Genomic DNA, 72,089 nt, shown 5'->3' on the forward strand with positions numbered 1-72,089 from the left:
ACACCGTCTGGAGACAAACTTCGCCCGGACACGTCCGGAGACATCACCCAGACACGTCCGGAGCCAACATCACCCAGACACGTCCGGAGACAGAGACAGAGAGGGAGACAGAGACAAAGACAGAGAGTGCAGCACTGTATTAGGAGGGGTGGAGCGACGATGGGACAGAGAGAGAGAGGGGGGTGGGGGGAGATGAGTTTGCAGAGATAATATTGTTACGGATTCAGCGGTGGCGGGATTCACACCCGACACTTGACCCCAGTGTTAAGGATTCGGACGAGTGATGGGGCTCACACCCTACTCTCGACAGCCAAATGTTGAATATTCGGCGTCACTTAACAGCACCGCCATCTCCGGGGTTATAACGCCAGCTGGTTCAGCACAGCCTCGGGTCACATATTATACAATCATTCTAACCTAGCCATGACAGGGAACACAGGGAACGACCATCAATTGCTTTGAAGTATCATATACTTTTTTTTCAACTGGGCCTGAGGGGAAGAAACAAGTGCTGCTGTTGCTGCATTGAAGAGGAAATTGAAAGCCTAAGTCAGGTTAGTGAACACTGTGTACTTGAACTCACTTATCGATTGGATAATACATTACAAATGCTGATTTTCGAACCTATATGCCATACGTACATGTACATTATTGCTCATATCTCAGAAACTATTGGAGTGCCCATCACAAAATTTATGTGGAAGCTTCTTGACATCATAAGGTACCTCTGGGATGAATTTGAGGAAATTTGAAGGATACACTTTTGGGGGATTCACGATTGAAGTTTATATTTTGTGATAACTTGTTTGCGGTTGGAGGTAGGAAAATGTTGCCCACACAAATTCATAGGGCATGAAAATACCTTTAAAATGACACCAAAACAAGCTCTCTAGGTGTTATACTTTTAGAGATATGGCCATTTGAATTCGCGACGTCGTGCTAATTAGTCCAAAGTTCGTTAGTCTGTATCTCACTAATTAAGAGGCTGTTAGCAAAAATATTTGAGTTCTTGCCGTTTTTCATGGGTCCCAATTGGTTCCCAAAGTTTTACAAAAATCTGAGAGATGACGGCAGATTCTTTGATGATTTGACATGGAATGACCCCCTAGCGAGATAAACCTTTGACAACATGCAGACAAGACATGGACAGCATGCAGACAAGACACAGTACTTGGTGATGCTTCATGGATGAGAAAAAGTGTCGAAGGAACGAATGTTGCTCTTGACAAGCCGATGTCGATGGATTCGAGCAACCAGCTCGAACACGAAGCGTGGCAAGATGGCGGCGTCGTCCATTTGTCGCAGCCCTCACGCACGCAGCCTCGGCGCGTTCAGCCCCCGTAAGGTCGACGGTACCAGAGCGACGGTCCACGTGTGCTCCAGCTGGCCCTTCACAAGGTCCAGCATACAAATCCAGGCCTGGCCTGTTCACCAGACAAGGCCAAATCGGGGTGTTGGGCTCCGCAGGCGGATCGACAAACGTGTCGAGGACCTCCTAATAAAAGTCGATCGCCGACTCCCTTCATGCAGTTCCTCCTGCCTCTTTCACGAAGCAGATCGCAGATTCGACTCTAGCAGCCTCTCTTACCTCTTTCACGAAGCAGATCGCAGACAGACACAGCCGTCCCTTACACAGCCAATCGCGACTCCCACTCGTCGTTTCTCTCCAGCAGAAGGCAGACTGACCTCATTCAGTCCCCTTCCTTGCCTTTCTTTCGGCTCGCTCTTTACGAAAAACCGATCGCGCCATCTCGGCGCCCAGTTTCACCACCGCCTTCCCGGCGCTCGCTCGCCTCTCAGTTTCACTTCCTTTCCCGGCGCTCTCTCGCCTGTTTCACTACCGCCTTCCCGGGGCTCTCTCACCTCTAAGTTTCACTTCCTCTTTCCCGGTGCTCTCTCACCTCTCAGTTTCACTTCCTCTTTCCCGGTGCTCTCTTGCCTCTCAGTTTCACCACCGCCTTCCCGGCGCTCTCTCGCCTCTCAGTTTCACTTCCTCTTTCTTTTGGGGCGTGCCCCTTTACGAAGCCGACAGACTCCTCTCCCTCCCAGAGCACTGGGCAGAGTCTCCTTCGGAGAGGAGAACGAAGAAGAAGAACCTCTCGGTCCACCACCAATGTACGAACAATAAATAGCCTCTTACACCTCCCGACACACATGTAACATCCATTTACCGAACAACCTGGCTGAGACATGCATTTAATGGGGGATCTGGGCTAATCCTATATTTAATAACACACTAAGGGCCATTTCCGCAACAATATGTTCTGCTTTATGAAGAAAAAAAAAACACACACACACACACACACTATTAGGGCTTGGCCGATATAGGGTATTTTTCAGGAATCGGCAGATTGGAGTCAATATGATTACCGACTACAGAACGTACATACAACCCAAAAACCTTGAGTATCTTTCACCCTTGTTTTGGGAGAATTTCAATAAACAAAGTTTAAAAAACAACATTGCATTATAGACGTTTCAGGGAGATGATTGTGTATAAACATTAATCTATATAAACAGCTGTCAATCGTCATGTGGAGTGGAAAAAAAATTGGCTCTGTAATATATAAAACACGAGATGACCCGTGAATCCGTTGGGTTCCTGTTGTGATAGCAGTTAATGAAAAAAAAATCATTTCAAGAAAAAAAAGATAGCTCCAGCAAACTATACCGCTGAGGTTGTTTGCATTGATCAAATTCTCCCGAAGAGTACATGACTGAATCGGAAATTGATTTTTTAATAATTTTTTTCGTTGCCCGATTTGAACGAAACTTGATACTGCACACCACAGAAGAATGGTGAGTAAGTTGGCCCGAAAATTTTTGCGCTATCATGTACCATTTTGGCTGTATTTCGGGAACATACATACATACATAGATAGATACAAGATGAGAGTTTTAGTAATACATCGGTTAATTTGGAAAACGGCTCGGAAATTGGGTATTTTCAAATATATTTTGCTTTAAAACTCAAAAAGAGAAGATCCAAATCAACTCATATGTACCTCTACCTTGTAGAAACTGATGACTACATCACGAACAGGACACGAACTGTACCGCTATCAACTGTAGAGCGCTCGGCAAGTGGCTTAAACATTGAAGCAAGCACTCCAATTAAATGGTTGATTAGGAACCACTGGCTTGACAAGCAACAGCAAGCTGATTGGTAATGGCCCCTACCCGCAAAAAAACGAAACATCGCCGATTTCTTAGCATTTTCAGATTTCATCGTTCATAAACCGTTGTGGCCTGTTCCAACTCAAGGCATTGTTGAGCAGGCCGAACAAAATGCCAAATTAAGAACCCAGCAAGGGAAAGCGAGGTGAACAAGGATGCGCCTGATGAAGGATACAATTAAATAAAGCTGTTAATCATCTTCAAAAAGGGCTGTTTTAATTTACCCAAACACCCAATTTCCACCTATACACTCCCTTGGAGTCACCTTTGTATACAATCAAGGTTTCAGTCTGCTAGGTTTCATGGCTTTGAAGTTATGGAGAAGATGTGTGCATGCACGCATGCACGCACGCACACAGTACATGATAAACAAGGACCCACTCACATCTGTGAATGGAGGAAATAATCAATCATGTCTCAATTCATCAATTAAACCCAGGTGGCCAGGATTATATCAATAAATCAACTCTTCCCATGCTCTTCTAGCCGAAGAAGCTGCATACAGCAACCATGAAAGCCTACCAAGGAAAGCCCTTTCTGTTTCAAACCCTTCCCAGAGTTCCTCCACAGCTCTAAAGATGTTCACAAATACTACATATGTGAGAATCCCAATGCTGCATCCTCTCCCCCCCCCCTCCTCAGCTGCCAACAAGCGATGAAACAAGTCCGGCAGCCGATGGGGTGTGTAGCATTGGGATTCTCCTGCGTGTGCTATTTGTGAACGTCTTTACAGCTGTGGAGGAACTGTGGGAAGGGTTTGAAACAACGAAGTTCTTACCCGGTAGCCTTTCATGGTTGCTTTATGCAGCTTCTTCAGTTGGAAGAGCACGGGAGTCGATTTATATATATATATATATATATATATATATATATATATATATATATATATATATATATATATATATATATATATAGAACGATAGCAATCTCTTTAGAGTTTAGAGATTCCAAGGTGAAGCCCAACTCGCATTGAAACGTTCCAACATGCATTCACATGCAGTTTGCTCCAAAGGAATTGCTCTTCAATTACCTTCAGTCGTAATTAGACTTGGTTTCCTCGTGGAGTACAATTACTATATAAAATCCACCACTCCCATAAATAAACCGATTTGGAAACTATTTATCCCACAGGGTTTTTAAAATACATCAATATCAATACACATCTCCTTGCTCAGCGTTACCCTCTGTGATCGCGGAGTGTTTCAAGCACTCGTCAACCTTTTCTTCATCACCAGAGTTTAAAAACAATTCTTCATTTTTCTGTCTCATTATCGCAGCTCTTCTGCTCCCAAACTGACCCAGTACGAGCAACTAGGCCAAACTCGCGAAAGAACCACCATCCATCCATCCCAATGAAACAATACGTGGTCAACTTCATCCTGTACACTCATCACACCACGATATCCCTCACCGCTGGGGATTCCCCGACTTCCTCTCCCCGCTCCAGCCTCACCTTGTCCTTCTCCTTCTCCTTCCTCCCTTTGCCTGGCATGACTCCGCGCCTCTGCTGCCGGCCCTGCGCCGCCATTGGCTGAGAGCGACGCACGTGACTCTCCCCGCCTTCCCTGGAGCCAGCAATTACGTCATTCCGGCGATACTTTCCCGTTGAATTTGCAAGTTTTTCGTTGAATAAACCTCCTCTTTCACCACATTTTCTTTCATCATCTTCCTTTAGATCTTATCAGCATCATGTTTTATCGTCCTCATTCCTTTCCATTTTTTTTTTTACCATGGTGTTGCTTCAGAATGTCGCTTTTGAATGAGAGATCCAAGCTAAAATGGCTATTCGGTCCAACATTTTCACGTCACAACCCATCGGAAAAATTAACGCAGAACGTCAAGGGCGAACATAAACATGCGAAAATATAAATACATCTGGGGAGGGCCTCAGGTGAACAAGTTTCTCCACACCTGCGTAAAAAAAAATTCTAATGAAAAAAAACATTTGAGGAAATCTATTTATTACGTACGCAAAAATATTTGAGGACATCTATTTACTACGTACGCAAAACCATTTGAGGAAATCTATTTATTACGTGCGCAAAAACATTTGAGGAAATCTATTTATTACGTACGCAAAAACATTTGAGGAAATCTTTATTTCGTACGCAAAAAATGATTGAATTATGCATAACCAGGCCTCCCCCTCTTTGAAACCTTCCTCTTCCAGCCATAGACACCATTGTTATTCTGATGACTATAAAATAAATACTACAGTGCAGGGTACAGTACACTACAGTAAATAATCATGATAAACGAGTGTTTTTATGACAAAACTGTTAAAGCAAAACAAGCTCAAATGAGCTAAGATCCTCGTCCTCTTACTGATGACGTCATAAAAACGAATATGACGTCTTGTGATGTTTCAGGTTTGCGATAAATTATCTGTGCTAATACCCGGCTTGATTCCCGCAAACAAAATTCAAACGGCTTGCCTAGTTTCGGAGATAATGGTATAGGCGATTTCCATCAGCGGCGATATTATGACGTCAACTTTTTTTCTCGGAAGAATTTCCAAAATTGGAGATGGTTACTGCCTGCGCGTGGGCTTTCTGCATATACATGGCAAGTTTCATGAAGATCCGATGAAAACTCTGGGTTGTGAAACAAAAAATGTCAAAAAATAGTAATGGCGTCATAAAAATTGATATGACGTCATAGTGATTCATCATATGTGTGGTAATTCATCTCTGCTAATGCCCTGTTCGATTCCCGCAAACAGAATACAAAAAGCTTGCCGAGTTTCGGAGATGATTTTTTCGGCAATTTCCATTAGCGGAGATATTTTGACGTCAGAACTTTTTTTCTGGGAGGAATTTTCAAAATCAGAGATGGTAACTATCTGCACAGGGTATTTTTTACATGTATATGCCAAGTTTCAGGAAGTTTCGATGAAAACTAGAGGCTGTGAAACAAAAAAGTCCACAAGAAGAAGATGAAGAACAACAACATGAGTCAGACTTAGAGATCCTCCACGAGGATCTAAAAATAAATAATTTTTACTTCGTTGATCTTACCTGCTTTCCCTCTCTTTTCAGATTCTACCTCCTCTCAATACGTTTTTCCTTTTTGGTCTTTCACCCAATCTGCCCTTTCGTCGCTCTGCCCCTCCTAAGTTTCTGTATGGCGCACATGGTCTCCCAGTCACCCTCTTCTTGTTCAATCCCCCAACATCCAGGCTCACTGCTCACCTCCTCTCATTTGTTCCTCTTTTCTCTCACCTGTGGATCCAACTTCCTCAATCCGATCGATCCCATTCTTCCCTCCAGGGCTTCAAGACGGCTGTTCACCAGTACCATCGCAGGTAGTCATACTTGTGAGTCATACTCTTACCCCATTCAAACTCATGATCTCTTCTACCCCTCAAACGACCTCATTCCCAAGCACTCCCTTTTTCTAGGTTAACTCCAAGACCCCCTTCTCGCTCCCTACCTCTTCTTGCTTTGTTTCATTCATCTTGTGTGCAGATTGTTTACTCCCAGGTATCCCCTTGATCGAACTCTCACTTCCATTCTGCTGGTGCCTGTTGTTGTTTCCCATTTCCGTTTCGTTCCCTTCTGTTCTGCTGTAGCTCTTCCACGAGCCTCGATCATGTGTACAAAATAAAACATATATATATTGTTGCGAATTCGCGCCCGCCGGCGTGCGAACGGCCACGTGACTCGAATCGCGGCATGTCACCCACCGGACAGACAATTCAGTCGTGACCCTACGGGAACTATCGCCCGGAGCCAGTCACGGGTGGGCCTTTCGACCTCACCACAATCGTGCCAATCGGCCACCCGCGTTGAATAGGGTTGTTCGCCAAACTCGACCTACCTAAGTAACCACGCGGATGGTAAACCGGGCGATCGTACCTCGCCGCAGGTCGACTCTGGACACGAGCCGCTTGGGCGGCCCGTTCCGTACTATCGGGATAACCGAGCGGTGTTATCGTCGACCTCGACGGTTCCGATTAATTACCGGGATCTTGCACCCACTACGAACCCTTTACGTGAAGCAGGATGGAGAGTCAATGGAGAAAAGACAAAGCGAAACGTGAACAGTTCAACATGCAAGCACTTTATTTACACGACACACGGAGAGCACACATGTAGCAATTAAAACAGTTATGCACAAAAAGCAAATGTAATACGACCGACTAACGCGTACACACGGCAACACTTATACAGTTCTACTTTACAAGACACGGCACCACAAGATCCATACAAAAACAAAAGAAAAGGCCACCCTCAAAGACAAGGGGGCAGACGGGGCCCGTGGGCCTTTATGGCGTGGGACTTGGCAGACCGAACGAATCCCACGAGACCGTTGCAGGTTACCTGCACCCTCGTGGTGCGATGGTGGGCGAGCTCTCTCCGGCGCTCCTTGTACGAACGCGCAGGTCCGCGCGACACAGCTGGCAGAGCGGCACCTCCAGTCCGCGTCCCCTCCGCGACGTCCGGACTCTCCACCGACTGCAAGCTCCAACGAGCGGGTCGCTCTACGGACTGCTTCTCCAATACCCAGACGGGCAGAAGACCATGAACCGTCGACTGATACTGACACTCTCACCGACCGCCCTGACCTGACCTCCTCTGACCTGACTTCCTCTGACCTGACTTCCTCTGACCTGACTTCCTCTGACCTGACTTCCTCCTAGTGGCGCCTCCGTGCACCGTTTTATTTCCCCTGCACCCCGCCCCTCCCTTCGCAGCACGCGGGGGGGGGGGGAATTCCACCAGAGAAATCGGGGCGGGAGTTGAGTTTCCAACCGTCATTCTTGTTTACCAGAGAAACCGGGGTGGGAGTTGTTGTTGTTCCCCTTTTGTGTTCATGGAGATGTTGACGGTTGCTGGCGGAGTGGTGAGGATGGCGTGGTTGTTGAGAGGCAGGTGTGGTTGTGATTGTTGCGAAGCGGCGTTGTGGTTGGTGGTTGTTGTGTGGTGGCGGTTGAGACGTGGTTGGTTCATAATAAAGATAGAACAGAAAAACGGCTATCTCAAAGCGTCGTAGCCCGAATGAATCACATAAATTACCTCTAAACAACGGGTTTGGGGCTAACTACACATGTACTTAGAGATATCTCATCTACGGGCCTTCATGGTGTAATGCGAATTTCCACAACCGTAACACTACCCCCTCCCCTTTTTACAGACTCGTCCCGAGTCGTCAAATTCGCGTGTGCCATCATGTGTAGTTCTCCCCTAGTACGTTTTACCTTCGGATCCCTGAGTGCGACATTCATGGTATTCGTGTCCCCAAAATAAATAACCTGAGGGCTGAGTAACTAACTAAACAAACCCACTCACTCAGACGACTTAAATAAAATTGCCGGAGCTAGACAGACATGCCGGGGGTGCACTCATATTTACAGTACATCTTAATTAAAAATTTTTACACTAAACCATGGCCCAGGATCAATGGACTCTGCAAAGAGAAAAGCAGTTAGTAGGGAGCCAGGCTGCTCGCATGCAGTCTCTGGCTCATGCAATGCAGGTGGCAGGGAACGTGGCCGGCTGCTCACACACAGTCCTCGGCCTCCCCCTTTTAAATTGAACCCAGTGAACAACGGCACATGGGCTGCGCAAATGCAGTCTCCTTGTGCGGTTGCCGACAGGGCAGTCCCTGCAGCACGCGCGACGATCTGACGCAGCAAACAACGTTGCACGGGCCGCCAATGCGGTCCCGTGATGCGGCTGCTACAGGGCAGTCCCTGCAGCTTGCAAACTGTTGCTTGATGATCCTGGCGCACATGGCAATGAACAGGGGGAGGGCAAAGCAAAATTGAACAGGGCTGGTGAACATGGGCAGTGGGCATGGCATGGCAAAGGTGAGCAGGCAAACACAGCCTGCAGAACAAGGCCGCTGCAGGCAAACATAGCCGGCAGACGAACTGGCCGGCACAGGCCTTGAAGCACAGCAGCTGCAGACGATCCGGCCGGTACAGGCCTCGCAGCAAAACAACAGCTGCCGATGAAGTTGGCCGGCACAGGCCTTGAAGTAACACAGCCAGCAGATGAAGCTGGCCTGCCTTTCGCCTTGAGATGGAGGTTGGTGGAGGGAGTGCGGTGGTGCTGGCCACTCAGAAGGCGGGCTCAGACCTACCTACCTGTCTCCCTCCCACCTATCACCTTTGCCTGTCACTGTACATACCCACTCCCTTAATTTGTAAAACACAATTTAGCCCCAATTAATTATTTTTTTGTATTTTTTTTATTTTTTCTATACCTCCCACTATAATTCGTCCCCTAACCCCCTTTATCGTCCTTGTTCGGCTAACCTATCTCGTCACCTAGCCTACTCCCAACCCCTACATTCCCTTCCCGGAGGGGAATGTGGGAGGGCTAGCGTCCTGTGTCGAGGCCCAATTCAAGCCTCAGGATGGCCTCCCCAGACTTCAGCGATCGAACTCAAAGTGGGTCCAGTGGCCCACAACGAGAGCGAAGGGATGGATGGTGCGGAGGGGTACATCTCCGAATCTACCCTAACCATTATCTTTTAAACTACCCCAGGGCTTTCAACAAGCACCTCTCGCTTAAACTATTGGTTCTAAAAACCCAGATTCCCGTCGCCTGTGTTGGTGTCCTTACAATTTCGGGCCTCGCCCCCCCCAATTTTCTTTCCGTGCCCTCACACGGTCTCATGGCTGGGACGCGTGGCTCCCCTTGGCAGGCACGACCCTCTGCCGATTCTCCGACGATGGCACCCCCGGGCACTACACTGCCTCCGAGCCTACCAGCTCCCTAAACACCGGGGAGTGCCCCCCATGGCACCTCCCCTGAAACGCACACGTGGCAGGCTGGCTTCCCGGGGCCCTTTCCGAGGGTCACCCGTGCCCACAACACTGCCCACGTGGGTAACGGCGCCCCGGGCCCCCGCACCAAGCGGGCGCACCCGTGCCTACTACGCTATCCCGGCCCCCCATGGGCTCTTGGCCTACTACGGCCGACTAGCCTGGTGCCCGGGGTACCCACTCAGCGATACTCACCTATCGTAGCCACGCTCCCAGCCCGTCAACAGGGCTCCTATACCCCTCCAAACGGGTTTCGAGCCTACACTCCCATTAACAACAAAACGACTTCCATTTTGTCAATTTAACTAACCCAGCTAACTCACTTTACACTGACCCCGGGGTCCCTTGGGCGGGAGTCACTCCTCCCCCCAATCACTCATCGCACCATGCATTCCCCATTCGCTCCATTCACACAGACCCGCTGGCCTCACTCACTCACCAAGCACATGTTTCCACTCCACTCACCAACTCTTCAACACACACACCGCTGAACTCTGTCATCCTTCCAACTACCTCCCCTAACTAACTCGTGCTCCCACGTCGTCCCTTACACGACAGCACGTTCCTTTTAACCTACGTAGCTAACCTACGTCCCCTCTACACACTCACAAGTCTGTCCATGTCCTCAAATCCTTATTTCCCATCCCAAATCTCAACTAAAATCCCTCTACCTAATCCATTCCACGGGCCCCATGAGGATTTACCCCTGCCCCATGGAGTCGGTCTCGCTAAGCTCACCCTTCCCCCTAGCTCGTTCCATCTTGTGCCCTGGTCAATGGGATCATCCACCCCCTGTCCAGGAATCCTGTTCACCCGAAAGCGAGGCTTGCTGTTTTTATTTTTATTTTTTCATCGCGCAGCACCAGCGCGGCAACTCGCAACCTGCGCACCAGCGCGGCAATTCACAGCCGCGCACCCGTGGCGTGACGTCATGGCAGCTGTTCGCGTCCCTCATCCCTCTTGGACGGTACCATCCGGCAGGGATTCATCCTCCTGCCGGATTCCAACCACACGTGCCATGATGCCACCCGGCGCATAAAAAAAAACACAAGCCTCACGTCTCGAGGGGTTCCCCACGCGAACACATGTGCTCTGCCTGTTGGAGCTTAACACACCCGCCCGCGTGGAGAACCCGTCCGGTCCAAATCCATTATCCTGCCAAAACTTTGTCCGTCCGCGGAATCGGCAACATCCACCGCTGATGTTTCCGGATCGGGCTTCACTCCCGCAAGCGAGCACGTGGCGGCCTCGTGCGTTGCACAGCACGGACCTCGCGCTCGCTGCTGTGTAAAGCCGGCACGGTCTCCACAATAGCTACAGCCGCTATTCGGCCTTTGTCTCTCAATTGTCGTTGTCGTCGCCGCCGTTCGACACACGCACTCCTACGTGTCACGACGCTCACACTCCACACCATTACACTCACACTCTACTCCGTTACACTCACACCGGGAGACGCGGCTGCATGCTCACGCATGCCGACGTACATCTCCCTTACATACCGCTCTCACACACACGGTCTCCCTTGCACTCGACCGTTCACTCACGCATGTCACCTCCCTCGCACACATGGCTCCACTCACTCGCGGCCTTTCACTCACTCGTGCCATTTCCCTTGCACACACCATTTTACTCACACACAGGGTCGCTTCCACACACGGGGGCGCACTCACACACACCAGGACAACCACACTGGGGATCAGTGCCACCACAAGGGTTTCGGGGGCCTCTATACCCCCCAAGCTCTCCGTGCACCTGTCCACAGCACCCTCGAACTCGCTCGACACGACCGAACTCACCTGGTAGTGAGTCGCCTCAAGAGGGCATAGCGGCTCCCTCCGTTCCCGAAGGAGGATATCCAACTGCTCGCACCGGGTCCCTACACGTTCTGCGAGCTCACCCCCATTATTCTCCACTACGTGTGTGTGTGTGTGTGTGTGTGTGTGTGTGTGTGTGTGTGTGTGTGTGTGTGTGTGTGTGTGTGTGTGTGTGTGTGTGTGTGAGCGCGCGCGCGCGCGTCTTTACCCCCGTCCAATTCACCCTCTTTCTCCCGTGTCTATTATTTCCGTCTCTTCCCTTGTTATCTCCCTTGTCTCAACTATTATTTCTTTTCTCGTCACCTCGTCTCACACGTTTCGGTCACCCCATTTAATTTTTCCCTCCGTGTCACCATCACTTTCTCTGTCACGACCCTCGCCCAACACGTCTCCCGAATTATTTTGTCCTCACCCGCCTCCATTGCGGGCCTGACAGCCGTTGCACCCCCTCCCAGCTCGTTCGCTCCAACACGTGGCGTCGCCATTACGCACTCCCCTATTATTGCCTTCATGCCCGCCTGCAGGCTTCGGCCCATGTTCTGCGTCTCACCCCGCATTTCTCTCATTTCTTCCTTCAATTCGTTTTTCATTTGTTGCGTATTCGTATTCATTTTCGTTTTCATTTCGTTCATTTGTTGCGTATTCGTATCCATTTTTTCATTCATTGCCGCCAGCATGGCGCATAGTTGGGCCATGTCGGGCGCACTCAGCTGAGCCGATTCGGCAGGGATAGGGGGAGGGTTTTGGTAGAGAGGGGGAGGGGAGGTGTCATACACCTATTTCGGGCTCTGGGTTCAGTTGGGGGAGTTCGTGTTCCTGCACAACCAACATTTCCTGCTCGGGGTTCTCATCCTGGGCCATGGATTCGACACATTCTACATCCATTCCTACTACCCCCGGCTCCCGCTCGCCTTGAGACTCCATCTTATTTCTCATAACGGGTTAATTTGGCCTGCTCGTAATTTGGAGGGAATCGGGGGTCGCTCCTCTCACCCCTGGACCGATTCCCCGTTAATTTAGCTTGGAGGCGGGAGGGATTCGAATCCCACTCCCGGACACCAGTGTTGCGAATTCGCGCCCGCCGGCGTGCGAACGGCCACGTGACTCGAATCGCGGCACGTCGCCCACCGGACGGACAATTCAGTCGTGACCCTCCGGGAACTATTGCCCGGAGCCAGTCACGGGTGGGTCTTTCGACCACGGGAGTCACGGGGGGGCGGGGGGTGGGGGGGACATTCCACCAGAGAAATCGGGGAGGGAATTGAGTTTCCAACCGTCATTCTTGTTTACCATAGAAATCGGGGTGGGAGTTGAGTTTCCAACCGTCATTCTTGTTTACCAGAGAAATCAGGGTGGGAGTTGAGTTTCCAACCGTCATTCTTGTTTACCAGAGAAATCGGGGCGGAGGTTGAGTTCCATCCGTCATTCTTGTTTACCAGAGAAACCGGGGTGGGAGTTGTTGTTGTTCCCCTTTTGTGTTCGTGGAGATGTTGACGGTTGCTGGCGGAGTGGTGACGATGGTGTGGTTGTTGAGAGGCAGGTGTGGTTGTGGTTGTTGCGAAGCGGCGTTGTGGTTGGAGGTTGTTGTGTGGTGGCGGTTGAGACGTGGTTGGTTCAAAATAAAGATAGAACAGAAAAACGGCTATCTCAAAGCGTCGCAGCCCAAATGAATCACATAAATTCCATCTAAACAACGGGTTTGGGGCTAACTACACATGTACTTAGAGATATCTCACCTATGGGCCCTTCATGGTGTAATGCAAATTTCCACAGCCGTAACAATATATTTATATATAATCGATAAAGCTCTTTCTAACCACTGACTGAGTCACTCACTCACTGACTGACTCACCAACTTACTAACTGATATTAAAGATGAGTGCCTTCCCAGTGACTGAGCTGAAATTTTGCTTGCTGATGGACATTGAAGCTGATACACTGGGAAAAATACAGAACTTTCAGACAATATCCATAAATGAAAATAAATAAATGAAAAAAGAAAAATGAAAAAAATGCAGGAAGCATGGTGGTAAAAAAAATGGAAGACGGTGAGGAAGCATGGTAATTTTGTGTGCCAATGGACACGACACCAGGAAAAATCACAGAACCATCAGAAAGCATCCAGAAATGGAAATATAAATAAATGGGGAAAAAAAAGAAAAGAAAAAGTGAAAAATCAAATGCAGGTGAGCAACCCGAAACAATGGGGAAGTACAGTTCCTATGCTTACACAATGTGTAAGCACACCCTTCCAATACATATATACATACATACATATACATATATATATATATATATATATATATATATATATATATATATATATATATATATATATTATACATATGAGGCCCAGCGAGGAGGAGTGATGAAAGCGACATTTTTTTAATGATATGATGATGATAGGGGAAGGGATAAAATAGTGCTATATGGCATTAACTCCAAAATGTCCGATGTGGCCCTTACATCACTCCTCCTCACGGCGCCTCATCTATATATATATATATATATATATATATATATATATATATATATATATATATATATATATATATACATATATATACATATATATATATATATATATATATATATATATATATATATATATATATATATATATATATATGTATATATATATATATATATATATATATATATATATATATATATATATATATATATATATATATATATATATATATTGTTGTGGTTGACGAAATTCGCAAACCACCATTCAGGTCCCGTAGGTGAGATATCTCTGTAAGTATATGTGTAGTTAGGCCCAAACCCGTTGTTTAGAGGGAATAAATGTCATTCATTCGGGCTGCGACCCTTTTAGATAGCCGTTTTTCTTTTACTATCTTTATTTTGGACCAGCCGCCGTTACTACCACCACAACCACCACCAACCACGTCTCAACAGCCATCACACAACAACCACCAACCGCAACGCCGCTTCACAACAACAACAACGCCAACAGCCACGACCCTTGCCGTCACATCTCGCTCTCGCAATCATCGCATCACAGCCATTCCCGCGCCGCTTGTGGGCACCGATCCTGGACTCGTACAGGGCGCGCACCGAGCAACGGGTGCAAAAACACCAGCCTTTCCGAGAAATCGGATCAAGAACGATTCACGCCCACTTCTGTTCCGTCCTATCAGCGAGCGTGGGGCGATTTGGCCCCGCCTCCAGGTGCGTCGGAGTATAATCGCTATATGCAGATTCGTGGATCAAAAATCATTCACGCCCACTTTTCCTCTGTCCAATGGGGAGCCAGCCAGAGGTGAAGGGTCGAAGGTGAAGGAGCGAAGCCCCGGGGGCTATAAAGGGCCGCGTTCGCTCGCCGAAAAGCAGTTGTTGAGGGAGTTTCTGAATCTGGAGAGAAAAAGAGTTTCTGAATCGCAGTTGGACGGAGTTGAGAAGAGTGGAGAGTGGGAGAGATGGAGAGTTGTGGCGGCGGCGAAGGCAGTTGAGAGTGCGCTCGTGTCAGAGTCGGGGAGCTGCGGAGAGGGGAGGCCGGTAACGCGACCGAGGTCGCGGTGGAGTCGCTCGTCGCGGGACCCAAGCCAGCGAGATATCCTCATTCCCCCGAGCATCAACAACCCCCTCCTGTTTCCCCCCCGCGCTGAGATAGTGTGAGAAGGGGGCCCCGTTCCCACCCCATTCCAGGCAATGCCAGCGAGGCCCGCGGAGTCGGGGCGCCACCGCCATTTTGCGGCTCATCACCAGACGGGTAGGCTCGACGCGGTCTCGGCCCCAGGCCCGTCTGCCCCCCCCCTCATCGTTGAGGGTGGTCCCTTTTTCTTTTGCTTTGAGTATATGTGTTGTCGGCGCCGTCTGTGAAGTAAAACTGTATAAGTGTTGCCGTGTGCTCGGTAGTCGGTAGTAGATCTGCATTGTGTTTCTCTTTTACATTTGCTTTTTGTGCATTATTGTGGTGTTTCTTCTTTTGTTACATTTGCTTTTGGTGCATAATTGTGGTAATTGTATATGTGTGCTTTCCGTTTGCGCGGAATAAATGTGCTTTATGTTGAACTGTTTTTCCCGTTTCGCTTCGTCTTTTCTTTTATTGAATCTCCATCTTACTTCACGTAAAGGGTTGGTCGTGGGCTAAAAACGCCCGATAATTAATCGAACCGTCGAGGTTGACGATAACACCGCTCGGTTATCCCGATAGTACGGAACGGGTCGCTTAAAGTGGCCCGTGTCCGAAGTCGACCTGCGGCGAGGTGCGATCGCCCGGTCTACCCTCCGTGTGGGTACTTAGGTAGGTCGAATTTGGCGAGCAACCCTATCCCACGCGGGGGGCCGAATGGCACGATCGTGGTGAGGCCGAAAGGCCCACCCGTGACTAGTTCCCGGTGTTAGTCCGAGAGGGTCACGACGGGATTGTCCGTCCGGTGGGCGACGTGCCGCGATTCGAGTTACGTGGCTGCTCGCACGCCGGCGGGCGCAAATCCGCAACAATATATATATATATATATATATATATATATATATATATATATATATATATATATATATATATATATATATATATATATATATATATATATATATATATATATATACACATACACATATGTATGCAGTATATATCCTGGCGTTGGTGCAGTGGTTAGGGCAGCGGCTTGGGATCCAAAAGGTCCTGAGTTCAAGCCCCGTTGGGCCACTGAATTAATACACCAGGGGGTTGACTCAGCCTGTCATCCTTCCGAGGTCGGCGAAATGAGTAGCAGTGTACTGGGCCGGTGTATACCCCGGTTAAAATAGGTGTACCATATCCCTGTGTCGAACGAGGCGGCTAGGGTTGTGTCAGGAAGGGCATCCGGCGTAAAACATGTGCCAAATCACTATGCGGATCATACGGATGATCCTCTGTGGCGACCCCTAACGGGAGCAGCCGAAAGAAGAAGAAGAAGAAGATGTATACAGTATATATAGATGGATATATATTTATATACAGGGTGGCCATAAAGTCTGGAAACATCAGTGAATATACATTATAAATACTTTATTGACATTACATTGCAATGCATGATATGTTCAATGACATTATATGACATGTTCAATGTGTTGTCCCTTATGAAAAATGCACAGTTCAATGCGCTGTTCAGTCCAAAACAGTCCACAGTTCAGTCCAAAATTTTGCTTCCGTCTCCAACTTGACACCCCTTGCGTTTTCCCCTACCCGTCATTGTTATCTACATCCATTGTTTGTCCATGTCCATATATTTTCTCCCTTTGCAATTGGTGTTTTTCCATTCTCCTCATGCTGTTCATTTTGTTATGTTGCGTCCTGATCCTTTCTGTGTTCTCGCTCCTCCATGAGCCTTGATTATGCATATAAAAACAAATACATAAATAAACATGGTATACGCACAAACTCATGCATGACCCACACATAAATCCCCGTTTTAAAAAAGCCACTCTGGGAAATCGCTTGAAGAATATTTGGAAGTTGGTAATGTCAAAAAACTGGAAAAAGCATTTTCACAAGTTAGATCAGAAACTATTCGACGTGCTTGACTTGAAGTTCCGAGTACAGGTGTAACCCAATGATTCATGGTTTCTGTAGGTAGAAAATGTCTCCTCAAAATGAACAGCAAACAACAAAACTCTCTGTGCTTGAGCTTAGCATGGTGTGTAGAGTGGGAGAGATGGGGTGATGGTGTGTGACTTGCAGAGACAGCAGTACCCTTCCTATATATACACCATGGTAAGTATCAGTGCCACTCCCCCATCCCCACCCTACAAAGTACTCATTGTAACTGAGCTTCCATAAACTTAATTCCACACTTCTAGAGCATCATCCTCCGCAATTAAAGCTAAAAACAGAAAAAAGAAACAGCCCAAATTTAACATCCATCCAAGAGAGCACACACATTGATGAATCACCCTGCCTTTAAAATACTGGGATGACAGTTTATAGCTGGGTCAGGATTAGAACCCAGGCTGGACAGCTTGGAGCGAGCTTGCGTACCTCTCGGCTTTCCTGCCGTGATATGGCGATTCATGACTTCACAACAACTGAAAACATTTTTTACTCATTGTGATCATAAAATTTATTTTGCCTCCCTACCTCCTGTATTGAACTACGGTATCGCCATTGAGGCATGAAGGATGTGCACCAAGTGGCTTCACCAAGTAATCCACAAAACGGTTGAAGAAACTTTTAAAAACGAAATGTTTAATTCATATTTGTCTCTGACAAAGTGATGAGTCGTCAAATGGAAGATCGTACAAAAAAGGGAAACGTTGTCGTGCGTCTACCCTACCGCTCTACCCTAACACTCCCCTACATCTACCACTCCCCTACAAATGCATTTACCCGACCACTCCACAACAACTACCACTCCCTACCCGTCATTGTTATCTACATCCCAAGCACTCCCTTTTTCTAGGTTAACTCCAAGACCCCCTTCTCTCTCCCTACCTCTTCTTGCTTTGTTTCATTCATCTTGTGTGCAGATTGTTTACTCCCAGGTATCCCCTTGATCGAACTCTCACTTCCATTCTGCTGGTGCCTGTTGGTGTTCTGCTGGTGTTAGTGTCCATTCTGCTGGTGCCCCACAAATGCATCTACCCGACCCTATCTGCTTAATTCCGACTCTAACTGTCCCTCTTGTGGTGGGGTAAGAAATTCCTACCCTACCACTCCCCTACATCTAGCACTCCCCTACAAATACATCCACCCGACCACACCTAACGGGGCAGCGATACATTTTTTTTTTTTTTTTACAAATCTGTAGTTTAAAAAAAATAAAAATAAATTAAGTTTTTCGCACGTTCAAAAATGCACATTTTCAACTAACTTTGTGAGGGATTGAAAGTGGAACGTTACGCGATGACGTCACCGCCACGATGTGGTTGTTCAACCAATCAGAGGTCGCTGTTTGAGGACGTGACATAGAAAGAAACACAAAGTGCATTGTGGGTCCACGTGCTTGCTCCAGGTCGGATTGGAGGGGGTATTTTCCTCATAAACAATGCAGCATATCGTACGTTTGGCTGATACGAAGCTGAGAGGATTGATTTGGTTCACTTCAGTAGGTTCGTAGAAAGTGAAAGAGAGCAGGATTGAATAAATAAACCTTCAGGAGCTGGAAAAAATCGTCACGTGTCTCAAGCACTGTCACATCAATGTTTTCAAGGTGAACGGTCTTTTTTTTTTTCAGTTATTTGATGGCACAGGATAAGCCACCCGGAGAGCGCTCCACATGAAACTTGGTACTTGAACACAGGCCTACTCGCCCGATTTGGGCGTCGTTGGCTCATTGGAGACGTACACTGGGAAAGCTTTCAATCTCCTGTAAAATATCTACCGACCGAGAGAGTAACATTGGGTAAAAATTATTTGGAACATCGTGATGATCGGTGGATCTTCAACGTGTTTTGTATGGAGGGGTTTCAGTACTCACGATGCGGTGCGCGGGCGCCATATTGGTTGGCACTTGGGCAAGCGAAACAAGTGACGAAAGGTAAACAAGGCCAAAGAATTATCGTAGCCTTCCATTGCAGTAAGTCAGAATAACGAGATAACCGTGCGAAATTGTGTAACTCCTGATGCTATCGTTGCAAGGGAAGTGATTCCAACCAACATGGCGGCGCGCACGGCATTATGGGATGACTCTGAAAACCCTTTGTACAGTATTAGTCCCTGCCCCCTTTGTGGCGAATCTGCTAATGGGGAGACGGCGAAAGCACTTGCATCTCTTCAGGATTGCTCTCTGAGGGGAGGAGGCGGCATTCCACTTCCGGCGTGTAATCCGGCAACGATCGAAACTCGGTGGTGGTGGTGGTGATCCGTGAAGTTTGACTGCTTCGTGGTTTTTTTTTTTTTTTTTGTCCAAACGACATTGTTCGCTTGTGGTGAGTGAAGCCGCGTTGTCGTGTGCCATCGGTGATGAACATACGGTGAAGTGTTTTTAAATTTCGTATATCGGTCGGTACATGGAATTCTTCCTCAAACGATATAATTCCATTTTAAAAATGTCTGCGTGGTTAAACGATTTCGCTATCGAAAGAAATGATTTCTTCACGCCGATCAATTTGATTTTACTCATCATTGCGTCAGCCAAGTTAACAACAACCGTACTGACTGTATCGATAAGCGGCTTTTTCATACATTTACTTCATTAATACTTTCTTTAATGAAAAAGTACAAGCGGATAAAGTAAATAATTTCATTGATTACATAACTTTACTAATGTCCAAGATTCGTCGCGTTTCCCGCTCATGTAACACGTGGTTACACAAGGTATAACTATGATGTCGCCTGCCGGAAATGACGTCATTCATTATGGAGGTTTCACCGCCCGCCCATCTTCGCTATTTTTCGCGAATTTTTTTTGTGTTGTAGTAGTCGTCGTCGTCGTCGTAGTAGATACAGTGCCCATTTTGCATCACTCAGTTGTCAAAGTTTGTACTCTCGGCATTTTGTGCGCTCCGCCCATTGCCACGCTACGTGATGACGCAATGGACACGCCCATTGTCACCTGACGTCATGACGCAATGGACACGCCCACTGATCGTGTTTAACCTCCGTGGAGGGAGTCGTGTGGCGTTTTTCAAAGTCCTGAAGCATAGTTTGCCATTCGATTTGCATTAGACGTCGTACATCCAATTAGAGTTTGTGTAATCGGTTTTTGACCATTGTGAGCTTTGGGGACAACGTTGTGCATTGTCACTCGTCTCAAAACTGCTCTCGTGTAGATTAAAAAAATGAAAGCACCACCACCGAGTACTGCATTTCCATATTTATAATTATTTTCTGGCTGTTTATCGGACCCAAGGATATGCATGTGATGTTGTTGGAGACTTTTGAGTTTTTTTTTTGTTGTTGTTTATCAAGTTGTAAACTGAGACACAGGAGAGGTCCTGTAATATTGACAGTTGTGAATACTGTACAGTAATTCTGACTTGTACAGCATTTTATACCGTTGTCTAATTTGATGAGTAAACCTATTATTCTGTTGGACCACAATTTTTCTAATTTCCCGATGAATGGATGATCTTCGTTACCTCCTCCGCCAAAGGTGGACGTAGGTTACGTTTTTCACCCGTGTCCATCTGTCTGTGAACAGGATATCTCAAGTTGTGGATGGATTCGGACGAACCTTTGTGGACAGGCTGGGCGTGTGACGAGGACAAACTGATTCGATATTTCAAAACATGATGGCCGCATTGTGACAAACCAAGGTGGATGAGCTGGGTAGTTGACAAGAACCAGCCGATTCGATTTTGGTTCACATCCGGATCCAGATCCAGCCTATTAGTGAGATTCAAAATGTAAACTGTTCAACCTAGCGGAGGTATGCACGCTACCGAGTGCCATTGTAGTTTTTATTTGAATTTCTTTTATTTTCGTCCTCTTACAAAAATGGCAGGAGAGGCAGGGGTTTTATTTTCCTTCCTGAAATCGAGTAAAACCAGGAGCTGATACTGTAGGTCCCCTGCCTCTTGGGTGGTATGAGGAATACATCTGTGTAATATGAAAGCTGAATCTTGAACATTTTTTGAAATATCGCGTACACAAGCCTGGTTACCAAGATGGTTACCGCTGTTAACAAGTGCACTAAAACTTTTCATTTATTGAACTTTTTAAGCCTTTTGATTTTTCGTTTTTGTGAGTAGACAATTTTGTTGATGGTACATTTCCTGATTTAAAAGAATGCGATGTAGAGTGCAGACCTGCTGAAGAAAATGCTGCTGTTTACACAAGTGCCCAAAAACTTTATTTTCAAATATTCTCCAAAGTCTTTCCCAACTTTTTTGCTTTGGTTTGATACATTTTCTGATTTAAAAAGGTGAGGAATGGCAGACTAACTAGAAGGAAATGCTGCAGTTTACAAGTGCATGATACTTTATATTTTTGACTGAAAAATATGTTGTGTTAAATAAATTTGTTAATTGCAGTTCAACCATTTTCTTTAATTCTCGTTTTTTAAATGTTATTATTAAATTGTTTAATCATACGCATATATTGGTCTGCGGCTCCCATGCTCCAAATATCGGTATCAGCATCGGCCCTTGAAAAACCCATATCAGTCGATCTCTAATTCGTGTAGGATTGAACGAAATGGGGTACGTTCAAACAGCATGTATCATACCTGTTATGGAACTGGAAAGGTGGTAATTACTCTTACATTTTAAACTTTTGTCAGATTTAACTAAGACAACAGAGCACATGTTTATACTTGTATTGTAGAAGGAGGGAAATCAGGCATTTGATAATATGAATGAGGAAAGTGTAAAAAATATAAAGTTTGAGTGCTTTATCGTACCAAAACCGTTGCAGTTGTTTATGAAACTGCATGGACAAAAAGGCAAGCCACAAAGCACACCAAAACGACAACCACAAAGGTTTACCTTTAAATGTGGGAAAATCAGCAAAAATCCAAAACATATCAAGCCACAGAGATCATAAAACATCAGTCTATGTGTTCACAGCTAGAACCAACATGGGGGAGTTTCGAACAATCAGTTCGATTCGACGTTGGCTGTTTGTTTGTTTATTTATTTATTATTTACTTTTAATTGATATCTTAACATGAAAGCAGGTCACACAAAAAGGTGAAACACTGTGATCTCGTGTTAAAAAACAACCCCCCCCCCCGCAAAAAAAAAATGCTTGAATCGAGCACATACCTGGCCCGAAACCAAATGGCAGCTTTAGACCCCAGCGAGGTGACAGCGGGCTGAACAAGATGGCATGTCGCCATCTTGGTAAGGCTTTTTTTGTTTTACATTGAGCACCCAATTAGTTATCTTCAAAAGGGGTGTTTTAACTCATCCAAACACCCAATTTTCACTCATGCACTTCCTTGGAGCTCCTTTAGCATGCATGCAAAGTTTCAGGCTGCTATGTTTCATGGTTTTGGAGTTCTGGAGGAAACACACACACACACACACACACACACACACACACACACACACACACACACACACACACACACACACACACACACACACACACACACACACACACACACACACACACACACACACACACACACACACACACTTGTTGGTATAGATATCGCTACAAAGATGCAGAAATTTTTGGAATAGGTAGTAGGTTGACTATTTATCTTAATGGTATGTTACAGGTGGATATTAAGCCTGGTGTTGGCTTAGTAGTTAGGGTGGCGACTTGGGATCCTCGGGTCCTGAGTTGAAGCCCCGTTGGCCGCTGAATTAAAATACACCAGGAGGTTGACTCAGCCTGTCATCCTTCCAAGGTCGGCAAAATGAGCACCAGTGAACTGGTAAGGGGGACACTGCATCAGCGGCATAGCCGCGTCCCAACCAATGATGCAACCAGCAGCCACAGGCTGCACTCTCTAGAGAGACAGAGACAGAGACAGAGACAGAGACAGGTGGATATTAAAGCTGGCAGGATATCCTAGCCTTGAGGGACACACTCACCTCTGAGCTACCTAGCTTGGGTTTGAATCTTGACTTGGCTATAAATTCTTATCCCAGTGTTTCGCATGCAAGGTGATTCATCAATGTGTGTGCCGTCCTTGTATGGACATTAAACTGGGCATCCCATCTACCAGCATTAGTTGGTGGACGTTAGAGATCATACGGTGTCCTTTGCATTGAAATTTCTAAATTGATTTTTTTTCAGTTTGAATTTTTGGATTGTAAAACACAGGAGTGAATTTTTAGTTCATACGTATTTATAGAACGGCGAGGAATGTTATTTGCTGAAAATAAAGGTTGTGACTGTTCATTAAAAAAAGCCTTGTTTTCTGTAACTTCCTTGTACTTTTTGAAGTTACACCTCCATTACCTAAACACTGATTGTGTAATTTGGAGCCCATGGTACAGTCTAGCTAAAATTGCTGCTGGAACCACTCTGTTAATTTTGTCACAACCATCGTGATGTGCCATCCTAACAGCAAAGGCAGTAAGATGGTCATTATCCCCACATTATTTATTATTGTTGTTTTTTTTTTTAACTGAGGGATGTTGTAATTGGCTCCGTCTGTCCGTCTGTCACACTATCTCCTCGTAAACAGTTGTGCAGAAATTGATCAACCCTGGTAGTTATGATCATCGCATGGAAAAAAAAAGGTGTGAGAGCAGTATTTTTGCCAATCCCCTGGGGCTCTGGGTTGGGGTCAAAAGGCCAAATACCAAAAAATGCAATTGTGGCACATTTGAAAACATTTTTAAATGAAACTTTGTATATGCAATCAACATAGGGGTCACTGTAAATGTATACCAAATTTTTGGATTTATTCCTGGTTCATGCCGTTGGGGTTTGGGACTTTGGGGTCACAGTGGTCGCAACAAATTTTTTTTTTTTTTTTTTTTTTAGTTTTACTCCATCTGTGATATTGGGTTATTCCTGGTGAAACCTTTTGCCATATTTCAATTTTGCTTTAGTTGGGAAGCTGGCTGCCAATTATGGCTATGTACAATCCTGATTGACACTGCGTTTGATGGTTATCAATAAAGCCTCCATCTCCTAAACTGCGACTCAACGGCGTCTTGTTCCAGTGTATAAGGATGATGTATAAGACTGCTTCATTTGCACTAAACTTCCGGATTTTTTTTAAGCTCTTTAAAATCATTATTTATTTTACTGTAACACTGTGTGGAGTATCATGTTCTATGAACTCTCTAGTTTGTGTTCGTTTTCGACAAGGGTGTTCAAAGTGAACCTGTTTTACTTTGATTGCGAGTTTCATAAGTTAATTGCTCTTTATTTTGAGTTTATTGTTCTTATTTCATTTCATCATCAGCTAATTGTCCGTATTTAATGTGTTGAGGCTGCAATCTGACCATTCCACCATTCATTAAATCATTGGATGCATTCCTTTCTTCAATTAATCCATCTGTGAACATCTGAATGAATGAACACTACTTTGGTGTCACAAGGATTGTTGAGTAAACTTCCGATTCACTGAGAATTTCATTCTGTTTTTCTTTTCCAAAGAGCAACACGCAGTGGATTACATCTCCCAGGCTATTTTGGCCCGAGAGCATCATTGTGTCTGCATGTCTCAAAAAAGGAGGTAAATGACAAAGACACTTCCATGCTGTAAAACGATTGTCATGAGAAATGGCCAATTGCGGTAGCACACTCCATCAATAAATATCCCGTATCACCCCCAGCCCAACATCATTTGTCAGCAGCTCATCTCTTTCAGCAAAACTTTTTCAGAGTTAAAATATTTCCTTGTCTTGATAACTAACAGCAAATGCAACATAATGTGCTCTGAATAATGTGTGCGTTTACTCCTTCCTAACTTTGTCACACTTTCCCCTTTGTCCAGATCCCGTCTCTCTCAGGCCTCTGGCCCTGATATAAAGAAAATGGCCTCTTCTCCAACTCGACATCACCTCACATGCGACGTGTGCCTGCAGCTATTTAAAAAACCCATTACATTAGGCTGTGGTCACTCGTTTTGTCGTGAATGTGTCGATAAATTCTGGGAGAGCAGACGAGGCCCCACCGCCTGCATTTGTCCCAGTTGTCGGGAGGTTTTCCCTCAAAGACCGCAGCTCAAGAAAAACGTGATTCTTGCCAACTTGGTGTCACAGATGAAATGGGTAGAGACTATGGAGGAACCGAAATGCACCGAGCATGAGGAGTTGATCCAACTTTACTGCATGGACGACGGCAGCTTGATGTGCTTGATGTGCATGTCTGGAGAGCATCGGAGCCACACTGTCGTTCCAGTGGAGATCGCTCACGCCGAACTGAAGGTCACTGAATGAGTGTGAATGTGACTACATAAGGTCTTCCTCGGTGTATTCAATAGGAAATGCCCTTCTTGTTAACGATTTGTTTCTGGCACTGCATTGCTATTTCAATGCAGTTTGCCATATTTCAATTTTGCTTCAGTTGGGAAGCTGGCTGTTTTATTATTGTTGAATGTAATAGTGATTGCATGAGGTGCAATCTACAAGGCCCTTTAATGTGAGGAGTGGAATTGTTTATGACCTCAAAATACTGTTGCGGGCTGGTGTCTGGTGGTGAGAATTACCACTTGGTGGGGGAAGTTACGTCGTCTCCCACCAGACTCCCGGAATTATAGGCCGTCGCTCACGGATAATTCCGTGACACGGCGGGTTTCTAAATCGACCGTGGATGCCAATACCTCCACCACGTGGCGTGGGGTCTTTTTGTCTGGAATCAATTTACCTAATTAACCACGCGGTTTCGACTACCGGGGAACCACGCCCTCGGTACGCCTTGCCCGAACCGGATCACACTACCCTTCCGGTTCGGATACAGCCGAGCGGACCTGCTAAGAACGTACAGGCAAGAATGAAAAGATTATCAGGGATAAAGACCCGGCTAAACTCGCATCCAAACCATGCTGGACCAATGCAGGAAAAGAGAAAAACGAACTGGGAACATTTCTACAATAATTTATTTACAATCGACTTATAAAAGGACGCAGAGCAGACTTATGTGGGAATAAAACAGGCAAGATTTACAATGATCAAATAAAAACACATGTAATTCTACTTAAAGACGGCTCCACACACTCAGATGAAAAAAAACCCCCTGATGTATGGCAAAGGACTCCCGACAGCCAGAGAGCGAGGTGAGCTGAGGTCGCATTTCTTTCGGGTACCTGAACGTTGGAGGGAAGGGATGCTCCGTGGTGCAGCACCATTTAATGGTCGTGCGGCTAGGTCCACGGCCACACGCGTGGGGTTCGTGTCTGCGAAGGAGCCCGGGTCGAGTTGAGCGGAGTCCGAGGCGGGGATCAGGGCTGCAGACAGGACCCAATGAGAGACCTGGTCAAGGTTGGGTCGAGGTCTTCCCAGCTCTCGCGCACTCAAAATGAACGACCCCCAAAGAGCGCAACCACTCTACGACCTTCCTTCTTTCTTTCGCTACCAGCCGTCAAACTGTCTCACTCCAACGCTCCACGCTCCCAGGGTTGCTTCATAATTTATAGATCTCCCTGAGCGGGGAGGGGCCTTGGTGAAGCTGATGTCACTGTCCACCCTGATTGGACGGGGCTTCCATGGGTCCGCCCTTCCTGGGTGGGGTTTCGGCCATGCCGGAAATCCCGCCCACTCCACACGTGTCTGGATTCGCCAAAAAGATACTGCACAAATATTTTGCTTCTGAAAGCGAGAGGAAGGTACTGTGGTTCAAAATAAAAGGGGAGAAGTGATTTATAAACCTATCTAAAAGCCCATCGCAACACACCCCAGTGTCTTCCCACTACACACAAGGTGGGGTTCTATCTGCACATATATTTAATGGAATAACTGACTTGGGACACCTGTATGTTGTATGCATACGGTTCCGAGAACCGTAACAATACGTTATCAAGCCACAAAATCAACAATAGATGTGCCGAGATGTGGATGTCACAGGATAATGACTCACTCAGGACTAATCCATCGCTTCACCCATCAACACGATCAATTTCAAACTGCCCAAAGTACTGCAAACACACTCCCTGGACCTCACAGGATAAGTGTCAACATCGTCATGATGATTTGCTGTGATGCAGGGATCCTTGCTCGACGTCCTGTTCAGTGTACAGGACTTGCACTGCGACATGGAAGCGTGCTTGCAGTAGTCAAATCGGCACGTTCGATGGACACGACGATGAATGAGCAAGTGTTACGTCGGTCACAAATCCAAGTTTCTCCTTAAAAGGCATGGTATGGTGGCTGTGTACAGGTCATTTACAGAAGACGCAATGAGCAATATGCCCCAGTCTATGTCCAGGAAGCCACAACATTTTGGATGTGGAATTATCATGATGTGGGGTGGTATTGCTGAAACCTTTCACACCAACTTGATTCGTATCCATGGCAATCTGATGGCAGATCAATACGTTCATGGGACCCCGAAAGCAAAATGTGTTGCCTGCCTTTCAACAACATGGTCCAGGAATAATCTTTATGCACGATAATGTTCCTGCTCACAGGGCCATTCAAACAAGAAATGTCCTTGCCAATGCCAATATTAACGTCATGACACCCTGGCCTGCCATCTCACCAGATTTAAATCCAATTGGACATCTCAAGGATATCATTGCTCGTCGTTTATGAATCTTGCCAAGACAGACTCGACCTTCGATGAGCTGGAACATGAGCTGATGCGGGTGTGGAATGTCATTCCCCAGGCTCATGCTTGAGTGTTCATAAGGTCAATGTGATGACAGTGCAATGCAGTGATTGCCACTGGAGGTGGACGTACCCAGGACTGAGGTAGTTACTTCCACATTGGATTCCTTTGTGAAAACATTCGCCACCATGCAGCATCACGTGATTAGGTCCCAATGAAATGGAAATTTAATTATTCAGCATTTATCTCTGTCATAGCTTTGCACCTCATCTGTGTCCCATGAAGTCACGTAAATCGACAATCACATGTTCAGTTCTCTCTGGTGGAGAGTGCTCTTCTTGAGCTATCGCAGTAGCCTCTGAAGGTACAGACTCAAGCTTGCTCTGTAATTCCTCTATTAACCTTTATCTTTGTTTCAGATTGGTAATCAAACATTCTTGTATGAATTCCCAGTGTCAAACAGCTGTGATCAGGATGTGATTGTCCATAGCTACCATCATGGGTGAGGCATATGAATGGAATGGAGTGATCTCTCTTTTCCTCGCGATCTGGATGAAAGAAACGGTATCATGATAACCTCTCCAGCCAGACTCTTGTTAGGTTATGATAAATGTATTTGTCGGTGAAACTCATTGCCAGTGTGTTCTGATCATTCCTTGAACCCTGTTGTTCACGTCTTACATTCCCAATCGAACTGAGCAATTGGCCTTTAACCAGTACAACAATAACGTTGAAATAACAAGTAACAACCTTTTAAATTTCAAGTTGAAGGCAATTGTATTCAGGACATATCTTATAATTTGTTTTTTGAAATGCAATCACATTACAGTGCCTTCATGATATTTACTATTGTGCACTGCATTTCTGCCCTGGAACCATTTTCTCCTATACAGGATGTTTTGGTCACAGTGTCTCCTTGTCTGGCTGAGTCTCTACTGCGCGTCAAGTCCAGCTTTCAGAAAACGCAGGACCAGATCAAGAACGTCAAGGTGGGAGCCAATGAGTTTGTCGTTGCATGTGATTGTGCGATTGGCTGTTGTTACAGTGGACTTGTCATTCTGTTTTGAGAGATGTTTCTGTTGATTGTTTGTCTTGGTATATGAACTAGATTTGAAACCCATGAGGGGTTTGTAGAACCTGTAATGTTAGTTTTTACCCCTCAGCCTGAATTGGCTAAGGGGTATTGTCGTCACAGGCGTTGTCCGGGCGTCTGTCAACTTTTGGTTTCCGTCAATTTTGAGGATAATGCCTTGTCCGATTAAATCCATTTTTGCAGGGTGTGTTGTGGTTGAGTAGAGGAAGGTTCCTTTCGAAAATGGGCGCTGCGATTTTCAATGTGGCCTCCATGGCAGCCACCTTGAAATTGGTTTCCGTCGATTTCGAGGAGAACGCCTTGTCCGATTAAATCCATTTTTGCAGGGTGTGTTGTGGTTGAGTAGAGGAAGGTTCCTTTCGAAAATGGGCACGCTGCGATTTTCAATGTGGCCTCTATGGCAGCCATCTTGAAATTGGTTTCCGGACAATAACTTGAGAACGGATTGACAGATTGATTTTATTTTTTATTTTATTTTGCAAAGCAAAAATAAATGTCAAATGACATCACAGATGGGGTGCTCTGCTTTTCTTTTCTTTTTTTCTTATTTTTTTTTTCTCCTTCCACTTGATCTGGTGTTGTGTGTGTGTGTGTGTGTGCGTGTGCCGTGCTGCAATTTTCAATATGGCCACCATCTTGAAATTGGTTTGCGTCAAGGGGCTGAGGGGTTACGCCCGCTTTGCGGTGCTATTTTTAACCTCTGCCATCTAAGATCGGAGGTTACTGTTTTCACCCCTTTCTGTTTGTTTGTTTGTTTTTTGTGAACAGTATTATGGAAAAACTCAACGGATTTCGACGAAACTTGGTGGGGGGTTAAGTATGGTCCAAGGATCATGCCATTAGATTTTGAACTTGGTCCAAAGTCCAATATGGCCGCTACGGTGGCCATTTTGAAAAAAAATTGAATATTTTTTTTGCATTTCTACATGTTTTAAGTGATTTTCAACCCCCCCCAAAAAAAAACAATTTAGAGAAAAAAAATTTTTGCAACTTTTTTTTCAACAAAATTTCGATTTTTTTTTTTTTGCATTTCTACATGTTATAAGTGATTTCCAACAAAAAACATGCCAAAATTATAATTGCGGCTGATTTTGGAACTTCAGGTGGATATACCCACGTAAAATCAATTTCTGTCTCAAGGAATCTAGTTATGACGAATTAATTGAGTATGAAAAAGGGAAAGTTGCAAACTATAACTCTGTGAGCACTGTTGACGTCAAATTGAATGAATGGGATATCAGGTTCACTTGAATGACCTAGCAGTATTGGCGGCGGAGGTTTTGCACTCGACCGAGTGCTCCCCTTCTAGTTAATATTGTATTTGAACTTGTTGGAGTGCTTAGCTAATTGGTTGGATGATAAATAATTGCACTGACAATGATGGATGAGGGATGTGATTGCATTTCATTAGAATGTATTCACCAACTGAACTATACAGAGACTTTGATGCAGCAAAATGGGATGATTGTCCATCCATCCATTGGGAACATACTCTGTGCAGAGCGTTGGTGCTGCCTAAGCAGTCTCCTTGGCTATTGGGCACAATCCTGGACGGGTCGCCACTCCGACACAGGATAAAAGCAAGCTGGTACTTATTTTGCCGACCTCGGAAGGATGACAGACTGAGTCAACCCCAACTGGTATTGATTCAATAGCCGAGCGGGATTGAACTTGGAATTCTATGATCCCAAGCGTGCCACCCTAACCATTAAGCCAACACCAGGCATATAGCTCTCATATTGTGGTTTAATGTGTGATTTTGACCGAATTTAACATTGACCTTCACATCGATACAGAGACCATTTTTTGTCATCATGTATTGTCATGTTCAGCAGTCTGTTTACATGGACCACTGAACGGGTGGGCTGAAACTGGCTCTACTCCTTTGGACTGCATTTGAATAATAGGGGATTTGCACAGGCGGGAATCAAAAGAAGCACACGTGGCTCTTAACTCTTTTTAATTGGATTTATTTCCGAACAAATATAACCAGTAAAGATTGACCCGACGGAGGGTACAACGGTGGGATGAGAGAGGAAAGAAAAGGGATTCAATGAATAAACAAGAAGATGATGTCGTGCAGAGCACGATACTTGCAAAATCCAGAAAACAAATTTGACCTCAAAAATAATTGGTGGTTGAATTCAATGACCAAATATGCAACTCCTCTTCAAATGTCAAGTTAATTGGATGAAAATTGACAATTTTAGAAATGCGGCCTATCTTGACCTTTTGGCCAATGTTGATCTCAAACATAATTGGTGGTTGAATTCAGTGACCTGAAATTTAAATCTGAAAATTGAGGATTTTAGAAATCTCACCTAAGTTGTTGGCCTTTGGCCTATGTTGACCTTTTGACATTTTGACCTCAAAAACAATAGGCTTCTTCCTTATGACAAACTCTACCATGTGGTGAAATTTCGTGAAGATCGGTTGAAAATTGCGACCGGTAGGTGACAAACAGACACACAGACAGACAGAATAACAAAATCGATTAACCAATATACTTGAAAAAAATCTTCGATTTTGCAAGTAACAATTATACACACGAGAATCCAATCTGAGGAACCTAATGCGCCTCACACCAGACTAAAACTCTGATGAGAATGGGAGATGAGCAACTGAGTGAGGCTTTAGCTTTCTGTGGAGACGTTGAAGAAGGTGGCAATGAAGCAGGCGAGCTGTTGGCGAAGGCCAAGAAGACCGCAATGGTGAAGTGATAGGCCCATCGACTCAGCTTCATCCCGATAGATTCCAACAATCTTAAAGGCCTTGCTTTCCACGGTATCAAGCTGAGCAAGATGTGCAGAGGGGAGAGCAGTACGCCATCTCGCTGCAGATGAACGCCTTGTATGTGGATAGAAGTTCAGGTGTGCCAAGGATTGTACGACGGAGGACTTGTAACTTGTGGATACTGAAATTTGTTTGATCAGAAACGTTGCTTGTCTAAGGTTTTATAATTTCCATTTATTTGTCATCTTGTTGCACTCCTACAACCAGCTTTTTCTCACCCTGCTCACACTTGCTTTTTCTCATGATCATCGTGTGAGTCGATCCACATGAATTCTTAACTAACATACAATGTCCCAGCACTCAGGCAAGTTGAGCAAAGAAATACTGGAGAAGAAGCGAAAGGCGCTGTACCGGGCTGTGGATGAAGTTGTGGACCTGATGAAGAAGAGGCTCAATGAGAGGCAGGAAGAGAAGCTTTCTTGCCTCGAACAGCAGAAGCAGAAGCTGCAACAGGAGATTGCGGCTCTTCAGGAAGCGGGATCCATGCTGCAGAAAGCACTCCAGGAGCTGGAAGTCATTGCTTTTCTCAAGGTGGGTTGCTTTGCAAGCAATATATTGTATTCAAGGCACCATATCATTCATTGTATACTTGAGGGCCGATTAATAATTTACATTGTTTATTTTTGGTGCTTCTCGTATATCAGAAACATGAAATTTCCCCATTTTGTTTTCTTGCTGGCCATACGACCAGTTGCTGGAATATATATATTTTTTTATTTACTTCTCTTTACAAAACTGAGGTTCATAGGAGGTGACAAGAGGGCAAAAGGCAACATACCAACAGCTGGGCAACAGGGCAACAAGCAGGGAAATGAACAGCAAAAGAGGAAAGGGAGGAAGCACAGCAACCAACCTGAACAAGGTGCACAAGAGCATGCAGCCCAGACAAGGACACACAAACCCAGCAAAAAAGACGTGATGATGCACACGACGAAACGTACAAATACATTACATCAACAAGTTGATATCAACAGTGACAAAAAAGTAAAAAAAGACAATTCTGGAAAAGGCAACCTCAGCTTCAGAAGACAGCCTCTTAGAACGGAGAAGATGGCTTCTGACCAAGAAGGAACCTGGAACCAGAAGATCAATTTTGTCCATTATTATTGGAATATTGTTGTGGTGCCAGGTTCGGTGGTGAAGACGACCGCGAGACGGAGCAGTCGGGCCGTCTCCCACCGAACACCGGAATTGAAAGGTCGTCACCCCGGATAACTCTGGAGTCGACGGGTCGCTTAAAGGATCGTGGTCGCCAATATTTTGACGGCGTGAGGTAGGGTCCACTTGTCTATTCCAATTTACCTCGGTACTCACGCCATCTAACTACCAGGGAAGCCACACCCTCAGCCGGCTTTGTCCGAACCGAGTCGCTGTTACCGACTCGGGTCCGGCGTAATCAAGCGGAAATTACCAAAGCCACGCCGGTCCAAATGACAATTTATGGCACAAACGGCTTCACTATTTCTCAAGCCCGCACCGATAGATAGGGTCAATGATAGAAATGACAGGTAATGAGCTGGTACATTTAACAGGGGTTTATTACAATATAATAAGCGGGAGGGGAGACACAGAGTAGACTTAATCACGAATATGCAATGTACAATGAGCAATCAACACTTATACAATTTCTACTTATAGGACGGCGCCACCACAGACACACACACGCACACCAAAAGAAAATTGACCCCACCGGGTCTTTATTCGGTCCTCCAGCCGGGGAGGATAGTTCAGCTGGAGGGACAGAGTCTGGCCAGGTACCTGTCCGCCTCGTGCGGTTACACCGACTCCAACCCACCACGGTGGGACTCAAATCCACGACCCGGACTCCAACGAGCCCACGATCCTGGCTGCCACGAACGACGATCGTGCACCACGGTCCTGGCTGCTTGACCACCACCACCACCACCACCACGAGGAACCCCAGAAAGGACCGCAGACCACGACCAAAGACAACCATTGCAGACCAAATGTCCAAAGAGCAAAGAGCCCAGACGACGACTACCTTCAACCACCACGGTGGTACTCGAACCCACACGGACAACCTCGCGCCAAGGAACCAAGATGAAGCGGCAGACGCCAGCCAGCACCAAGACGGAACATGGCCAGCAGACCAGATGAGACCACCGCCAGCAGACGAGACGAAACGGATCACACTGTCAATTATTCAACCCCTCCTGCCAGATGGGAGGGATCCGTCCTGAGGTAACTCTGCCTCCCATTGGACGGGTGGCATGTCAGTGCCCGCCCCCCCCCCCCCGAAGAGGCTTTGTAGTTTCTGGCCTTCTGGCTTCCCATTGGCTGGAGCACCTAGACTTTGCTCGCTCTTCGTCCATTGGCTGTAGGAAACACTCCCTGCCTCTTCTTCGGAGTGGAGCCTCGATCTGAGGCGATGGAGGCTCCACCCACGCCTTCAGCCAAAAACACGTGGATAATGGAGTCGGTGCGCGAAGGTTTGGTTGGGTGGCGGAACGAAGCAGGATGTTGTTGTTGGGGAATATAAAAAAAACTAACTACAAAATAACTCGCAGTGCACACATGAACTTCCCGTTAGACACAGGGGATGGATTCTAACTATACGCATATACTTAACGAAATAACTAAACTTTGGGGACTGCTGACTGTCTGTGTGCAAGTGGCTGCCAGATTCGTAACAATATCAAATATGGATTATGCGGCACGATGTCTCAGAAGAATAAATTATTTCAACAGAACACTTCCAGCTTAAAGATGACTCTTTCAAAGGCCAGCCGAGACTGGTTTGAAAACATCTGCGAGCTGTACACCAGTCAATCACACATTTGCTTCAATGTCATTTCGTTGCGTTTTTACCCTCTGTCACTTCGCTCTTCCATGAGGCTAAATCTTAATTTAAATAGAGAAAAAAATTATCCAATTCAGACTTGAAGGTATATTTTAATCAGACTCTATGGCGTAATAGTTTGTGTAAAGTGCCTCATATATATCAGAATCATGTTGTATATCTCAGAAGTAAAATATTTGAGCATTACAAAGTTGTGGAAAACACCATTTATCAATTCATTTATCGCCAACAAATTAATTATCATGAACAATTAATTTATTATACTAGAATTCCATGTTTTACTCGTATCTCTATTTTAGAAGTGGTTTGCTGTAAAGAATACCATATTGTGGTCAAAATAATATGTATCATGTACATCAATATGAATGTTACTATCATCTACATTGCAATACACATGATCTATTGTGGTTCCCCAGTCTGTAGTTGGCTTAGACATAAATTGCTTGAAACCAAACCTCCCCATAATCGGTGTTAGTTCTGTTTCTGCAATTGCAGCTAAGTCATCGTTGAAATCACGAAGGATGATAGTCGGTACATGTAGAGGCATCATATCAAGCAAGCAAGTCAGACGTTCCACAAATGTCTTCATTCCAATTGATGGTGCTCTGTTTCTGACAACGACCACCAGGCGTGATTTCTGTGTTTGCAGTATGACCACTTTACACTCTAATCCCTTCATTGACATCAAATCGAAATCCTCTGGACTTAACCTACTATTGGCACATATCATTACTCTATGCATTCCACTATGTTGAACGGTGTTTGGAACATTTTGCCTGAATATTTCGTATTCATATTTCCTCGCAAATGTATCGATGCAATGATCAACTGTCAAGTAAGTTTCTGTAAAACACATTATGTCCGTCTGCGATAATATCTCACTTTCTCTGTCAGACGAAAGATCTGGTAGTTTCTCTTGGAAGTAATGGATGTTCAGGTGCCCTTATGTTATATTTTTATCTCTTGTCATGCTTAGAAAACTTGGAGTTTCGACAGTCAATCTGCTACTTCGCATGTCATTCATTTAATCTTCAATTGTTTGATTAACTTTGATACCAGCAGGATTAAAATCTAGGATATGCAAACCACTCAGAGTCTTTACTCGGCTGAAAGCTACATATGCCTGTCCTTTTCCAAAACGTTTTGCACCTTTCATAGAAAACCACAATTTAACCTACTGTAAGCCCTTGGCATTTGTGAATAGTAATTGCCCAAGCTGGAGTAAGTGGAAACTGTTTTCTACAGATTTGTGCAGCTCTTTTGTTTGCTTTTTCAAATTTTTCTTCAAATCGTTTCATCGGAACTACGTTTCGGTAACGGTTTTTCCACTGACTTGTCAAAATAGCATGCTTACCCACCTTGATTGTCAAATTGCACTAGAACTGTTGTCACAGTACCTGCAGCATTTTTAATGACATCTTGAACAGTACCTATCACACCATTAACTAGACCATCAGCCGTATCAACGTTACATGTTAGCATAACACGAGCTCCTATTGCCAAGACAAGAACAGTATGCAATCCAGCAGTTTCAGATCGTTTCTCTGAAGTTGATATTTTGTTCATGTTTAGTTGACCTGTGCTATCAGTTTTGTCATCTGAAGCATGAATGTGTATTTGTTCTTTAGGGTTTGGTGCCAATTCTTCAAGCTTTTGCCTTTTCCTTTCGTCCACATCATAGTTTGTTGCATAAACATGAAGTGCATTGTGTGGGTAATGAGCATCATCACAACTAATTTCTCTGGAATTCAGAACTTTCAAATCAGATTTTGTGTGTGTACCAACTCTCAGACGACAAAGCAATTCTGCAAATTCAACATCGTCCTTTTGACGCATCACTTGGTCAAATTCAAGCAAAATGAACTCCTCTTTCCACAAGTTTCCATTCAGACGTTCCATGGGATCACGCACAGGAGCATATATTGTGGTGACTGTTTCACAGGAGGAAGTTGATATAAGTCGCCAACAGCAAGAATGCAGACGTTACCAAATGTGACAATCTCCTGAAATTCCTTTAATTTCCTCTAATCGTTTGGATACTCAACAACATATCTGATCCCACCATAGAAACTTCATCAATAATCAACAAATGCAAGTGTTCCAATTTTGATTGAAGAGAATTGAGTTTGTCAAAAGTCAATTGATCAGCCTGTTTTCCATACTTTCTTGTTTGAAGCAGCAATGCCGAGTGTATAGTCATTCCACTGATATTCAAAGCCGCAACTCCAGTAGGTGCAGTCAACAGAACGGTGATTTCAGTCGGTTTTACTGTACATGACAGGCTCAGCAACTTCCTAGTGTCATTATGAATAAGTTTTATTATGTGCGATTTGCCAACTCCACCAGCACCACTTAAGAAGATTTTGTGAGGCTTGATCAGTTTGCCTTGTTTTCGTGCTACAATTGCTTCCTTACACCATTGCTGGTGATACAATACAATTTCTGCTTGTTTCACATTCAAACTTCGCATCATTCTACGATATTCTGACGGTTCTAACAATTCTTTGTTTGTTTCTACTTCATACCGAGCAAGAAGTTCGGAGCCTGGGTTGAATTTTGCTGACTATCATTTCTGCATTTGCAAGAAGGTCTTCATCACCTATATCTCGCTCAAATTGAACTAAAATTTCAAATTGATAGCTGCAATAGTTTTTGAGTTATTACAGGATTTATGTTTAACGAACCACTAACTAATTAATTAATTAACTAATTATTAATCGTAGTAAGTCCAAAAACAATAGGGTTCATCCTCTCCATCATATCTACCCTCATGTCAAATTTCAAATTGATAGCTACAATAGCTTTTAAGTTATCGTGGTAACGCCTAACGCGGCAGCAGCGGACGCGGGCGCGGACGCGGCGGTTCTGCCAAAACCATAATATCACCGAAAAACTTTTTCGGTGATATAATTACAAAACCATTTTCACCAGTTCCCAATATACTTTTGTCAATTGATGAAAATAGTCTACGTATGGCACAAACCACAGGTTGATCCCAGCACCAAAGCTTACTACAAGCTAAACTGACACGGCACAGAGAGACAGCAAAATCAGAGTAGTTGTGAAGAAACCTATAAATACAGAAACATAGGTGTAATTTACATATACAGACTTCAACATATGTATTATCAGATATGTAATCACAGGTATATATCCCCAAGCCAATAACTACACTGGTCAATATATACCGAAAGAATACATAACAAACCATACAAAAGCTTCTGAAATACATTATAATTATACTATATATATATATATATATACATACATACAATATAATATTATACCAATATATCCTTAACCGCAGATCATGATAGCACTTGATCATCATCAAAGCATTCAATTTTATTTATACATGAAGAAAAACTAGTTTACCTTATTACAAATTGAGTGAAGTGATTGGCTACAATTTTCAACAAGACAAATAATTATAACTTGAAAGAAAACTGCCAAAAAACTGATTTTTTTGAAGAAAAGCACCACCTTAAGGGCACATATGAGCTACACAAATGCCACATACTATTCAGAAGACAGACATCACCAAGTTGATCAATATGAACAAAATTTGAGCTCAAACGGTCTAATAGTTCCCGAGTAATGTCGAAAAAATTGATCTGTACAACAAAGGTGCCCCCTGGAGGCAATATATGACATTACACAAATGCCACATACTACTCGACAGGTATCAGCAAGTTGATCAATATAAACCAAATTTGAGCTCAATCAGCCTGATAGTTTTTGACCAATGTCCAAAAAAACTGATTTTCCAAACAGAAGTGCACCGTGGTGGTCACATATAACACTACAAACTCTACATGCCAGTCAGGAGTTGGGTATCAGTAAGCCGATCAATATGAACGGAATTTCCTCTCAATCGGTCTACCAGTTCCTGAGTAATGACCAAAAAAAACTGATTTTTCAACAAAAGCGGCTCCATGTGGAGAAGTAATAATAATCACAAAGTCAAAAATCAAGTAATTTTAATAAAGTAACGTCATTTTTAATTAATAGGCTCTTCACATTGGGATTATGTATCGACATACCAAGTTTGAAAGCAATGCAAAAAACCCTTTTCAAGTTATTGTTTTCACACGAAGGATCTTTGCACACATCCGCGATGCGGAGAATTGCAACATGCAGTTTAAGTTGTAATAAATGCCCCCTCAATGTGGCTTTAACATTGACTATAATATAGGCCTAGTACTATTATTCTAGCTGTGACTCATGTTATAGCGAGGGCCCCGCAAAGCGGGGGGAAAGAGCTCTATAGTCAGACACGCATATATCTCCTCATAAACGATTCAATTGACCGAGACCAAGCAAAAAATGAAGTACAAACCTTTCGCCCAAATCAGATCCTGGAAATTTGCTTTTGGGTCATGTCCCAATCAAAGGTACCTCCAACCCCCTAACCCCCCCACCTCGGGCATGGTGGGACAAATGTGGGGAATTGGATGTCAATTGGACGAACAACATTGTCCGAGTGGGTGGTGATTTTGATGTGTTTTGATATTTTTAAATATCTGAAGATAACCTTTAATACTATTACTGCTCATTATTTTAAACTATGCAGCTGTTAGATAAAACATAATATTATATTCTGTATATATAGTGTAGACATATTCATCAAGTCGCTTTATATATAACTTATGTTTTGGAAAATGTTGTAATATAAATATATTGTTGCACATTGGGTGGGTGAAAAGGTGGGGAAAAGTCACTTATTGACTGGCTTAATATCCCCAAGGGGCTGGGGGATTTGCCAAAATGTGTAACATATATATGTATATATTGTTGCGGTATTCGCGCCCGCCGGCGTGCTGACGGCCACGTAACTCGAATCGCGGCACGTCGCCCACCGGACGGACAATCCAGTCGTGACCCTCTCGGACTAACGCCGGGAACCAGTCACGGGTGGACCTTTCGGTCTCACCGCGATCGAGCCAATCAGCCCCCGCGTGGGATAGGGTTGCTCGCCAAATTCGACCTACCTAAGTACCCACGCGGAGGGTAGACCGGGCGATCGCACCTCGCCGCAGGTCGACTTCGGACACGGGCCACTTAAGCGACCCGTTCCGTACTATCGGGATAACCGAGCGGTGTTATTCGTCGACCTCGACGGTTCGATTAATTATCGGGCGTATTCAGCCCACTACCAACCCTTTACGTGAAGCAAGATGAGGATTCAAAGAAAGAAATGACGAAGCGAAGCGGGAAACAGTTCAATAATAAAGCACATTTATTCGCGGCACACGGGAAGCACACAAATACAATTCCACCAAATGCACACAGAAAAGAAAAACACAATTCAATTTACACAAAAAGCAAATGCAAAAGCGAAGACACAATGCAGAGCTAATACCGACTACCGAGCACACGGCAACACTTATACAATTCTACTTCACAGACGGCGCCGACAACACATACCCAAAACCAAGGAAAAGAAATACCCTCAAGGATGAGGCGGGCCTGAGGCCGAGACCGGGTCGCGCCTACCCGTCTGGTGATGAGACGCGGAGCGGCGATGGCGCCTCAACTCCGCGGGCCTCGCGGACAGTGTCTGGTAGGGGGTGGGAAAGGGGCCCCCTTGGTCGCACTATCTCAGCGCGGGGGGAAACAGGAGGGGGTTGCTGATGCTCGGGGTATAGAGGATCTTTATTATCCCGCGACGAGCGTCTCCACCTCGGCCAGGTCGCGCTGTCGGCCTCCCTCGGGTGCAGCTTCCTGCACGACGCGAGCACCCCCTCGGCTGGTGTCGCCGCCTTTCCACAGCTCCGTCCCCTCCGTTCCGACTCCAACGCACACGACGAGCAGCTCCACCGCCCGCGAAGTCTTGACTCTCTGTTTCCGACTCTCCTACTCTCCTACTCTCCGCCTCTCGACTCTCCGACTCTCTGACGAACACGGTCCTTTTATCCCCCCGTAGCTTCGCCTTTGACCCCCTCCCTTTGACCTTTCACCTCGCTCCCCATTGGCCCGAGAAAAAGTGGGCGTGAAGGCTTTTTGATCCATAAATTTGCATATATCGATCGTCCTGGAGGCGGGGCCAAATCGCCCCTCGCTCACCGATTGGACGGCAAAAAGTGGGCGTGTGTCGTTTTTGATCCGTTTTTGAAGCACAAAATCCGTGATTTTGTACACGCTGTTCGACGCGCGCCCTGCACGAGTCCAACATCGGTACCCACAGCGGGGCAAGAACGGTGGCGATGCTACGGTTGCGAGGTGTGACGGGAAGGTCGTGGCGGTTGTGGTGAAGCGGCGTTGTGGTTGGTGGTTGATGTTGTGATTGTGGTGGTAATCATGGCGGTTGGTCCAAAATAAAGATAGTAAAAGAAAAACGGCTATCCTGAAGAGTCGCAGCACGCATAAATGACATGTATTCCCACTAGACAACGGGTTTGGGCCTAACTACACATGTACTTACCGAGATACCTCACCTAAGGGACCTGAATGGTGGTTTGCGAATTTGGTAACCACAACAATATATATATATATATATATATATATATATATATATATATATATATATATATATATATATTTTTTCTAATTCCCCACATAGTCCCGAGGTGGTGGGGGGGGGGGTGGTCAGGATACCTTTGACTGGGACATAAATGGTTTTCACAAAGATTCTAATCAGAGAACACTATGCACCCCTACGTGAAGGGAATTAACACAAAATCAAATATTAAATAATAAATTAACATACACTTCACTGTCTGGCAAATTAAAACTGAATTGGGAGATCAAATTTCATTGCAAATTCACGTCTGCAAACCCGGAAATGGGGAATTCCAGGAGACATCTTCAATAAAAAAAGCACGGAGATAAAGCGAAAAACTTTCTGTCGCTTTTGAAATGACCTTCAAAATAAACAATAACAAAGACGTTATACTTTGACAAGTAAGTACAAGTGCAGAATATCAAACAACTTACTAATAAAGCCGTGGGCGCTTGCTATTTGCACATTGTATTTCCCTAATCATGGACAAGTGACTGGCATGATGATTCTTCATTTCGGACTGGATCTCCAACAGTGAGGAGAGAAAGTGTAGAGTATGAATCATGTTGTCAGCGATAAACCGATATCAAAGACCGATCAACATGAACGAATGACAACTGGGGCCCTATTACTGGATCTATTATCGCTAATGACAGAAACCGATAATACCGTTGAAAAATGTTCTGGAACATCGAAATATTGCTTCTGTTGTACAGCTAAGTATATATTTCATTCAACAATTGCTTAAATTCTGACAAATTATTGCGGATAACCAACACATTTTCCAGATGAAGTTTGTTCAACACAAATTTGAGAATCGCACCATCAACAAAGTCAACAGCAAACTGAGTAGTTTGTTCTAGCCGCTTTAGTTAGTCGAATCCTAAAAGTCGGTCTTGGTCTTAATTATTTTCAAATATTTCTTTCTTATGGCTATAGTTTCTGCTGTATTTGATCTATTTATTCTTTTTCTCAAATATAAATGTGATTTTTTTTTTTTTTGAAGTAAAAAATAAAATTATTAGATCTAATAGGATTTATGAATAAAATCTATTTTCAGAATAGAGTCGACTACACAAGATTCACGAATACTTGCACTAAATTGATATACTCTATATGTTCATTTTTGTGATCAATAATAATACTTATTTATAAATAAATATATTATTTTTGATAATTTCTCAATTGATTGATGTAAGAAGCGAAATATTTATGATTTTTAGATTAATTTCAGCAAATTGTTCAATCACCCCAGAAACCGTCAGCCAGAATGACTTCATAATTGGTATAAACCCTCTTTAGGCAAGGTCCATCAAGATTGTTCAAAGTTTAGAAAAAATTGGATTTAAAAAAAACATGCCTTATGTTCATCATGGGGAAATATTGAAAGTGTTGTAAATTCGTTGTTATTGGTTTCATTCCAGGGAGGCTTGATCTCGCGCATGCGTAGCTTGTCACTATTTGAAGTCACAAGGTCAAGGCAAATCTGGTGACCTTGAAAGATCAAACTCCAGGTTTTTGTTTTTTTCAGGGATCATGGAGATATGACTAAGTTATTCTGGCAATTCCTTGCTCAACGAGCAATTTCATTTGTTTGTTTGTCTGCACAGAACTTTCATGTTTTTCTTCGCAACCGCTTGTCGGATTGAGACAAAATTTTCACCATTGGTGCGACTACTCATGTGGAATGCTTTAATGATAATTATGATGTCATAGGTCATCATGAGTTGTGGCAGCCATATTGGAAAAACGGAAAAAAACTTTGGATCTCTGTATCTCTAAAACTGCACCAAGGAAAAAATTGAAACTTGGCACACGGCAAGTACTTGCTCCTCATGGGGAATGAGGGTGATTTTATTTATTTATATATTTATTTTTAATGTCATACGTGCCCTCTTTATGACGTCATAATTGCATATGTAGAATGCCACATCGGATCAGTATGGAAATTTTGGAGGGTCATCAAGGGATAAAATGGTCCACAGAAAAAAATTCATAAAGTCACCTGTCACGTGATTCAGCAGCCATATTGTTTAAAAATAAATAAATAAACCTTAAAAAATCTTAATAAATAAACCTTCAAAAATCTTCTTCTCTGAAGTGGCTGAACTGATCGAGACAAAACTTTACACGTGTGACCACCTGTCCATGAGGAACAAAAGGTTCATACATTATGTCATTGGTCACATAGTTTGGCAGCCATATTGGATTTACTATAAAACCTATAACAATACGCCACTCAAAAGAAGTCCCGGCGAGGGTCTCCAATCTTTGCTCTTTTTTCTTGTTTCATCTTTGTATGGTCTATACTTGTGCCGAGTTTGGTTGAAATCTTCATTACAAAAATAAATGGAGGGATAAACTGATTTGTGATCAGGTTAGTCCACCTGGTGAAAGTTTTCATCTTGAGTACAAGTTGCTTTTGAGCTATCTATGACTTGCTGTTCGACCTGCATTGTCATCACACTCTGGTCATAATGTGGTCACAATGACAGTGATTTCCATGAAACCCACCATGACACTATGTGCTTGAAAATGTGGCTCAGCATACTAATATAATGCAAGCCTTGAAGTTGTGCAAAATCCTAAAATGGTTTCAGAATTCCCAACTTATTGATTTATTTTCTTGTTTTTCAGGGCTACAAGGATCTGCAACACAGGTAAAGTCTTACCTTTACAGGTAAACTCGCTTTGCTTGTTGTTCTCTGTATCGCGCTGTTTAGTTCCCAAAGCTTTGCATCTCCATCAAAGTTAGATTTCTCCATATCGTATGTGCAGAACCTTGAGTGAAGGAATATTTTTGTTCGTTTCCAGATGTTTCGTTCATTTTTACTTCCACTTCCTGTTTTGTTCTTGAGAAATTGGTTCCATAAAATGTGATGTGTTGGTACTCTTAACTGATTTCATACTTTTCCATGAAAACATTGTTATTTTATCGATTTGAGATGGTTGGTTGTTTGATGCAGGTGTTTATGGAACATGGTGTACGTCTTCTTGATACTCTCCTCACCATCACTCTTCTTAAAACAGTTTTATTTTTTGGACTGTTGATTAAGGCCAATAAAGCAAAAGTCGAAGAGTGATGTTAATAATAAATTTTAAAAACCTGGTTAAATCCATCTGACCATTTCATGCTGCACTTTATGATCAGTTGTGGTTGATTGTGATGCCCTGTGGAGATCTCTTCTTTAATTGGATGCCCCTCCATTTGCAGGGTGGAATTGATGGAAGCTCCACCACCCATCATGCTTGACTCCTCCATGGAGGAGCAGAAGCTGGACTCGCTAATCCAGCTCAACAAGGGCTTTCTGAAGGAGATGCAGAGTGAGTGCGACAAACGGGGAAGATTTGACGGTAGGGGAATCAATCGGAGGAAATGTCAAAGAATGGGGGATGGGAACGGAAGATGCTGAGGTATTATTTTTTTTTTTTTTGTATACCTTGGTCGAGGCTCGTATGAGAGCAAACACACAACTCACAGCAAGGGGGCATGAGACAAGAGGGACGGGAGTGGGAGGGACAAAACAGTGGGGAACAGACACATTAGGTGAACTGTGGAAGGGAGAGGGATGGGGATGGGACGGGGAACATGGAGAAGAGAAGATGGACATTACAGGGACTTTCAGGAAGGAAAGCAGGGGAATTGAAGGAAGTGGGCTTGGGTGGATTATCGGGGGTAGAAAAGATCGAGGATTTGGATGGGGGAAGATAAGAGGTGGTGGTGAACAGCTGTTTTGAAAGCCTGAAGGGAAGAATGGGAAAGAATAGAGTGAGGAAGTTTATTCCAAAGGCGGGAAAAAAGAGGAATGAAAGAGTGAAGATGAGCAGTGATTCGTGATTTTGGTAGTTTTACCAGAAGGGGGTTGTTGGCGGACCTTGAGCGCCCTGTGGAAATGTGGTGGGGACAAATCGCAGAGAGAGCAGGGGGGGGCAAGGCTGGAGAGGAGTCGGTAGAAGACAGAAAGACCACCGACCAACTTGCGGTGATTGAGTGAGAGGCCCAAAGACTCAGCTTCATTGCGGGAGATGCCGATGATCTTAAATGCCCTGGTTTCGACAGCGTGAATCCGAGAAAGGTGGGAGGCAGGAGCACCAGCCCAGAGGGGAGAGCAGTACTCCATCAGGCTACGGACAAAAGCTTTGTAAGTGGTCAGGAGCTCAAGAGGGCCGAGGAAGGACTTTGCACGACGGAGGATTCCCAGTCGGCGACTGGCTTTTGAGGCGAGGTTGGAAATGTGACTTTCCCAGGAAAGGTCATGGCAGATAGTGAGACCCAGAAGCTTGAAAGAAAAGACTTCTTCCAGAGGATTGTTGAGAAAGTGGATGGGGGGTTTTCTAAACGGTCCTTTCGAAGAGACATAGTGAGAGTCTGAGATTTGTCCGGATTGAAAGACATGTTCCACGTGTTGGACCAGTTTGTGATTTTATCCAGATCTGCAGTGAGCGAAGAAGCTGCTGCTTGCTGGTCTGAGGGATGACAGATGGTACAGCAGAGGGTGGAGTCGTCGGCAAAGAGAAATAGAGGATTTTCCAGAGAGTCCGAGAGGTCATTGATGAAAACCAGAAAAAGAACAGGGCCCAGAACGCTACCTTGAGGAACTCCAGCCTGCACAGGAAGAGGGGATGAAAACTCCATTTAGGGCCACACGTTGACTGCGACAGGAGAGGAAGTCTGTGAGCCATGAGTGGAGATGGCCTTGAATACCATGGGAAGAGAGTTTGGTGAGTAGTGCAGGGTGCCAGACTGTGTCAAAAGCACGTGATATGTCCAGGGATACGGCTCGGATTTCCTGTCTGGCATTGAGGACCTCCATCCATTGATGGGAGAGCAGAAGCAGCATATCCAGGGTAGAGTGACCTTGTCTGAAACCAAATTGATGATTGGAAATCAAGCCATTGGAGAAGAGGAAGGATTTCATGTCTGAAGCGATGATGGATTCCATAACCTTGCTGATGATTGGGAGAAGGCTGATTGGTCTGTAGTTACAGGGATCTGTTTTTGCACCTTTTTATGCAGGGCAGTGATGTTAGCAGATTTCCAAGCAGATGGCAGATGACCTTGGGCAAATGAGAGGGTGAATAGAACAGAGAGAGGGTGAGCAAGAGCAGAAGAGCAGGCTTTGAGGACACGTGGGCTGATGCCGTCTGGACCGGTTGCAGAATCTGACTCGAGCTTTGAAAGCAAGCTCTCCACCTTGTCAGGAGAAAAGGATACAGAGTCCAGGGACAGTTGGTTGCGACTGGGTAAAGTGGGTAGAGATAGTGATGGGTTTAGGACACAAGATTTAGCTGCAAACACCGAGTTTAGACATTCAGCTTTTTCACGTGTGGAATCAGCAGTGCGGCCATTTGAGGTAAGGGAGGGGATGGAGGGGGAACATACACCAGAAACAGATTTGATTAAACGCCACCAGGATTTTGAGGAGGGAGAGAGGTTTGAGAGTTCAGACTTGAGATGAGAAAGATGTTGTTTTCTGGCTCTCCTGAGGGTAGATACACACTTGTTCCGAGCTTTGTGGAAGGAACTGAGATTGTCCTCAGGTGGGTTTGCTTTCCATGAGGCAAAGGCAAGTTGTTTCAGGACAACTGCCTCGCCACAAGCTTCAGTAAACTAAGGGCGGGAGGAAGGGTAGGACAACTGAACACAAGAGGGGATAAATCTGTGCATGAGGGAGAGCAAGTTTCTTTGAAAGAATTCCCAGGATGAGTTGATGTTTGAGAAAGTAGTGATAGGAGACCAGTCTGTAAGTTTGATGGCTGCTCGGAGACCCTGCCAGTCGGCTTGAGTGAAATGCCAGACTCGACGGCGGTGAGGTGGTTCTCTGATAACAGCCAGAGAGATGTCCACTTTGACAAGGACGTGGTCAGAAGAACCGATTGGAGCAAAGGAAGAGCAGCAGATATTGTCAGGGAAATTTGTCAAAATCAGATCCAGAAGAGATGGAGTACCATTGGTTGAGATCCGGGTCGGGAAGTTGACCGATTGAGTCAGTCCTAATGAGTCACAGAAAGCTTTTGCTGAGGTGCCATGGCAGGTGAGAGAGGTACCCACACCTAGCCAACTGGCGTGATGACAATTGAAGTCACCACATAAGAGGAAGAGAGAGTTTGGATGAGAAGATAGAAGATGGTCCATGTTTTCGGATAGTGAGGTGTAGATGGAGTCATGACTGTTCGGTGGACGGTACAGTACACATATAAACATGAGGTGGGAGTGGAGGGGAAGCCGAAGCCAGAGGTATTCCTGGGGGTGTGGGGGAGTGAGAGCAGTGCATGGAATAGAGTGAGGAATAGAGTCTTTGATGAAGAGAGCAACACCTCCACCAGGACGAGGCTCAGGTCTGTCATACCGTAAGAGGGAGTAACCGGGGAGAGATACTTGGGAGTCAGACACGTCTTGGGAGAGGAAAGTTTCTGTTAGGCAGATAATGTCTGGTTTGTCAGTGGCAACCTGTATGGAAAGATCTGAAAGGTTTGAGCGAAGGCCCCGGATATTTGAGGTCCACACTTTTAATGAAGAGGTAGGGGAGGAGGCTTTGGGTGCAGGAGGTGGAGGGGGAGTGGGAGGGTAGGACAAGGGACGAGGGGGGGGGTAAGGAGGGTTGTTGAAAGAGTGTGAGGTATTGCAGAAAAGCGAGGGGAGGGGCCGAATGAGGAGGAGAAAAGGCTCTGTGGTGCTGAGGGAGAGGGGGGACAAGCGACAAGGAAGAAGGCAGTTGAGGATTTGAGGAGGTGGAGTGAAGAGATGGAGGTGAGAGGGCAGTGGAGGGAGGCAGCTTGGTGGATGAGAGGGAGGGCAACTTTGAGAAGGATGAGTGAGGGGGATGAAAGGTGGGAGAAAGGTGAGGGGGGAATTTTTGAGAGAGGTGAGAGGGAGGCTTGGAGGGAGAAGAGTGGGATGGTTGCTTTGATAGTGAGAGTGAGGGGTGAGGGGGGTGAATTGGCACTGAAGTTGGAAAAAAAGAATGGTTGATGGAAAGCGAACATCCATGGCAAACTGTGGTTTTTAAAAACTGAGGTTCTGGAAGAAGCAGTAAATAATTTAATGAGGTGTTGGTAAGAATGCCAGATGCTGATACAGTGAAACAGGCTTCCCACACACATATATGCCAATGTGCTTACGTAGTTGGCCAATATACTTTATGGGATTCTACTTATTTGGTTGAATGTAAGTACATTTTGAGATCATCCACCTATCCTTCTGTCGACTTGACCTACGGGTTGGCCATTAATTGTTACTACTACTGACTGACCACTGCTAGTTGCTCTTCAACAGTTTTTTTATTTGTTTTTTAAATATCCTCAGCCTTTTCCTATTTGTTCCAAGCATTTCAAAATATTGGATTGTGTAACTCATTCATAAGTCTTCCTGGAATGTAACCATATCATTCTTAGGATGGCCTGGTCTTGGCAGAACGGTTTAATGTGGCTGGTTTCAGATCTTATCAGATCTTGAGTTTGAGCCCGTCGTGCCGTTGCATAACACCAGGTTGGTTGACTCAGCCTGTCATTATTCTGAGGTCGGAAAAAATGAGTACCAGCTTACTGGTAACAGGGGCAATGCATCATTGACACAGCCGGGCTACCAGCAGTGATGCAACAAACCAACCAGCCGCAGGCTGCATTCAAAATGATGGATGATGACTTAGGATTCGGTGTTTTTGTTTTTTAACTTGTTTCATGATCATTTAGTCTATCAGTAATTAAGCATCCCCTTCTAGCATAGGCCATAGGGGAAGCTTATTGTTGTTGTCGGGTTTCTTTCTACAATTGACACCTCCAACTTTTCGTGGTCCAACAAAATTTTAGACCCTGAGGAGTACTAAACCACTATTTAGAAAAATATTATTTTTTTTATTTTTGTTTTCTTCCTGCACTTTTTCAACACCCGAAATTTCCAGGCTGTATCTCGGAGCTGGCTTGGACTTTCGGAATAAAATTTTGCATCAATAATGTGAATAGAAAGTATGCAGGGTTGACATTTTTTTTTTAAGGTCATGACCTAATTACAGCCATGTAATTTTTTTTTTAAACCATATTTCAACTGAAGCTTATATGATCGGAACGGAATTGCCCTCCCTAGATAATCTAGAGCAAACCGCATTTAAGCTTGATTTGCATCATATCCCTTTGCGTTAAAGGTCGAGGTCAAACAGCGGTCTGGAAAAATTTAAAAAACGTTTTTATTTGTTTGTTTTTGTTGCTGTTAAATTTTGCCAATGCAGAATCTCAAAGATCACTTGGCCTTCCAACATGTTCTTGCATCATAGTGGACCTACACTGAAGTTGTACACCTGACATTTGTGTCCTTGGCCTACTTTTTTTGGATTGTGACAAAAAAAACACCGTTTTTGATAATAACTTGAATAATTTTCCTCTGATTTTCAGGATGTTGAGTTTTATGGATAGATTGTAGATAGGGACACATTTTCTTAATTTGCACTCTATCCATAAATGTTGAAGTTCAACGTGTTATGGTGGTCCAAAAAAAATATGGACCCCATTGGATCACGGACCAAGGGTAAGTCGCCGGCGATCTCCAACAGTAAGCCTCCCACTGTTGGGGGAGGCTTACCCTTGGCGATCACTTTGTGATCGCAGATATCTAGTTTGTCTTTGACACCTGGATTTCTGTTTGCTGCCCACAGTATAAGACCTTTTCTATCAAAATTATTGACTGTCAATTTTTTTTTGCAGTTTTCTACTTCTTTGGTATACAACACAAGGCTGCGGGGTAGCATCATTGGCTGAAAGTGTGGCTGTGCTGCTGATGCAATGTCCTCTGTTGGTTAAGGCAGGAATTTGGAATTTGTTCAGGGTGCCAGCGATGGCTTGCCTACTGTCCTTGGACACCGTGGGATCCTTAACGTCCACCAACTAATGCCAGCAGATGGGATGCCTGTTTCACGTCCACCTGAGGGACAGCACACAGATTTATGAGGCTCCTCCTACCTGTGATACCCCCGGGATGACAGTTTATAGCTGGGTCGGGACTCAAACCCCAGGCTCGATCAATGGCCACCTCTAGAGTCTAGACCAGTGTTTCTCAACCGGGGTTCCGTGAGAAACAGTAATAAATAGGCTAATGTATTTTTGAGTAGTTTTTGTTTGATTTAACATTTGTAATTTTACTATACACGTATGGCATATTGTTGGAAACTCCTTGGTTATTATAATAGAGGCTTCAACCTCTTATTATTTACAATTATAAGTAGAGGGGGAGCACTCGGTAGAGTGCAAAACCTCTGCCGCCAATACTGCTAGGTCACTCAAGTGAACCTGATATCCTATTCATTCAATTTGACGTCAACAGTGCTCACAGAGTTATAGTTTTCAACTTTCCCTTTTACTTTTAACTTTTACATGCTCAATTAATTCGTCATAACTAGATTCCTTGAGACAGAAATTGATTTTACGTGGGTATATCCACCTGAAGTTCCAAAATCAGCCGCAATTATAATTTTGGCATGTTTTTTTTGTTGGAAATCACTTATAACATATAGAAATGCAAAAAAAAAAATCTAAATTTTGTTGAAAAAAATGTTGCAAAATTTTCTGGTTTTTTTTTTTTCTTTTTTTGTCTAACAATTTTTTATTTTTATTTTTTTGGTTGGAAATCACTTAAAACATGTAGAAATGCAAAAACAAAAATTCAAATATTTTTTCAAAATGGCCGTCATAGCGGCCATATTGGACCAAGTCCAAAATCTAATGGCATGATCCTTGGACCATACCTAATCCCCCCACCAAGTTTCGTCGAAATCCGTCGTTTTTCCGTAATACCGTTCACAAACAAACAAACAAACAGACAGGGGTGAAAACAGTAACCTCCGTCCATCTTCGAAGATGGCGGAGGTTAATTAATTACGTTTGATCATTGTCAAACTGGCGTTTGACCATTTTTTTTCATTGCCAATAAATTTGATAAAAAGGGGATAATTTTTTCCTTAAACCAGGTATCCGAAAAAAAAAAAAATATTATATTTACCACGTGAACTACGATAAAAACATAAAAGAGCTAGATATTAATAATGGTATATAATAATTTTTATGCAGGGGTTCCCTGAGACATGAAAACTATTTCAAGGGTTCCACAAGGGTAAAAAGGTTGAGAAATGCTGGTCTAGACCATCCTGATATCCCATTTTTTTAAAAATTTTTTTTGTTGCAATAAAGGATGAATTAACAATTTCCATGTTATTGTTGGGGAGCTGAAGTGTCTTCATTTTGTTACAATTTTTATTTATTATTTGTTTATTTTAGTGGTCGGCCCTTACTGGTTTCACCGGAGGGGATGATAGGTTTGCTCTCTGTCCGTCCGTCCCACCTGTAGTTTTTCAGACTTTTTTTTTCCCCCATACCCTTTAACATATTCAACTGAAACTTGGTACATGGTTTTATTATGATACGTTACAGAAAAAGTTCGAGTTTCGGGGCATTTTGTGAATTTTTTCATGGAGTTATGCCCTTTTTAGACTTAGAAAATATCACATCAGTCGGGGACATGTATTGCAAAGCAATTCTCGTTATCATAATTATTATTATAAAACCAATGGAGTTCTTGTGTTTGTGCAGCTTTAGCCCCTTCGACAGAACTATGGGAAGATCAACAGAGATTGGACTGTGATCCTGAACAAGAAAAACAACAGAGCTTCAACTCTGATACGGAAGAAGAAAAAGAACAGAGATTGGACTGTGATACGGAAGGAGGAAGAGTACAGGGAATCACCGATCTGTGTTCCTTGAAAAGGCTTTGTAAGTGAAGGAGATGATTGGATTTTCAAATGATGTACCAAAAGCATTTTGTGTTAGGCATTTGTTACGCTCTGACTGGAATTATTGTGTTATCAAAGTTCAGATACTGCATGACCCCCATCAATGCCACCAGTCATCTTTGCACCGGAGAGATATGTCCTGCTCCACACCATCGCTGTGATTGGCCTAATAAATCGCATCGCACATCTGTTAACTGCCTGTTAAATGGAAAAGTCTTTTGGCTTGACTCCCTTGATCTTGACGTCCTGTTGGATCTTGACTCCTTAACTTCCAGCTTCACTCCCCATTGGATGAAATGTGCTGTCTTGACCCTCTGACCCCTCCCACCCATTTTATTTATTTTGACCCCATATACAGTACAAGAGTCCTGTTTGTAGATTGGCCTTGTACATTTGATATTTGTTCATGTCATTAACTTTTTATTTTTATACAGAAATCGATTTTGAAATGTGTGTCATAGATTTGGGTGAATTTAAAGGGAGTTATTACCTCTGCCAGCGAAGGTGAAGGAGGTTATGTTTTTACCCCTTTCTTTCCGTCTGTGTACAGGATATCTCAAAAATTTTGTATACGGATCCGGATGAAATTTTGTGGACAGGTTCGGTGTATGACGAGGACGAACTGATTAGATTTTGGTGAAGATCCAGATCCGGATCCTCTGACTGCTAGAATTTTTATCCCCCGCCGCGTGGTGGAAGGGGGATATTGTTGTCACCCGGGTCGTCCGTCCGTCCGTCTGACTGGCTGGGCATCAACATTTATTTCAATGGCGGGGGATTCCCCATCTCTGATGGGTATATTTAAAGTCTTCTTCTTCTTGCGTATGGCAGCTTAGCTGCCGGGGTAGCTATCATTTCTTGGAAGCGCGACTGTGCCGCTGATGCAGTGCCCCTCTACCCATACACATTGCTACTCATTTCGCTGACCTCGGAAGGATGACAGGCTGAGTCAACCCCCTGGTGTATTAATTCAGTGGCCGATGGGGCTTGAACTCAGGACCCTAGGATCCCAAGCCGCCACCCTAACCCCTGAGCCAACACCAGGCTTAATTTTTGAAGTGATTCTTCACCATTGAGAGATAGTGTGAAACCGAAATGTAGCACAATATCTCAAAAAGTTGTGGATGGATTCAGACGAAACTTGGTGGACACGGGTGTGTGACAAGGAAGAATTGGTTCAATTATGGTGAAGATCTGATTCCGGATCCGGATCTGATAATAAATAATTTTTAAAGTGATTCTTCACCATTGAGAGATAGTGCTAAACCAATATATAGCACGATATCTCAAAAAGTTGTGGACGGATTTGGACGAAACTTGGTGGACAGGTTGGGTGTGTGACCACGATGAGTTGATAATATTTTTGTGAAGATCCAGATCTGGATTCGAGAATTATTTAATTTTTAAAGTGATTCTTCATCATTGAGAGATGGGGCTAAACCGATATATAGCACAATATCTCAAAAAGTTCTGGATGGATTCGGATGAAATTTTGTGGACTTGTTGGGTGTGTGACAAGGACAAATTGATTCAATTTTGGTGAAGATCCGGATCTGAATCTGGATATGAGAATTATTTAAGTTTTTAAAGTGATTCTTCACCAAGTTGAGAGATCGGCCCGAAGACGATGTATAGCACGACATTTCAAAAATGTATTTGGCCTGATATGTTCTCGTGGATCGGGCATTACGTGGCGGAGGTGTGCACTCTGCCGAGTACCCTTCTAGTTTCCTTTTTGGTTCTTCAAAAAGAATGAAATGGAGAAAAGATATCATCAAAAGATTAGACTGCTTATTTCTCAAAGTGAAGAACTTGCTTCTGTGAACCTTTTCCTGTCATATTGTAGAGTGGAATCCACTGCAAAAGCTATTGCAGAACCAGTTTGCCCTTCGGCTTTTTCTTTTTTTCATCATTTTAAAGGCTTTATCTTCTTCATTACATTCATGTGTGTGCATTGCATTTTGATTAATACTTGTCTTGAGTTCCTACTGTGGCCCATGATGCAATTTTTGTGGCTTGCAATTAGACAGATCGTCAAAGAAATGTGGACAATATCAATGGTGATGAAATTGCTGAAAGTACTTTCGGTTTTATTAAATTAATGTGTGTGGCTGTTGATTTTTCTCTCATGAAGGCTACGGCACCAACCCATTGTGTCCGCAGATGGGCAGAACCTGAGTCTGGATCCAAACTCTGCACATCCACTAATCCTGATTTCACCAGATTTCAGAAAGGCGATGAGAAGCGTGACCAAGCAGCCATACCCAGCACACCTGGACCGGTTTCAAATGCAGGTGCAAGTTATGGCCAATGAGGAGTTCTTCTCGGGTCGTCACTATTGGGAAGTGGATATGACATCAGCCCAACACAGTCGGGTCGGTGTTGCTTGCAGCGACATCTCGAGGAAACTTTCAGGACATCGAAGCCGGTTGGGTGACAATAAAATGTCATGGTGCATAATGAAATGTAAAGAGGAATACACAATGTGGCACAGCAGACATAAGGTTAAAATCCTTCAAAAGAATATTCAATGGGTTGGCCTGTATTTGGACTACGACGCAGGCATTCTTTCATTTTATGGAGACTCCCATCACCTGTATACATACCAAACGAGCTTCTCTTCTCCCCTTAAACCAACATTGGGGCTGTATTATTTTGATGATTCTTTACAGTTCTGCGAGTTTTGATGATTTTGATGTTGCTTGTTCTTTCGTGCTGTTCACCTGTTGCTTAAACGTGAACATTGGGTGTTTGTTGTTTTTTTTTTGGCGGGGGGGGGGTTATAGGAGCAAAGCTCTTGCAAGAGCAAGGAAGAGCTGATAGTAGGACAAACATCAAGGGAGTGAATGAAGAGGAAAGTGAGGAAGAGAGGGAAAACTGAAACTAGCAAGTAAGATGGTTGGGTTAGGAGAGGTCAGTGTGACCACTCCTCATTTTCATAAATGCCAAGGTGAGCCAATGAAAAAAGCCAAGAATTCACAAGGTTTCGGAAAAGCGATGATAATAGAAAACCTATACGCCAAGAAAACCTATAGAAAACCAAGACGCCAAGGTGAACAACCAATAGCCAAGATCTTGTGAAAAAAGCCAAGGAGTGGTCACACTGGGAGAGGTTAATGGGGGTATAAATGACCGCAGTGGGAAGTAGCTTCTGCTCTGCGTTTATGAGGGCCAACAAGCCCGAAACACGTGTCTATTGATGTTCTCTATCCTGGATGGACTATAACATTGAGAATTCTCTTGCTGATATTGGCTGCAGCACAATCCTCTGGTGACATAGGGTGCTGTAGCTCTGCTAAGCTCATGTGTAATAGGCATCGCCTATGCACGAGGAACAAAAGGTTTACACGTATGACATCATAGGTCACATGGTTTGGCAGCCATATTGGAGTTACCCTAAAACCCATAAAAAAATCATCTTCTCCAGAACAGTTAGACAGATTGAGGGGAAACTTCACATACATGTTCCCCCAAGGCATGTGTGTTCGAGGCTGTTAAGAAATAATTGTCACATGGTTTGGCAGCCATATTGGATTGAAGAAAAATATTAAATGTTGTCTCTGCAACCACTTAATCAATCGACGTGAAACTTTACAATTGTGATCTAGTATTAATGGGGAATACATGTTTCAAATTTCAACCTGATTGGGCACATGGTCTGGCAGGCAGGATTATTTAATTTTTTGATGTGGGTTTTTGTTTTATTTATTTATTTTTTGAATGAAGCTCACTTGGTTGTGCCTGCATGGGTTTGAGGGTAGAGGAGCAGCAGCAGAAACCCGAATCCGATCCAGGTTCCTCCTCGTGACTTAATCTTTGATTTTTGCTTGTTTGAGTCCTTCTGATGACTCCAATGCAGGATTGTACCTATTTTGTCTTCCATTTGATTTGAATTTATTTGAATCCCATTTTGAATTCAATTGAATAATAATAATAAAAAAAAGTCATAGGTCACGGTCAAGTGTCCGATCAAAGCGGGATGTCTTGGTTCCCGGTCATCACGACCAGCAGTTTTAAAGTAACAGTTCTAATTATGTCTCTTATTAATTACGTAACGCACCAGTACACAAACACACCACATAAACGCCACACAACACACCACACAAAACAAGTCCTGGTGAGGGTCTGCAATCTCTGATTGCTCTTTTTCTTGTTTATAGACTGCTTTTGTTTGTAGTAGTGTATAAACAGCTTATAGACTGTTTAACAGTTTATACAATGCTATAAATAAAGTAGGACACACCTGAGCTTGCCCGCCCACTCTTGCTCTTCCTTCTCATCTTCACAGTTTACTTCCTCCAATACATTTCTCCTTGTTATGATAAGTCCCATTTGCTTCACATGATCCCTGACTGCTGTCCCACCCCACTGTTATTTCTTGCTACATACATGTCCCTACACACCCCATCTTTACCTTTCTTCCTTGTCTTATAACTGCTTCCAAGCTCCCAGCCCAACCGACTCATTTAGTTTGAAACGTTTTTTTTTGTATACAAAGTCTATACTCATGGACAAGCATGGAGGTAATGTAACGAAGGGAAGAAAAGCAACGTACATGCAGTGTGACAAAAAGTTAGACTCCAAGGATAGAAAAATTGGAAGGACAGACGTACATGGGTGGGGTTAACGAGGGTATAAAAGATCATGGTATTGGATTGGGGAGGATCTGAGATGGTGGTGAACAGCTGTCTTGAAGATCTGGAGGTAAGAATGAGGTGGAAGTTGATTGCAAAAGTGGGAGGAACAAATGAGTGAAGGTAATCAGTGATCCTTCATTGAGGTAGTTTCATGAGAAGGAGGTTGATGGTGGTCTGTGTGAGCCCTGCAGCAACCTGGTGGCCAGGGGGGAGTCAAGCATGGAAAGAGCAGAGGGTGCAAGACCAGAAAGGAGGTGGTAGAAGATTCCACGCTGTGGAAACCAAGGCATTTCAGATCATTGGCATCTCCCACGATGAGGTTGAGTCTTTGGGCCTCTCGCTCTCTCATCGCAGGCAGGTCGGTGGTCTTTCTGTCTTCTTCCGTCTCCTCTCTGGTCTTGCCCCGGCCCCCCCGCTCTGTCTGCGATATGTCCCCACCATATTTCCACAGGGTGCTCAAGGTCCAACAACAACCCCCTTCTGGTAAAACTACCAAAATCACTAATCACTGCTCAACTTCACTCTTTCATTCCTCTTTTTCCCGCCTTTGGGATAAACTCCCTCACTCTCTTCAATCCCATTCTTCCCTCCAGGCCTTCAAAACAGCTGTTCACCACCACCTCTTATCTTCCCCCATCCAAAACCTATATCTTTTCTACCCCCGTTAATCCACCCCAAACCCACTTTCAAATTTCCTGCTTTCCTTCCTGAAAGTCCCTGTCATGTCCATCTTGTATACCCCATGTTCCCCTCCCCATCCCTCTCCCTTCCACAGATCTAATGTCTCTGTTCCCCACTTTTTTGTCCTTCCCTCTCCCACCCCTCTTGTATCATGCCCCCCCTTGCTGTGCGTTGTGTTCGCTCTCATACGAACCTCGACAATGTATACAAAAAAACAACTGGCTCTCCGATCTCAAATTCTGGCTACGAACTGTTCTAAAGTGCTCTTTTTGAGCCTCGGACGAGGGGAGGAGCCAAAAATTGGATCAAACGGGGCTGGAAGCAAAATAGTGCTTCCCCATTGGTCCATGGCCGACTCGGATGTTTTAAAGGTTTGAAGGAACGGTGGTTTTTAGACATGCACATAAGGAAGGGTGGACGAGGTCTATCTGTACATAAAGTGGCGCACATCTAATATCACGACGACATCACCTCACGCTTATTCTACTACACAAGCAGTGTATCCGCCCTACGGGTGATTTGTTTCAAGCATGTAGCACATTCTTCTGGCCATAACTTTAATTGGGCGGTGTATAGGCAACAGACAGATTTGTATAGGCATTGATAAATAGCCCGGGTTACATGGATGAAGTAAAAAAAAAAAATACCAACTGCTTATAATTCAAAATACCTCACTGCAAAATACCTCCTAATCCAGGTTGAAATCCAGGTTGGAAAGTTCACATTGCATCAGTCCTGTGGAGTCACAAAAGTCTTTTGCTGAAGTGCCATGGCTGGTGAGAGAGGTATCAAACACCCAACTGAATTGCATGGTGACAATTGACCGCCGCATATGAGGAAGAGAGTTGGGATGAGTGGTTAAAATTTGGTTCATGTTGTCTGAGAGATATGTAGATGGAGGAGTCACTGTTGGGAGGATGCCACGACACACAGATGAACAAGAGGTGGATGCGGAGGGGAAGTCGCAGCCAGAGGTACTCCTGGAGATAGGGAGGTGTAAAGGGGCTGTCACACCTTGACGTTTTAGCCAGCGTGTGGCAAGGTCTCAAAATGTATGTAAAACGCTGGCGTACGTTGAACTATTGATGTTTTTTTAAGTTTTGGGTGTATAATAACATGTTGGACGTATACATAACGTATTAGTGACGTACACAGAACGTTTCAATCACATATAGATAACTTATACCAACGAATGCTGAGCGTGTTGTCGGCGTTCACAACCTATGCCCAACGATAGTCTAACTTATGCATATCGCGCGGCAGCGTATCGCCGACGATCACGTGGTGTAGGCTATTCATAGGCTGTGGCTCGACGATTCAAATCATAACCGCACTAGACATCGAAGTGTGAAGCCGCTGTCAGACGACGTTTTAGCCAGCGTATGCCGACGTATGAAAAATTTGCCGAACCAAGCTGGCACACGTCGAATACGTTATGGGTAAGTTTTGTATCCGTTAAGAGCACGCTGGCATACATCGTCGTACGTCGAGAAATTTTCAGCATGTTGAAAATTTATCGACGTACTCGACATACGACACGTTCCGCATACGGTGGCCATAAGTTGTAGGCACATTACGTGATCATTAACACACGTCAACACACGTTACTTGTTAGGTACTCATAAGTCGAAACACGTCGAGGTAATGGTTAGAGTCAGTGTTCCAGACTCCCTGGTTTTTTTTTTCTTCGGTACGACGGTGATGTTGACACTTCGATTTCCAGTGCGGTTATGATTTAAATCGTTGAGCGGCAGCCTATTAATTGTATTATATTATAACCACACTAGAAATCGAAGTGTCAACATCACCGTCATACTGAAGAAAAAAACAACACCAAAAAAAGAAAAAACAGGGAGTCTGGAACACTGACGCTAACCATTACCTTCACGCGTTTCGACTTATGAGTAACTTACAAGTAACGTGTGTGGACGTGTGTCAACGATCGCGTAACGTGCCTACAACTTATGGCCAGCGTGGTTATATGTATTTCACTGAGATAAAAGCACATAAGATTTAGTAAGATACAATTCAATTTTATACTTTGTTCAATCACAAGCAGCAAGTGAATACAACTGAGACTACATGAATATAATTATTTTTTCTTCCACATCCCCCCTTTTGTCCTATTAGGACAAATTTACATAATTATATTACACGTGATCACCATACCCTGTTCCTGAAGGAGAAAAGATATCCCTTACACAAGTTCACCCACAACAATGGCAGCGAACGCTCATAGGAGTAGAATGCTGGACAACGGCCATCTTGATCGTGTCCCAGTTGGGTTATTGAGGATGTTTCTGCCTAGTTTATGGCTTGTTTGTCAGCAGCTGTCACAAGTTGTAAAGGCGTGCCACCCGAGGTCAGATGATGAGCGGTTCAGGGTGTAGATAGAGCAGCACCCAATGGGGAACACAGTTTAGAGGCTCCTTGAGCTGCAGAGATGGTAGATCCTGGCAGGTACGAGCTTGGGCCCGACACTGGGTTGAAGGAGGTGAAGAGGAGTTGAGATGCAACTCAGAGATCCAGCCCTAACAGAATTTGGGGCCTCGCAGCAGCAGTTCGTGCAATCAGGTTGATTTACCATAGCGAGCTATGCACGTTGGAGGCACCAGTGATGGCTCCACAAGCCCTCCTGCACCAGTGAACACACGCTGCAGATGACTCGCCCTTCAGAGCTTCAGAGCTTTCGTTGTGCGACCTTCAGATATGGACCTTCATATATGGACCTTCAGAGCTTTCGTTGTGCGACCACGGCAAGTTCACAATGTATCTGCAGAGCAAGGGCTTTTTCGAGTGTGCTCGGGGTCGTTCCCCCAGGCAGGCACCATGCAATGGCAACGTTAAGTCTTTGTCTTTACGGGGTTTGACTTGCCCAACCTCTTCAGTGGGTGTTTGTTTTTGTTTTTGTTTTTTTTAACATGCTCATCTCATCTCCTAAGGAAGACGGTCATGCCATAATCACGTGTTGCATGCCCAATAACCCAAATCTGGGTTCTCCCATCATCCAATCTTTCGGTGGAAGTTCTTCCAAAGATTCATAAGACAAAACCGTATACTGCATAGTTCAACTGTGCTCAACACTCCGAAACAAACAAAAGGTAAAACAATGATTAAAATTCAATCAATCGTAGTGGGCCCATGTATTTCAAAAAGACTGACAAAGGTTCTTATAGAAGCTTTTAACTTGCATTACATGTTATATCAAAATTTTACCTTTCCTTTTTTTTTCACACCGAAACGACATGCTAAAATATAGAGAAATCTCAGTTGTAATGTATACTCAAAAATAATTATAATCTCATTTGCTATTTGCATGGAGAAAGGGTAGCAGTATTTATCAGGGTTCCAATTTGCACAATTCTCGGAAGGCCTCTTCAGTTTGTACCATTAAAGAGGGGGTAATTTTCCCCTCAAAGCATGAGGCAATCAGTGAAGGTGCCTTTAGTGAGGGCAATGTTTTCGTAGCACAATTGAAAAGTGCAATGATCACAAATAACATGTCTAACAAAAATCAACAATTTTGTCCACCATCCTCCAACGATCCCTTTTAGTCAAGAAAAATATTCCATCATCTGTATAACAATTATGAAAGTTAACTTCTTTAATTTTTCAATGTATTTTAATTAGTCTGAGACATAAGTACAACATTCAAATCCAACAAGAGGACAGGCTTCCCCCCTGCGGAGCAAGTACTAAATCCAAAGCGATTCGATTTTACAGTTACCATTTTATCATCACAATCAAAAATCACGCACCTGTCCAATTAATCATAAAACAAATAAAATAGGTATTATTTTAATGCTGCTTGTGTGGTGTCATTACACGATTTTCAATAATATAATTCTTACACTCTGACCTAGTTAACATTCATTTCTCAAATGCCTTCTACGGGAGGCAAAATTCTGTTTCTTTTGTTTATCTTTTGGAGGCATTTTACTTAAATTACAGTTCTGCCAGTACCAGCTACTAATCAGTGAGAACAATACAATTACAATACATGGTACAATTCCCAATTCCATTAATTTATTTCATAATTGCTGTTTGGTTGAGCCATTCTTCTATTTCTGTATTATGGTTAATATAAATACCATGCTGATTTTCCTCATATATTGATTTTCCCTTCCAGTTAGCTTATGATTCCTAATATATAATATTGACCAATCTGTGCTCGAGTGGTGGGCTTGGGATAATAGATCAACCACATGTCATGTTGTCCATAGCTACAGTGATTGACAATACATAAATCAATCAATACAAGCCACCAAAAACCAGCAGTGTACCTAACGGTGATATAACCGATCATTTACAGGCACTCCAAGTTACTGGTTTTAAAGGTGCAGACTCTAATGACTGCAAATTTCGATCCATTCAAGAAGTTATAAAAAAAAAAACACTTTGGGAGAATACTCTGTCACTTGAAGACCCCAATACATTTAAATTAGGATCATGAGACTTGTATGATAAAGGTTTCTCAATTAGTAATTCCAAAACAAAACTTGATATTAAACTGAATGCAGGATGACTAATGGGTTGCCAAAATCGATCAAGCACAAAACAAGGCTGTATAAAATTTTTTTCATAAACATTCAAACCTGGTGTTGGCTTAATGGTTAGGGTGGCAGCTTGGGATCCTCGGGTCCTGAGTTCAAGCCCCGTTGGTCGCTGAATTACCACCAGGGGGTTGACTCAGCCTGTCATCCTTCCGAGGTCGGCAAGATGAGTACCAGTGTACTGGAAAGGGGGACACTGCATCAGCAGCAGAGCCGTGTCCCAACCAATGATGCAACCAGCAGCCACAGGCTGCACTCGATAGAGAGATAAACATTCAACTGATAACGAATCCAAATTCAAACAATTTAAAAACAAACTTAATCTGTTGACGAGACAAGTAAAACAAAATAATCACAAAGAGAAGTCTAGTACAAATCAAATACCAAAGGAACCTCGTCTCGAATCAGCCCATGAATTGTAACTAAAACAAACATGAAGGTTCGAATACCATAATGAATTGTAATTAATACCATAATTTTTGGATGAGCTGAGCCTGAAAGTAATTAACTCAGTTACTGTACACTATCTCCACGAGTTAACAACTCTTCCCATGTTTATATTGTTATGGCTGTGGAAATTCGCAATACACCATTAAGGGTCCTGAGATCAGTTATGATGCTAAGTTTATGTGCAGATAGGTCCCCACCGTTGTTTAAAGGGATTTCTTCATGTTCACCGGGCCGCGACCCTTTGAGATAGCCGTTTTTCTTTGTCTATCGTTATTTTGAGCCACCATTGCAAAAAACCACGCAAACAACCGCCACCAACTACGCCACAACGCCAACCACGCTCACACCACCCCCACAACAATCACCACCATCTTCGCCACTACGCCCGCTTACGAACGCCATCCTTCACGGACCACGGTAGGACGGTTTCCGCGTCGGAAACCGTCTGAGAAGGATTGGCAGAACAAAATCACTTGTGAGGCCTGTGGGGTTTTCTTCCCCGCTATCTTTCCCCGCGCTTGGTGGTCAGGGTCGAGCTCGCTCGCTCTCTCTCTGTCGGGGTCGTGTTGGATGCTACTCGCACTCTTGGTGGATGTCATCCTCTCGCTTCATCTTCAAGCTCTCTCTCTCTCTTGGTGGTCAGGGTCGAGCTCGCGCGCTCTCTCTCTCTCTCTCTCTCTCTCTCTCTCTCTCTCTCTCTCTCTCTCTCTCTCTCTCTCTCTCTCTCTCTCTGTGTCTCTCTCTCTCTCTCTGTGTGTGTCGGGGTCGTGTTGGATTCTACTCGCTCTCTTGGTGGACGTCATCCTCTCGCTTCATCTTCGAGCTCTCTCTTGGTGGTCGAGGTCGGACTCTCTTGTCTTGGCGTTGGGCGACCTGTTGGTGAAGGCGCGGGTCGGTGGCGAGTCCGGGCGACGCCTCAGAGACGCAGACGGGAGGCGCAGCCCTGCCGGCTGTGTGGTGCGAATCTGCGCATCTGGCGAGGGACGCTGGAGACAACTCACTGACCACATCATCGCAAAGGGCCGAGAGCAGGCGCGGCTACGCTAGCTGCCGTGGGAACAAGGCGTCGCGACCTGCCCACCGTCACACCTCGAGGGGGCAGGTAACCAGCACGGTCGCGCAAGCCTTTTCGGTCATCCACGGCCAACGACCATAAAGGTTTACGAACCCCGTCTACCTCCATGCCTATGGGGAGGGTTTTCCTGTTGTTTTTGTATGCATGCTGTGGTGCCGTGTCCTGTTAATTAACGACTGTGTAAGTCTTCTTCTTCCTCTTTCGGCTTGCTCCCGTTAGGGGTCGCCACAGCGGACCAACTGTCTCCATTTTGCTCTATCCTCCACATCTTCCATTGACACTCCAACCACCCGCATGTCCGCCCTCACCGCATCCATGAACCTCTTCTTTGGCCTTCCTCTTCTCCTCCTACCTGGCGGCTCCATCTTCAACATCCTTCTCCCGATATACTCCGTTTCCCTCCTGTGCACATGTCCAAACCATCTCAATCTCGCCTCTCTCACTTTGTCTCCAAACCGTCCTACCTGCGCTGTCCCTCTAATACACTCATTTCTTATCCTATCCATCCTCGTCACTCCCAACGAGAATCGCAGCATCTTTAACTCTGCCACCTCCAGCTCCGCTTCCTGTCTTTTGTTAGTGCCACCGCCTCCAAACCATACAACATAGCTTGTCTCACTACCGTCTTGTATACTTTCCCCTTCACTCTTGCAGCTACCCTTCTGTCACAAATCAATCCTCCAACTCTTCTCCACCCACTCCATCCTGCCCGCACTCTCTTTTCACTTCTCTCCCACACTCTCCGTTACTTTGGACAGTTGATCCCAAGTATTTAAACCAATCCACCTTCCCCACCTCAACTCCTTGCAACTGCACCATACCACCACCCTCCCTCTCATTTACGCACATGTACTCCGTCTTACTCCTACTGATTAACATTCCCCTTCTCTCCAGTGCGTACCTCCACCTCTCAAGGCTCGATTCAGCCTGCTCCCTACTCTCCCTACAGATCATGATGTCATCCGCGAACATCATGGTCCATGGAGACTCCAGTCTGATCTCGTCCGTCAACCTGTCCATCACCATTGCAAACAGGAAAGGGCTCAGAGTCGATCCTTGGTGCAATCCCACTTTAACCTTAAACCGGTCCGTCATTCCTACCGCACACCTCACCGCTGTCACACTGTCCTCATACATATCCTGCACGATCCTCACCTACTTCTCCAACACTCCCGACTTCCTCATACAATACCACAACTCCTCTCTTGGCACCCTATCATAAGCTTTCTCTAAATCCACAAACACACAATGTAATTCTTTCTGGCCTTCCCTATACTTCTCCATCAACATTCTCAAAGCAAACATCGCATCAGTGGTGCTCTTTCCTGGCATAAACCCATGTTGCTGCTCACAGATCATCACCTCTCCTCTCAACCGAGCTTCCACTACTCTTTCCCACAACTTCATGGTGTGGCTTAACAACTTTATCCCTCTGTAATTTCCACAGCTCTGCACATCACCCTTATTCTTGAAAATTGGAATCAGTACACTTAATCTCCACTCCTCCGGCATCCTCTCACTTTCCAAGACTTTATTAAACAATCTGGTTAACAACCCCACTGCCATCTCTCCTAAGCACTTCCATGCCTCCACTGGTATACCATCTGGGCCAACCGCCTTTCCACTTTTCATCTTCTTCATAGCAGTCCTCACTTCATCCTTACTGATCCACCCCACTTCCAGATTCACTATCTCCACCTCTTCCAACCTTCTCTCTCTCATTTTCTTCATTCATCAGCTCCTCAAAGTACTCCATCCACCTTCTCAACACACTCTCCTCGCTCGTCAGCACATTCCCATTTGCGTCCTTTATCACCCGAACCTGCAGCACATCCTTCCCAGCTCGGTCCCTCTGTCTTGCCAATCGGTATAAATCCTTTTCCCCTTCTTTTGTATCCAACTTCTCATACAGCTCGTCATATGCCTTTTCCTTGGCCTTTGCCACCTCTCTTTTGCTTTCCGACGCCACTCCTTGTACTCCTGTCGACTTTCTTCATCTCTCTGACTATCCCACTTCTTTTTCGCCAACCCCTTCTTCCTTATACTTTCCTGTACTTCCTCATTCCACCACCAAGTCTCCTTATCTTCCTTCCTCTGTCCAGATGTCACACAAGTACCTTCCTAGCTATCTCCCTCACAACTTCTGCTGTCGTTGCCCAATCATCCCACCCATCTTTACCACCATCCAACGCCTGTCTCACCTCCTCCCTAAATTTCACGCAACAGTCTTCCTCCTTCAGCTTCCACCATCTGGTCCTTGGTTCAGCCCTCACTCTCTTCCTCAACCTCACCTCTAAAGTCATCCTACAGACCACCAATCGATGCTGTCGAGCTACACTCTCCCCTGCCACAACCTTACAGTCACTAATCTCTTTCAGGTTGCATCTCCTGCTTAAGATGTAATCCACCTGTGTGCACTTTCCTCCACTCTTGTATGTCACCCTGTGTTCCTCCTTCTTCTTGAAATACGTGTTTACCACTGCCATTTCCATTCTTTTTGCAAACTCTACCACCATTTGCCCTTCCACATTTCTCTTGTTGAGACCGTCACTCCCCATCACCTCCTCATCCTCTTTATTCCCTTCCCCAACATGTCCATTGAAATCTGCTCCAATCACCACTCTTTCATCCTTGGATACACTCTCCACCACTTCATCTAACTCACTCCAGAAATCTTCTTTATACTCCATCTCACACCCCATATGTGGGGCATATGCACTGATGACATTCATCATCACCCCTTCAATTTCCAACTTCACACTCATCACTCGGTCAGACACCCTCCTCACCTCCAATACCCTCTTGACATGATCTTCCTTCAGGATTATCCCGACACCATTTCTCCTCCCATCCACACCATGGTAGAACAGTTTGAAACCACCTCCAATGCTCCTCGCCTTACTCCCCATCCACTTGGTCTCTTGTACACACACAGTATGTCCACCTTTCTTCTCTCCATCATATCAGCCAACTCTCGCCCTTTGCCAGTCATCGTCCCAACATTCAGAGTTCCAACTCTCACCTCCACACTTCTACCCTTCCCCCTCTCCCACTGCCTCCGGACTCGCCTTCCCCGTCTCCTTCTCCTCCTTCGCCCAGCAGTAGCACAATTTCCACTGGTACCCCTGCTGACCACCGGTGCACGGTGGCGGTCGTTGGTAACCCGGGCCTCGACCGATCCGGTATGGAAATTCGTTTTGTTGTCCGCATAATGATTTGGCAGAGGTTTTACGCCGGATGCCCTTCCTGACGCAACCCTGGTCGCCTCTTACGACACACAGGGATATGGTACACCTATTCTAACCGGGGCATACACCGGGCCCAGTACAACTGGTGCTCATTTCGCCGACCTCGGAAGGATGGCAGGCTGAGTCAACCCCTGGTGTTTTCGACTTGGTTTATATATATATATATATATATATATATATATATATATATATATATATATATATATATATATATATATATATATATATATATATATATATATATATATATATATATATATATATATACACATATATATATATATATATATATATACACACATATATATATATATATATATATATATATATATATATATATATATATATATACACATATACATATATATACACATTATATATATACATATACATACATATATTAATTCAGTGTCCCAACGGGGCTTGAACTCAGGACCTCTTGGGTCCCAAGCCACTGCCCTTACCACTGCGCCAACACCAGGCTTTAACGACTGTGTAAGTGACGACTGTGTAAGTGACTGTAGATAATAATCATAGTCGGTGGTTTTGCTTGGCCTTCTATTTGTCGGTTGTATATTGCATGACTGTATACGTGTTGCTGGAATAAATATCCTTGTGTGCAATGTATCCCGTTCGTCGCGTCCTCCTTTCACCCCATTGAAATGCCATCTTGCATCGTGGAATGAGTAGTGGGTTTTGAACACCCGATAAATAATCTGAACCGTTGAGGTCGGCGATAACACCGCTCGGTTATCCCTGTAGCACGGAACGAACCGCTTAAGTGGTTCGTGTCCTAAGCCGACCTGCAGCATGGCGCAACCCCTCGGTAGGTTACCCACGCGGGTATTTAGGTATATCGACATTCGGCGATTTACCCTATTTTGCACAGGTAGAATGCGGACTGGGTTGTGGTGAGGTTAAACCCCCACCCGTGACTGGCTCCTGGCGGTAGTTCCAGGAGGGTCACGACTGAATTGTCCGTCCGGTGGGCGACGCGGCTGCCATTAGAGGTACGCGGCCGATCGCACGCCAGGCGGGCCAGAATTCATAACACTGGTGTCCGGGAGTGGGATTCAAATCCATCCTGCCTTCAACTAAATTCACGGAATCGGATCAGGGGTGAGTGAAGCGACCCTCCGTGTTCCCCAAATTCGAGGGATTTAAAAATTATTTCCACGGGATAAGATGGCATTTCAAGGCGAATGGGTGCCGGGGAATTTAGAAATTGTGGAATCCATGGCTCTGGATGAAATCCCCGAGCAGGACATGTCCATGCAGGATGAATTTCCCCAACCGAACCCAGAACCCGAAATGGGCGCGGTAGCGGCAGAGGCCGCGGTGTATGACACCCCCTCCCCACCTCCGTCAAATTCCCTCCCCAGCCCCCAGCGGAACCACGCCTGATGGGGGCGAAGCGGCTGCCACAGACCCACCTGACATGGGTCAGCTCGTGATGATTTTGCTGGCAAAAATGGACGGCATGAATGCGAATATGAAAACAAATGCGGAAAAAATAGATGGAAACACAAACGGAATGAAAAAACTGCGGGGTGAAATGCAGAGCGTGGGGCGATGCCTGCAGGCGGGCAGAATGGCAATTGAAAGGAGCAAAACTCGGGCAGTAGCGCTCAAAAATGGCGCCGCCACGTGCTGGAGCGAACGAGCTGGGGGGGAGTGCAACGGCTGTCAGGCCCGCAATGGAGGCGGGTGAGGACAAATTAATTCGGGAGACGCGTTGGGCGAGACTTGAGCAGGTGACAAAGGAAGTGACGGTGACACAGAGGGAAAAATTAAATGGGGAGACCGATACGTGTGAGACGAGACATGAGGTGACGACGGAAAGAACAAAAGAAATAACAGAGACGCGGGAGTTGGAAAAGGTAGAGGAGAGACTACATGATAAAGTCGGGGTGAAAGACGAGCACACACACATGGAGTTAGTGGAGGACAATGGGGGGGGGGGAGCGGACTGTTTCGCGACCAGGTGCGAGCAGCTGGATAGCCTCCTCCAGGAATGAGGGGAGGGAGTATGCCCCCTTGAAGCGATTCACGACCAGGTGGGTCCGGTCGAGCTTCGCGGAGTTGAGGGGGCGAGTGCTGTGGACGGGTGCACACGAAGCTTGGGGGCATGGAGGCCCCAGGAACTCTTGTGGTGGCACGATTCCCCAGCGTGGTTGTCCCGGCGTGTGTGGTCCCGGTGTGTGTGGTGTCGAGGTGTGTGTTCACCAGTGTGGCAAAATGCGTGCTACAACGCACGCATAGCGGGGGTGAAAGGCGTTGTGTGAGAGCGACCGCGTGTGTGGATGAGACCCCGGGTATAAAAGAGACCCCATCGGTGGATGAAACCCGTGGGTGGATGAGACCCCGTGTGGGAGTGAAACCCCACGTGTGAGTGGTGTGGTTGTGAGTGTGCCGACGTGCGTGCCTTCCAGCACGCCGTGTGTGGAAGAAACCACGTGCGTGAGTGAACAGCCGTGTGCGAGTGAGCGGCCGAGTGTGAGAGGAACAGCGTGTGTGAGGTCGCTGTATGTAAGGGAGATGACTGTGGGCATGCAGGAGCACGCAGCCGCGTATCCCGGTGTGAATGTAATGGAGTGGTGTATGAGCGTCGTGATACGCAGGTGTGCGTGGATTGAATGCAGACGACGACGGCGACAGAGGGACAAAGGCCGAGTAGCAGCCGTAGCTGTTTTGGGGACCGCGCCGGGTTTACCCAGCGGCGAGCGCGAGGTTCGTGCCGTGCAGTGCACGAGGCCGCCACGTGCTCGCTTGCGGGAGTGAAACCCGGTCCGTAAACGCCAGCGGTGGATGTTGCCGATCCCGCGGACGGACAAAAGGTAGGCTGGATTACGGATTTGGACCGGATGGGTTCTCCACACGTGCGTGTATGAAGCTCAGACGTGTAGAGCACATGTGTTCGCGTGGGGAACTCCTCGAAACGCGAGGCTTGTTTTGAATGCGCAGAGTGGCGTCATGGCTGCGTGTATGGTTGGAATCCGGCAGGAGGGTGAATCCCTGCCGGATGGTGCCGTCCAAGAGGGACGAGGTACGAGAAGCGCGAACAGCGACCATGACGTCACGCAAAAGGTGCCCAGGTTGCGAGTTGCCACACTGGTGCTGCACAATGCAAAAAAAGAAAAAAAAAAAAGCAAGTCTTGCTTCGGGTGAACAGGATTTCCCGGGCAAGGGGTGGAAGACTCCCCTGCCAGGGCACAGGAGGACAACTAGTCAGGGGGAAGGGTTAGCTTAGACCGGCTTCATGGGGCAGGGGTAAGTCCTCATGGGGCCCGTGGAATGGATTAGTTAGGGGGATTGTTCAGATTTAGGTTGGGGAATGGATTTATGGGATTAGTTGAGGACAGTGACAGACTTTGGATGTGTAGAGGGGACGTAGCTTAGCTACGTAGTATTAAAAGGAACGTGCTATAGTTTAAGGGATGACGAGGGAGCACTAGGTAGTTTAGGGGAAGTTGTGAGAAGAATGGCAGAGTTCAGCGATGGAGTGTGAGAGTTGAAGAGCGGGAATGGAAACATGTTGAGTGAGTGAGGCCAGCGGGTCTGTGTGTATGGAGTGAATGTGGAATGCATGGTGCGATGAGTGATTGGGGGGAGGAGGGACTCCCACCCAAGGGACCCCGGGGTCAGTGTAAAGTGAGTTAGGGGGTTAGTCAAATTGACAAAATGGAGGTCGTTTTGCTGTTGGTGGGGAAGTAGGCTCGATACCCATTTGGAGGGGTGCAGGAGCCCTGTTGACGGGTTGGGAGCGTGGCTGCGAACGGTATCGCTGAGTGGGTACCCCGGGCACCGGGCTAGTCGGACGCGGTAGGCCAAGGGCCCATGGGGGGCCAGGATAGTGTAGTGGGCACGGGTGCACCCGCATGATGCGGGGGCCCGGGGCGCCATATGCCACGGGGGCAGTGTACTGGGCACGGGCGACCCTCGGAAAGGGGCCCGGGGCGCCAGCCTGCCACGTGAGCGTGAAGGGGGAGTCGCCAGGGAGGGCACTCCCCAGTTTAGGGAGCTGGTAGGCTCGGAGGCAGTGTAGTGCCCGGGGGTGCCATCGTAGGAGAATCGGCAGAGGGTCGTTCCTGCCAAGGGAGCCACGCTGCCCAGCCACAAAATTGCGCGGGGGCATGAGTGTAAGCAGAGACAGGAGAGGAAGAAGGGGATGAAGATTCCTCGCGTTCCTGGATAAGTGACCTTGCTGGATAAGTGAACTTCCTGGATAAGCGAACTTCCTGGATAAGCGACCTTCCTGGATAAGCGATCTTCCTGGATAAGCGATCTTCCTGGATAAGCGATCTTCCTGGATAAGTGACCTTCCTGGATAAGAGATCCTCCGCATGATCGAGAGCTTGAGAGGCACAATAAAAACTGGAGGGCATGGCCCGGAATTTGAGAGGACACCAACACAGGCGACGGGAATCTTGGTTGTTAGAACTGGTAGTTTAAGCGAGAGGCGCTTGTTGAAAGCCCCGGGGTAGTTCAAGGAATAAATGGTTAGGGTAGATAGGAAGTGTACCCCTCCGCACCATCCATCCCTTTGCTCTCGTTGTGGGCAGCTGGACCCACTTTGGGTTAAAGATGGCTGAAATCTGAGGAGGCCATTCTGAGGCTTGAATTGGGCCTCGACACAGGACGCTAGCTCTCCCTTTTTCCCCTCCAGGAAGGGAACGTAGGGGTTGGGAGTAGGCAAGGAGACAGGATAGGTTAGCCGGACAGAGACAGTAAAGGGGGTTAGGGGACAATTTATAGGAAGGGAAGTAAAAATAAAAATAAAAACAAAAAAATAAGTTGGGGCTAAATTGTTTTTTGCAAATTAAGGGGGTGGGTATGGACAGAGACAGGCAAAGGCGATAGGTTAGGAGGGAGACAGTAGGGTAGATCCGAGCCCGTCTTCCGAGTGGCCAGCACCACCGCACTCCATCCACCAACCTCCGTTTCAAGGCAAACTGCCGGCCACTTCATCTGCCGGCTGTTTTTGCTGCAAGGCCTGCACCGGTCGGATCCTCTGCTGGCTGTTTGCTACGAGGCCTGTGCCGGCCACTTCATCTGCTGGCTGTTGCTGCAGGGCCTGTGCCGGTCCTTCATCTGCCGGCTGTTTTTGCGACAGCGCCTTGTCATGCCATGCCTTGCCTGCCCACCTTTGCCATGATCCATGCCTGCTGCCCACGTTCATTTTGCCCCGTTCTGTTTTGCATCCCCCCCCCCCTTGTTCATTGCCATGTGTGCCAGGATCCTCGTGCAAATTGTAGGGACTGCCCTGTTGGCAGCTGCAACACGGGACTGCACTGGCAGCCCGTACAACGTTTGCCAGTTCACTGCGTTCATTTCAAAAGGGGGAGGCCTTGGACTGCGTTTAAGCAGCCTGGCCCTCTGCTTGTGATTGTTGTTTTTTTCCTGCAGAGTCCTTCGATCCTGAGCCATGGGGTAGTGTAAAATTATAAGGTTAAGTTGTACTTGTAAATGTGTTTTACACCCCCCGCATGTTTGTCTTCGCACCGGCAATTTATTTAAGTCGTCTGAGTGAGTGTGTTTGTTAGTTAGTTACTCAGCCCTCAGGTTATTTATTTTGGGGACACGAATACCATGAATGTCGCACTCAAGGATCCGAAGGTAAAACGTA

The 72,089-nt window shown here is 45.2% G+C and overlaps 2 protein-coding genes across 11 annotated transcripts in view; one reads left to right on the forward strand and one right to left on the reverse strand.

The window, feature by feature from the left end:
- The window catches only part of LOC147033267 (serine/threonine-protein phosphatase 2A 56 kDa regulatory subunit gamma isoform-like), a 155,013-nt gene extending 150,256 nt beyond the window's left edge, over window positions 1–4,757 (reverse strand). For 3 of the 4 annotated variants that reach the window (XM_085871463.1, XM_085871460.1, XM_085871461.1), the window contains exon 1: window positions 4,589–4,720. In XM_085871463.1, coding sequence (XP_085727589.1) covers window positions 4,589–4,705 — 117 coding nt within the window. In that variant the 5' untranslated portion in view covers window positions 4,706–4,720. Of the gene's footprint in view, window positions 1–4,588 lie in introns of all 4 variants that reach the window. The other variant, XM_085871462.1, reaches the window with a different exon arrangement.
- A 13,971-nt stretch (window positions 4,758–18,728) lies between these two features.
- On the forward strand, window positions 18,729–55,664 carry LOC147033268 (zinc-binding protein A33-like). 7 transcript variants are annotated; one of them, XM_085871467.1, is made up of 10 exons: window positions 19,514–19,644; window positions 20,811–21,086; window positions 24,725–24,803; window positions 25,065–25,497; window positions 28,729–28,824; window positions 32,019–32,252; window positions 43,682–43,704; window positions 44,259–44,398; window positions 51,620–51,799; window positions 53,983–55,664. In XM_085871467.1, the coding sequence occupies exons 3-10, from the start codon at window positions 24,787–24,789 to the stop codon at window positions 54,504–54,506; spliced, it is 1,647 nt and encodes a 548-aa protein (XP_085727593.1). In that variant the 5' UTR covers window positions 19,514–19,644; window positions 20,811–21,086; window positions 24,725–24,786; the 3' UTR covers window positions 54,507–55,664. The 7 variants fall into 7 exon arrangements, with proteins under 7 accessions (XP_085727594.1, XP_085727596.1, XP_085727598.1 ...); XM_085871466.1 differs by having other exon boundaries at window positions 20,859–21,086; XM_085871468.1 differs by lacking the exons at window positions 19,514–19,644; window positions 20,811–21,086 and adding an exon at window positions 18,729–18,926.
- The last annotated feature ends 16,425 nt before the right edge of the window (window positions 55,665–72,089 follow it).

The sequence above is a fragment of the Eptatretus burgeri genome, chromosome 2 (assembly GCF_056783735.1).
Source record: "Eptatretus burgeri isolate ZD-2024b chromosome 2, Ebu_testis_v1, whole genome shotgun sequence".
Lineage (NCBI taxonomy): Eukaryota > Metazoa > Chordata > Myxini > Myxiniformes > Myxinidae > Eptatretus > Eptatretus burgeri.

Excerpts from the sequence above, each read along its gene's own strand:
- LOC147033268 (XM_085871468.1), top strand. Across the intron at positions 25,498-28,728 it reads TCGCTCACGCCGAACTGAAG|GATGTTTTGGTCACAGTGTC; the intron begins GTCACTGAATGA and ends TCTCCTATACAG. Across the intron at positions 51,800-53,982 it reads GTGTTCCTTGAAAAGGCTTT|ATGGGCAGAACCTGAGTCTG; the intron begins GTAAGTGAAGGA and ends TTGTGTCCGCAG.